This window comes from Rutidosis leptorrhynchoides, chromosome 10, assembly GCF_046630445.1.
Source record: "Rutidosis leptorrhynchoides isolate AG116_Rl617_1_P2 chromosome 10, CSIRO_AGI_Rlap_v1, whole genome shotgun sequence".
Lineage (NCBI taxonomy): Eukaryota > Viridiplantae > Streptophyta > Magnoliopsida > Asterales > Asteraceae > Rutidosis > Rutidosis leptorrhynchoides.
In genome coordinates this window covers 230,688,982-230,761,070 of record NC_092342.1, presented here as the reverse complement: position 1 = coordinate 230,761,070, position 72,089 = coordinate 230,688,982, and the positions used below count along the sequence as shown (strand labels likewise).

At 35.6% G+C, this 72,089-nt stretch overlaps 2 protein-coding genes across 2 annotated transcripts; one reads left to right on the top strand and one right to left on the bottom strand.

Annotated features, from left to right (window-relative positions):
• The first annotated feature begins 21,058 nt into the window (after positions 1-21,058).
• Positions 21,059-60,708, top strand: LOC139870856 (protein CHROMATIN REMODELING 24-like). The gene is given in 21 exon segments (XM_071858625.1): positions 21,059-21,164; positions 22,334-23,031; positions 24,032-24,162; positions 24,258-24,312; positions 24,402-24,521; positions 24,706-24,813; positions 24,933-24,988; positions 25,075-25,159; positions 25,581-25,718; positions 25,939-26,015; positions 27,120-27,321; positions 27,408-27,479; positions 27,581-27,661; positions 58,811-58,929; positions 59,025-59,136; positions 59,217-59,285; positions 59,658-59,752; positions 59,917-60,042; positions 60,146-60,342; positions 60,449-60,473; positions 60,600-60,708. Coding segments are annotated over 21 exon segments (2,781 nt in total).
• Positions 60,709-62,027: 1,319 nt separating this feature from the next.
• LOC139872159 (uncharacterized) lies at positions 62,028-67,493 on the bottom strand. Its single transcript, XM_071859982.1, has 13 exons — positions 67,301-67,493; positions 66,611-66,762; positions 65,995-66,086; positions 65,437-65,550; positions 64,679-65,009; positions 64,232-64,411; positions 63,848-63,928; positions 63,498-63,716; positions 63,269-63,411; positions 62,985-63,151; positions 62,673-62,890; positions 62,504-62,596; positions 62,028-62,261 (listed from the first exon to the last, which is right to left on the bottom strand). Exons 1-13 carry the CDS (start codon positions 67,482-67,484, stop codon positions 62,106-62,108), a joined length of 2,130 nt encoding a protein of 709 aa, XP_071716083.1. The 5' UTR covers positions 67,485-67,493; the 3' UTR covers positions 62,028-62,105.
• Positions 67,494-72,089: the final 4,596 nt, after the last annotated feature.

Sequence of the window (72,089 nt, the reverse complement as noted above, 5' to 3'; positions counted from 1 at the left end):
GCTGAATTTCTTGAAACTAAGTTCCTATTAGAAGGAAATAGTAAAAGGAAGATAGATCTTGAAGAGGTTCAAGATCAAGTAGATGATACACAATTGGTTGACACTAGCACTCAACATGAAAATGTCGAGAATGATCAGATGGATGATCAAAGTATACAAGACGTTCGCAGATCTGGTAGGATTAGTAATCCTCCTGAGAGATATGGGTTTCTCATGGATGATTGCTATGTGGTTGATTTGGATGAACCAACAAACTACCAAGATGCTTTATCAAGGATTGATAAAGATAAATGGCAGGAAGCCATGAACGCTGAGATGCAATCCATGTATGACAACCAAGTTTGGGAACTAGTTGTACAACCTACTAGCTCCAAGTTAGTTGATTGTAAATGGATTTTCAAGATGAAAACCGACATGCATGGAAACTTAAATACATATAAAGCTAGACTTGTAGCAAAAGGTTTCACTCAAACTCAAGGGATTGACTATGATGAAACCTTTTCGCCTGTGGCAATGCTAAAGTCTATTAGGATATTATTTGCCATTGCTGCTCATTATGATTATGAAATATGGCAAATGGATGTCAAGACCGCTTTCCTAAATGGATATCTTGAGGAAGATGTCTATATGGTTCAACCTGAAGGTTTTGTCGATCCAAAACATCCTAACAAAGTATGTAAGTTAAAGAAGTCAATCTACGGATTAAAACAAGCATCTAGAATGTGGAATCATCGTTTTAATGAGGAAGCCAAGAAATTTGGCTTCATTAAAAATGGTGATGAAGCTTGTGTATACAAGAAAGCTAGTGGGAGCACTATCATGTTCCTTGTATTATATGTAGATGATATATTATTATTTGGGAATGATATCCCGACAATGCAAGGAGTTAAAACTTGGCTAAAAGGCTGCTTCTCCATTAAGGATCTTGAAGAAGCACAATACATTTTGGGGATTAGGATCTACAGGGATAGATCCAAGAAATTGATAGGTTTGAATCAAAGTGCATACATTGAAAAGATCTTGAAAAGGTTCAAGATGGAGAACTCTAAGAAAGGTTTGGTACCTATTCAAAGAGGAACGCTCCTTAGTTCATCTCAGTACCCCACCACGAAAGATGAACAGGAGAGAATGAAGAAGGTCCCATATGCTTCTGCCATTGGGTCAATCATGTATGCAATGATATGCACTAGACCAGATGTGTCATGCGCTCTTAGCTTGACAAGTAGATACCAGAATAACCCAGGAAACAGTCATTGGATTGCTGTTAAAAGTATATTGAAATACCTTAGGAGGACTAAGGATATGTTTCTTATATATGGGTCTGGTGAGGAGGAACTCGCTGTAAAAGGTTACGTGGACGCGAGTTTCCAAACTGATCGTGATGATTCTCGATCACAATCCGGCTATGTCTTCACATTAAATGGAGGTGCGGTCTCTTGGAAGAGTTCAAAACAGGATGTTGTTGCTCTATCCACTACAGAGTCGGAGTACATCGCCGCATCATTGGCAGCTCAGGAAGCTGCATGGATGAAGAAATTCATCGACGACTTAGGAGTAGTCCCTTCCATTCAGGACCCTCTTGAGATCTTTTGTGACAACGAGGGTGTGATTGCTCAAATCAAGGAACCTCGTGCTCATCAAAAGACCCGTCACATTGAGCGGAGATTCAACTACATAAGGGATGAAGTTGAAAAGGGGAAGATATGTATTCGCAAAGTTCACACAGATCTTAATATGGCGGATCCTCTCACGAAGCTCTTACATGGACCAAAACATGCAGGACATGTTTGTGCATTAGGGCTTCGATATTCTAGTGATTGGTCATGATCTATTTCAAGTATCGTAATGGAACGAAGTGGTTCAAACTCATTAATATAATTATGGTTTAATTTATTTTGAGTTAAGTTCCTATTTTGCATATTTTATCCATGAATAAGTTATTATTCTAAATTCCGTAGTCGATCACATTTGTGGGAACAAGTGTGAGGTTTAGACTATTATGAACTTGGATTGGTATACGTTCATAGGTTGAATGTGGGGCAAGGTTGCTACCAAGGTTCATAGATATTTGTGGGATACAAATATTGGAAGACCCGCTCTCAAGATTTACTGTATGGAGCTTTTGTGGTTGATCACATGTAATCTTGAGTAAAGGAGAATATCACTGTATCCTCTGACCTGAGATACATATTGGGTTCAGATATTCACTGAATATCGTACCTTGATTCTTTCCTTCGCTATTCTGAGAAGGTAGCTCATAAGGGAGGCTTCAGGTGTGGTACAAGGTGTAGTGTCTAGGACGTATGTAGTCAAGATGGAATTTGTCCCTCTTATTCGTTGAGAGTCAGATGTCTAAGGCCTGATAAAGTTAAATCTATAAGAGAGTGATCACTCTATATCTCTTGGATTTAACATGACATCTAGGACAAAAGGATATAATGAAAGATTCACCTAATCATAATCGAGATGGGAACTCGAAAGGGATGATGTTATTGAATGGCACAAAGTCATAACATATTAGGGGTGATGGACGGTGTGTTAGGCTGTATCCATCACTTGCATTAATTTCTTATGTTTCTCGTGCAAGTGGGAGATTGAAGGTATTTCGTATGCCCGAGAGACATATTAAATTAACGTGGCTGACGTGTTATGATCCAAGTCGGGTCATACCCAATAACAAACTTACCAACACCTTATATGTATTTAATCTTAACGAATGGGTCGTTGAATAAATACGCGACACTTGAATTTTAGAAAATCGGTTTTCTAAAATATTATTACTTGAGATAAATTATTAGGATAATTTATATGATAAGCATTCAAATATTTACAAGTTAAAGTAAGTTATATTGTGATACATTTCATAATTGTTTTATAAAATGTAAGTAATAAAAGGGCATGACATGATATGTAACAAGTTTTATTAAATAATGCAAGTTACATAATTTTGTAACATTTCCCCATGGGGGACGGTTTTGTTGAGACCAAGGGGGTCTCACCCATGCTTATTTTACTACTTTTAATGTGGCACAATATAAGATACACATGCTTAACTTGTATACCTATGCTTTGACTCAAGTAATTTTCAAGACATGCATTCAAACATAACCACAACAAGAAAAACACTCTCATGCCTTGGTGAGCTGCATTCTGGCCGAAACTTTCAGCTAGAGGAGAGGGTTCTTGAGCTTGTTTGAAAGCTTGTTTTCAAGTGACAATAAATCCTAACCATAGCATTAGGTGTTGGGTAAAAGTTTGGGGTATTATCTCTTGAGGTTTCACCATTAGAAGCTAGCATTCATCATCATCTTTTGTTGTTGCTGCTGGCCAAAATTTCCAGCTCAAAGAAGTGGGTTTCAAGCTAGATTAACAAGGGTGTTGAGGTTATAAAGTCTAGCTAAAATAGGGGTGTTGTTGGAGGATCAAAAGCTTGAAGTTCTACACTTTTGTTCATCATCCTACTACCATTTTGGACAGCCCTTAAACTTAGTTTAAGGAGGTATTGAAACTCTATCTTTTCTTGTTAATTTGTAAGCTTATGTTCACAACTTGATCCAATTGGGATTTAACTTTAAATTGGTTTAAAGATTTACAAGTTAATTGGTAATTACACGCTTCCGGTTTTATGATTCTTAAAAGGTTTTAAGATATATGAACTTGTTAAATCCCAACAATTTAAACTTGATCTTTATATATTCCGACACAATAAGCAAAGTCTGTAATGTTGAGTCTTGAAAATTTTTGAACTATTTCATATATTCAATTGACCTTTGACCAATTCCTGACGATTCACGAACAACTAATTGTAAATAGATACATATATATTTAAATATATATACATATAATAATTTGAAATATTATTTGAAATACCATATGTCGTTGTTTAGTAAATAAATATGTAAAATAATATAAGATTTACTTATTATAACTAAATATGAAAAAATAAAAACTACTATGTTATTAAATATATATATAAATATTACTCGTAAGTATATAATATTGTATAGTACACAAACTACTAATTTAATACAAGTGAAATAGAAATTGAAAATTTAAAATGAGAAGTACTCCGTAACTGTGTATGTAACCTCTTTAGTGGATTTGAAACACTCAGTGAATTGTGAATGTAACCGTAACTCTCCGTAATATGAATGATAAATAGCAGCACAATGAATAATTAAATTGTGCCTAGAGTGCGTACTGTGAATTGAGTTACGTCAAAGAATATATTAAACTCTAAAGTTTCAATCATCCATCTGCATTGTTCCTTATCTTGAATGTATTGATTTGTGTTATTAAATATTTTTATTGTCCACTAATTTGATGGATGCTTATGTTTAATGGTGTTTACATCCGTGACTTAAAATTTGGAAAAAGGAATTCACTGATTTCTTTTCTTCTAATATCTAATTTATATATATACATATATATATATATATATATATATATATATATATATATATATATACATATATATATATATATATAAGTTTTAGAGAGAGAGAGGTGGATTTGGAGAAGGAGTCGGATTCTCGCAAAAGCTCGGGTTCTAAAGTTGTTCATCTCGCTCCTAGCTACGTTGTGGTGGTATTGGTAAGCTCAAACTCCGAATTTCATTTGTTAGAGGATGAAGAGAAAGATATTCTTCGTTCACCATTCATTGAACAACAAGCATATAGAATTTATGGTGATTCTGATCTCGTCCTTTCTGCACCACACTGTCATCATACATATATCGTACATATATATGCTTGATTCAATCACCACACTGTCATCATTAGTTGATATGTATTACAATCCTCCACCCAATCAATCGAATAAAACAGAATCTGTCACATATCAATTTCTCCTTTTTAGTTTTCCTGACTTTCTGTTTAATCCGTGATTTCCTTGTCTCAATTACAACACCAACAAAGCCTTTCTATCTACTCTAATCAATTATTCGATTATTATATTATGCATATTATATATATGTGTGTTCATACAATGATCATAAGATAAAAACCCATATTCTTCTACCTCATCACAACCGACACCCATTTCATTCTCCTTCTTCCTTGAATCACACCCACCACCGTGGTAATACCACCCTATCACAACCATATCAACCCCATAACTCATCAAACACCATTCATGTTTCTCCTTCTATTCGATCAACCTACAACCAAAACCATCCTCCTAATACCATAACAAACCGCTACCATTTTTCTTGATGTCCTTCTTCATCATCAATCACCGGTTATCAACCATCAACCGCCGGTTCTGTTTCACCATCATCACCTTAAAACCCGTCATCTTGTCTTGGTATCAACCACGACTACTATCTTAAACCTAGACAATTTCACTTACATTTTCTTCGGTACACATCACCACTCACCACCATCTAAACCAACGAATACAACCATGTCGACCATTTAACAACCCGTCCTAATCCTCCTGGACGAAGTCATCAACATTTGGTCCCATTGCGATGATCGACTCCAAGTAATGTCCTTTACATGAGCTAATGCACAGCGGAAGACTTAATTCGTACCTGAGAATAACATGCTTTAAAACGTCAACATAAAGTTGGTGAGATATAGGTTTGATGCTAGCAGCGTTATAACTATGGACCACAAGATTTCATATAGATAAAGATAATAATAAAAAAAAAAATTCTAAGTTGTTGAGCACTTGATAACCATACTTAACATTTAATCAACGTCGCATATTCCCTTTATATGAAATCTTACTACACCGTACCAAGTGTAGTCACCGAAACGAAGTACTGTGCAACCGTTGAATACTGGTCGTCCAATCCGGTTGGGGTTGTCAGGCCCGATAGATCTATCAACAGGATTCGCGTTTACAATACCTCATGTAAATATTAGTTACCAAGTTACAGGGAAGTATGCCAGTGGTACAACTCAACGTAGAATATATATTTTTAATCACTTGTGTCCATAACGTAAATCATAAAATGCATGTATTCTCATCCCGAAATATTTAGAGTTTAAAAGTGGGACTATATACTCACCATACTGTATTTTGTAGTAAAAATACATATAACATCATTTAACATGTGCAAGGTTGGCCTTCGATTCACGAACCTAAATTAATTATATATTTTTATATATTGGTTAATATCTATTTAACAATTAAGGTCAAATCTTAGTGTACCACAATCCTAATGCTCGAGACTAATATGCAACAGTTAACAAAAATGAATTTGACTCAAAATGATTTCCAAAATTTACACATGATTAAATATAGTCATTTTATATTTTTAAATATTTTTACAAAATTTGTTAGAGTAAATAATAATATAATTCATTTATTAATAAATAAAACTTTATATAAAAATATATTAAAATGATAAGTTAATATTTTATAATAATAATAATATTTCCATAAAAAAATAATATTTTTAATAAAAATGATAATTTTAATGTTAATGATAATAATTTGATAATTTTAATAATAATAACGCTCAAAATAATAATTTGATAGTTTTTGATAAAAATATTAATTATTTTTAATTATTAATAATAATAATCATAATAACAATAATGATAATAATCAAATAATAATAACGATGATTTTAACGACGTCGTAATAATAAAAATAATCATTTTAATAATTAATACAAAAATTCAATTGACTATAACTTCTAATCCGTCCGTCGAATCCATTCGATATCTAAATGAAAAGTTTATAGTTTTTCGCCACCTTTCCAAAAACATGCATATCATATACCTTATCTCAACCACAGGAGTAACTAATTCAGATTCTACCCTAAAACATATTTTGACAAAATTTAAACATACCAGCATGCATGATCCTAAATTCTCGAGCACTCGTCAGGGATACACTAATAATATATAAAAGTTAAGTTTTGAGTGCTCACGTATCAATATTGAGATTCAATATTGCAGGAAAGTATATAGATGCAACGGAGATGATAAACACTAGTTTGACTCACGAGCAAAACCCCCGAACATTACCCATAACCTCCATAGCTATAACCCATAATCTAGCTCAATCACTCCCACTCATGAAACCATTTTTGAAAACATTTGGGCAGAACCCCGTCGTAGTATTTTATGTATAATACTAATAATTTTTCTCAAAATAATACTAATACTAGTAATATTAGGATTAATATTAATAATCTTGATAATCTTAATTAATAATAATAATAAAAATATTTTTAATTTATTTATTTATGTAAGTATACGGAGTAATATAAGAAAGAAGAAGTAGAAAAAAAAAAGTGTGAAAGTAAGAGGCCAGATCCAGCGAATTTATGCTGTCCACTTTTTAGGTCGGCAAACATTACGCGTTTCACGTAGATGGGTACGCGATCCGCGTAAGGTATATTCACGAAAGTTGTAGATTTTTGAGTTACGGTCGTCTGGACACCAGGATCACCCTTTTTCGAGTCAGTATGAATTAGTTATGATTTTTCTCGTGCAAGTGCGCAAGTTTAGTGATTCTCAACATTTTAACTTACAATCTGTGATGAAATGTTGTAGTCTTTTGGTGCTCATTAGAAATCTTTATTTTATCTTTATTTTTTTTATATCATTGAAAATCCATAAAAATATTTTATAATCAAATTCTATTATATCAAAAAAATGTGTTCGTACTAAATTGAATATAATTTAGTTTTTCCAGGATTAGTTATATTCAAAATCATTCTTTTAAAGGTTTCATCTATATCGCAAAACGTTTTCAATATTAGTAAAACTAAATAATTAACCTATCAAGTGACACAAGTCAATCATTGCAAGGTACGCTTTTGATAATTAAACAAGACTCTCCGCTAACCTCTGTCTAATCCTCAATAATAACACTTTTGTTCTTACACAGAATCACTTTACCAAATATTCCGAATACCGTTAAAAGTAAGGGTTTCCTAATTCAAAGTGGACCTTATGACAAAGACTCATAATCCTAACTCAATGTATCTGATAATTCAATCGAATAATATTATCTTTTAATCACATTGATAACTATAATAAACTTATAGTGAAATAAAATACGTTTATGTACAGTATTATATATAATACACATGATTGTTCGTGAATCGTCAGACATGGTCAAAGGGTAACGAATTTCATGAATATAGATTTCAAGGTTTTCGAGACTCAATATTACAGATTTTACTTATCGTGTCGGATACATATAAAGATTAAGGTTTAAATTTGGTTGAAAATTTCCGGGTCATTACAGTACCTACCCGTTAAAGAAATTTCGTCCCCGAAATTTGATAGAGGTCGTCATAGATAACAATAAGAATGTTTTCATGATGATTATGAGGTGATAATGGAGTTTTATCATTATTGAGAGATATTGATAAAACGATTCGATCATGTGAAGCGTACGAGTGAAGCTATCACAAAAGAATGAAATGAGTAAATATATATTCATTTCAACCGATGACGTAGTTACCATTGATTTCCGGAATTCATGGGATTTAAAGAAAATCTTACGTAATAAGATTTGGTTCTTCGGCGATTTAGGTAATCGTGATCTTCTTTGATTAAATAAAATAATCTGTTTCGATTGCTCTGTCGGATATTTTACTATAAATCTACCCCCTTTGTTTCCTTATTCCATATCTCACATCCTATTCTTCCCCCTTAGTTCATACTTTAAAGCGTTCGTTAATATGCTCCATCCAGTACTGATTCTTGATATACTCTTAACTTTTATATCTGTCATTCTTCTTTTTCATCTACCACCAGAAGAATCTATTTACTTACTATACTCTTGTGTTTATAGTGTTTCTAGTTCTCCCGTGTCTCTATATTGCTATCTGTATCGATATACACGGTTTGAAATTTCGGGGTTATCATCGGGCTTCTTATTTTCTTTTCTATTCAAGGGTTATATACTTTTGTCTCCTCTTTCCTACTTCGAGTCAAGCGAGTAATGGTCCAGAATTCGTAGGTATGAAATTTGGAATGAACATAGCTAATACTCTAAGAAAGAAATGGTAATGGAACGATTTTGATTTGTCAAATTACCAGAATATCCTGGAAAAGACCGAGTCATCAAGAAAAATATTTTCTTGATATGTTTAGAGATTAGATAGAATGTAAGAGTCGTGTAAATGGCACATGATGATGGTACTGTGAATCATCACATTCCATTAGAAACTCAACATGACTTACTGTAATATAATGACGTTGATCAAGTGTCATTATATTATACTAATTCATGCATCAGTTCCCAACACTACTTCAAAACATTCATACTTCAATTTCGAAGGTTTCAGATTTTAGAAACTGACATAGTTTCTTTTATGTTGTAACACAGATATTACGGAGAGAGAATTGATTTCAGGTAAGAACGTTTATGAAAATATCTTCAGAAATATCAAGGATATTTATAATGTAAGATACGATAATATCTTTGAATATCTAAGATCAAAGGATGATAGAGACTATTGTCCGCAAGGGTTTAGAGTAAGGAACTAGATCTTCGCTGAAGACTTCAATAGGCCTCGAATTATTTGAATTCTTTGAAGTCAAACTTATTCTTTATGATTTGTCCACTGCTGCCTTCATAGTTTCGCATAATCCGCTTTTCAGAACTAAATTTTTCTATTTAGTGTTTCCAATACTCCATTCTTTATCATCAACTTTTGGCCATTAAGACCATCTACAACATGCTGCTTCGTCAGCATTTTCAAAGTTAACGGATCTGGGTCATCGGTTATCAAACCAAGGTGGTTTCAAGAGAATTGTGTTTTTAGATGATTAAACGCTGATGGTAATATGGTAGAATATAAAAGGTTCTCCGGTAACAATGAGGAAAGCCAATCGTATATATCAAAGTTATGATAAGACTTATTCGAGTGGAAGGTCGAAGTTGCTCTGCTGACAAAATTGGCTAATTTAAAAAGGAATCGTAAGGTGGTTTTTGCTAATGATTGATAAAGAATTCGACGCGGTACGAGTTAAACTATGACTTTGAGTTCAAGAGTTTTTCAGGTGCATAACTATATGCATAAATCTTTTCTTCCGTAGGTGAAGTGCGGCTGGTTCATCCTCCCGATCAAGGTGTTTTTCAAAAATCATGAAAGATTTGAACGCGAATTGTAACTGTCGAGGTACAAATGAGGTTTAAGATGAAATCAAGTGGCAAACTTGAAGAATTATTTAGTTTCATATGTTATAATCAATATTTTAATTCATTTTAATTGTCCAAAGTTAGCAGTCCAATAGTCCGATTGTCCAATGGTCCAATAAATTCATATATAAATTTAATATATAATATTCGAATTAATTAATACGTATCGTGACCCGTGTACCGGTCTCAGTATTGATCACAACTCAAACCATATATATATTTTGGAATCAACTCCAACCCTGTATAGCCAACTCCAACATTCACATATAGAGTGTCTACGGTTGTTCCGAAATATATATATATAGATGGGTCGATATGATAGATCGAAACCTTGTATACGTGTCCCGTTATTTATAGTGTGTAAAATAAATAAATATATATCATGACCCGTGTACAATGTATTGTCTCAGAATTAATTCGACGTATTGTGTACATGTGTCCCGATTTAAAGTGCGTAAAAGTAAATAACAGAAATTAAATGACAATAAATTAAATTGCGATAAATAAAATGTAATACGGAATTAATAGTTAGCTGGGAACAGTTAGCTAGGAACAGTTAGCGTGGATCCTTAACAAAATTCTTTATAATTAATTTGTTTGTTTCTAACAAATTTTATTATGTCCAATGTTTTCTTCATTATGCCACTTGTTGAATTTTGATAGATCAAAATCCAAATATGAAATTTGTCTGGAAATGGTTATTCTGTGGTGAACGGATACGTATATTGATAGTTGTAAGTAGGATAGTGAATGACCGTTGAATCAGATTCAAAGAATGTACAGTGTAACTTATTAATGTGAAATCTAAATATTCCTCGGGTACTACCTACCCGTTAAAATATTTTCATCATTAACAGTTTGTACGATCGAATTTTTAATTACAATCTTTATGAAAATATACTTACATATATATTTTCTTCTGATGTAATATAGATTTAATGAGTTGATATGATATTAATCTCATTTAATTTACCGTTAGAACGAGAATATATAATCTCTAAAACATTAAAGATTACATAATCTTCATGTCGAACGAAGGTAATTGATGTAGAACGATTCGTAGAACGATGATTATACTCGAGGTACAGAATGAGATGGTGAGGCATGGATTGTTGAAACTTGGGTTATTGGTGGTACTGGTACCGTTGGTGCTGAAGCTGGTGATGTTACTGGTGCTGGTGATACTGCTGGTGCTTGCAAATTGTGTACCATGCTCTCTAAAGTTAATACTCGAGCTCGAAGTTCTCTAACTTCTTCTACTAACCCTGGTTGGTTATCAGTGTGAGGTAAAGGTCGGATATCTTCTCGAGTTCCGTTAATGGTAGTCTCAAGACGAAAAATTCTTGCAAAAAGGGTATAAACGGTGTTGCGAACGGGTTCGCCGGTTAGCGGGTCAAGTACTCCAAGGTTAGGTGGTAGATTCAGTTCATGATATGGAGTACCTTCTTCCCTTCTCCATAGGGTGAGTATGTCGCGAACCCACCCCCATTTTATACAGTAATCACGGTAGTTGATTGGTTGGTGTGCTCCTGTCACGCTGTCTTCGGAGTCAAAGGAACGTGGTCGATTTGTAGAGGCCGTCTCACGCGATCACAGAAAAGATTTTTGATATGAAGAGTTAGTGATAGCAATTGATAGTTAGATGTATTCTCAACACATAATATGCATAGATATATATAGTACCAGGATCCCTTAAATTACGGAGAAAATTACATGAGATATCAGGCAAGGTCTACAGTAACAGATACGTTAAGATATGAATTGTCAGATACGTTAAGATAAAAATTTTGTCTATACACTATTTATGCAGTCAATGCAGTAAAACGTGTCTAGACTAAGAATAATGAGCAGGTAATTTCCTAAGGATGATAAGCAGATGATTTTCGACAAAAATGATAAGCAAAACTTTTGACATGCAGACACGGTCGAAGTCCAGACTCACTAATGCATCCTAACGACTATTAGTTAGACACACTAATGCAAGACCTGGTTCGCTAAGACCACTGCTCTGATACCAACTTTAACAACCCGTCCTAATCCTCCTGGACGAAGTCATCAACATTTGGTCCCATTGCGATGATCGACTCCAAGTAATGTCCTTTACATGAGCTAATGCACAGCGAAAGACTTAATTCGTACCTGAGAATAACATGCTTTAAAACGTCAACATAAAGTTGGTGAGATATAGGTTTGATGCTAGCAGCGTTATAACTATGGACCACAAGATTTCATATAGATAAAGATAATAATAAAAAAAAATATTCTAAGTTGTTGAGCACTTGATAACCATACTTAACATTTAATCAACGTCGCATATTCCCTTTATTATGAAATCTTACTACACCGTACCAAGTGTAGTCACCGAAACAAAGTACTGTGCAACCGTTGAATACTGGTCGTCCAGTCCGGTTGGGGTTGTCAGGCCCGATAGATCTATCAACAGGATTCGCGTTTACAATACCTCATGTAAATATTAGTTACCAAGTTACAGGGAAGTATGCCAGTGGTACAACTCAACGTAGAATATATATTTTTAATCACTTGTGTCCATAACGTAAATCATAAAATGCATGTATTCTCATCCCGAAATATTTAGAGTTTAAAAGTGGGACTATATAATCACCATACTGTATTTTGTAGTAAAAATACATATAACATCATTTAACATGTGCAAGGTTGGCCTTCGATTCACGAACCTAAATTAATTATATATTTTTATATATTGGTTAATATCTATTTAACAATTAAGGTCAAATCTTAGTGTACCACAATCCTAATGCTCGAGACTAATATGCAACAGTTAACAAAAATGAATTTGACTCAAAATGATTTCCAAAATTTACACATGATTAAATATAGTCATTTTATATTTTTAAATATTTTTACAAAATTTGTTAGAGTAAATAATAATATAATTCATTTATTAATAAATAAAACTTTATATAAAAATATATTAAAATGATAAGTTAATATTTTATAATAATAATAATATTTCCATAAAAAAATAATATTTTTAATAAAAATGATAATTTTAATGTTAATGATAATAATTTGATAATTTTAATAATAATAACGCTCAAAATAATAATTTGATAGTTTTTGATAAAAATATTAATTATTTTTAATTATTAATAATAATAATCATAATAACAATAATGATAATAATCAAATAATAATAACGATGATTTTAACGACGTCGTAATAATAAAAATAATCATTTTAATAATTAATACAAAAATTCAATTGACTATAACTTCTAATCCGTCCGTCGAATCCATTCGATATCTAAATGAAAAGTTTATAGTTTTTCGCCACCTTTCCAAAAACATGCATATCATATACCTTATCTCAACCACAGGAGTAACTAATTCAGATTCTACCCTAAAGCATATTTTTACAAAATTTAAACATACCAGCATGCATGATCCTAAATTCTCGAGCACTAGTCAGGGATACACTAATAATATATAAAAGTTAAGTTTTGAGTGCTCACGTATCAATATTGAGATTCAATATTGCAGGAAAGTATATAGATGCAACGGAGATGATAAACACTAGTTTGACTCACGAGCAAAACCCCCGAACATTACCCATAACCTCCATAGCTATAACCCATAATCTAGCTCAATCACTCCCACTCATGAAACCATTTTTGAAAACATTTGGGCAGAACCCCGTCGTAGTATTTTATGTATAATACTAATAATTTTTCTCAAAATAATACTAATACTAGTAATATTAGGATTAATATTAATAATCTTGATAATCTTAATTAATAATAATAATAAAAATATTTTTAATTTATTTATTTATGTAAGTATACGGAGTAATATAAGAAAGAAGAAGTAGGAAAAAAAAAGTGTGAAAGTAAGAGGCCAGATCCAGCGAATTTATGCTGTCCACTTTTTAGGTCGGCAAACATTACGCGTTTCGCGTAGATGGGTACGCGATCCGCGTAAGGTATATTCACGAAAGTTGTATATTTTTGAGTTACGGTCGTCTGGACACCAGGATCACCCTTTTTCGAGTCAGTATGAATTAGTTATGATTTTTCTCGTGCAAGTGCGCAAGTTTAGTGATTCTCAACATTTTAGCTTACAATCTGTGATGAAATGTTGTAGTCTTTTGGTGCTCATTAGAAATCTTTATTTTATCTTTATTTTTTTTATATCATTGAAAATCCATAAAAATATTTTATAATCAAATTCTATTATATCAAAAAAATGTGTTCGTACTAAATTGAATATAATTTAGTTTTTCCAGGATTAGTTATATTCAAAATCATTCTTTTAAAGGTTTCATCTATATCGCAAAACGTTTTCAATATTAGTAAAACTAAATAATTAACCTATCAAGTGACACAAGTCAATCATTGCAAGGTACGCTTTTGATAATTAAACAAGACTCTCCGCTAACCTCTGTCTAATCCTCAATAATAACACTTTTGTTCTTACACGGAATCACTTTACCAAATATTCCGAATACCGTTAAAAGTAAGGGTTTCCTAATTCAAAGTGGACCTTATGACAAAGACTCATAATCCTAACTCAATGTATCTGATAATTCAATCGAATAATATTATCTTTTAATCACATTGATAACTATAATAAACTTATAGTGAAATAAAATACGTTTATGTACAGTATTATATATAATACACATGATTGTTCGTGAATCGTCAGACATGGTCAAAGGGTAACGAATTTCATGAATATAGATTTCAAGGTTTTCGAGACTCAATATTACATATTTTACTTATCGTGTCGGATACATATAAAGATTAAGGTTTAAATTTAGTTGGAAATTTCCGGGTCATTACAACCACCACAATCAAACCAATCTCAACACCTTCAACCATATCTCTCTCTCATCTTCACAATCCCCACCATTGGCCACACACACCACCCTCACCAATGAATCAAACCGCCACCTTTGCTCGTTTCTTTCTTTTGCAACCACCACTACAAACATCCACCACCGTAACATACAATAATTGCTGCAAGTTTCTGTTTCAGTCACTAGATACCAGAGACAACTACCATAACCCGTCTCCTTCTCTCACTTCTCTCTATCCTCTCTTTCTTTTCTTCTTGATCGTAAATCAACCAAACCGAACCACTCTTGGTTGTAGACATTCTTCACTAATTTCATTCCCATCACTACCATCATACAAGTTGTAGTTTCCGTTTTCTGCTCGAAGGTAACCACCACCAACCACCTCCATTATTTTTCTGTTTCTAGTCCGATTGAACAGCGGTCTTATCGCTGTAAAACACCATGAAAACTCTCTTAGTGGCTCGATCAGTTAAAACCCGTCACCACTTCAAGCTCAACACAATCGATGGTTCACTACTACAGCGTATATTTTCTTTCTTTTTCTGTGTTATCGACACTCAGTTGCAACTCATCACAGCTATATTTATTTTTCTGCTTTATGTTGAAATCACCATCAACAAGTCGACCAGCGATCTGTATCTTCTATTGCGTGATTTATGGTTTTGTTGGCCGACCATTGTTAAGCAGGTTACCCCACTAGATTATTAAAGGAGTCCTTTTTACTATTTTAATCCTTTTAGCCTAGCCAATAACGCAGATTTCAGGAAGAAATATTATTTGTATTTTGCCAGATCATAGAAACGGCCCACTACTATTTGTTCTCCTCTTGCTGGACTATCTTTGGACTGTTACTTTGTTATGTTGGGCCAAATTGTGATTGGGCGGTAACATATTAAGAACATAAAAGATTAATAGAGTGATTAGGATTAGATGGTGATCGTAAATTTGATGATAATAACGATCACAATGGGTATGAGTGATAATGATGAATATCAGGTGATACAAGACTCAATAATATTAATATAACGATAATTATAGACGATTAGATTAAAAAGATTGATGATGATTCATGAATGATGTAATGAAGATAATGATACATGTATATTGATGTTATACGAATAGATGATTGATGATAGCGAATATTTCTTCTAGTTACGGTTCGTGTGGTGGGTCCCAGGGGTAAACCAAACTGCAGACGCAACTGTTGTGGCAAAATGAATACTTTTGGTTCATATACAAATCGAGTATATTTTTAGTCGAGCTAGTGTAATGTAGGAGAAAATGGGTTTTGATCACATAAAATAAAGATTACAGCAAGTGTTTTATGGACTTCTCACTTGGGCCGATTATAATTTAAAGAAATTTATAATTTGGAGTTGGGCCACGGTTTAGCTTCCAGTGGGCCGAGGTCCACTTCAATTTTATGTTGGGCTGAATGATACAGGGTGATGGAGTATATAAATATAATTCCGAGTCTAAGCAGAAAAGTGAGGTCAGAGGAGTAGTTTAGGTTGTTTTCGGGTTAGCGGGACGTCGCGGGTTCAAACCCGGACTTGGGCATTTTTTTTAGGACTACTTCCTTGAGGTAGTTTACTTATTACTCTTTATTATTATTATTATTATTATTATTATTATTATTATTATTATTATTATTATTATTATTATTATTATTATTATTATTATTATTATTATTATTATTATTATTATTATTATTATTATTAACATTTATATTATTATTTTTATCATTATTATTATTAGTATTATTAATATATCAAATAAAGATTTTCTATATAAAAATATATATTATTAACATAAAGCATAACTATATTAATATTTTTGTAATAAATATTAATTATCTATTTAATGTATATAAAAATATAGTTAATTTAGTTATTAATGAAACTTACTAAAATAACAATTAATAATAATACCTAAATTTGTTAGATTACCATTATACGTGTTAATATATATACTTGATATAGGTTCGTGAATCCGAAGTCAACCCTGCATGGTTCAGTTCCGTAGTATGCATATTTTTACTACAAAATATCGTATTGTGAGTTTCATTTGCTCCCTTTTTAAATGCTTTTGCAATATATATTTTTGAGACTTAGAATACATGCGCTGCTTTTATAAATGTTTTACAAAATAGACACAAGTAATCGAAACTACATTCTATGGTTGGATTATCGAAATCGAATATGCCCCTTTTTAGCTTGGTAGCCTAAGAATTAGGAAAATGTCCCCTAATTGACGCGAATCCTAAAGATAGATCTATGGAATTTGACATGTCCCATTCGGGTTACGAATACTTTAATACTTCGATTATCATGTCTGATGAGAGTCCCGGAATGATGGGAATATTCTATATGCATCCTGTTAGTTCGGTTATTAAGCGTTCACCATATGAATGATTTTTATCTCTATGCCGTGCGAAATGCCTGATATGAGATTATGTTTATGAGAAATGGAAATGAAAATCTTGTGGTCTATTAAAATTATGAAAATGATCGTTTATGATAAACTAATGAACTCACCAAACTTTTGGTTGACACTTGAAAGCATGTTTATTCTCAGGTATGAAAGAAATCTTCCGCTGTGCATTTGCTCATTTTAGAGATATTACTTGGAATCATTCATGGCATATTTCAAAAGACGTTGCATTCGAGTCATTGAGTTCATCGAGATTATTATTAAGTCAATTATAGTTGGATATATTAAGAAATGGTATGCATGCTGTCAACTTTCGATGTAATGAAAGTTTGTTTTTTTTTAAAACGAATGCAATGTTTGTAAAATGTATCATATAGAGGTCAAGTACCTCGCGATATAACCAAATGTAATGTATTCGTCCAGATGGATTAGGACGGGTCATCACAAAGTAAACTCACAAAGATAGTAATTTGATAGTAAGTTTACAAACCTTCCACAATCTATGAGATCATAGAACTTCTCTTGCTAATCACAAAAATATATATGAATTATGATCTTGTGATTCTCTGATGAATTTTGAGTTGAAGCATGCAAGAGGGTCAAGTCTTCAAACTTCTTCAACTCTTGCTATTTATATGGAGAGATAAATAAAATAGCCGTTGCTGTGGCTCATCCCACGGTCGACCGTGGTCGACCGCACGCAGTACAGTCCAAAACACTTATCCGTTGTATAGCCGTTTGAATCAGTTTTGAACTCAAATCTTTGGACTCTTTACTTCATTTAATACCTGTAAAAGATATCCAATATCCAATATAAATACTATATGCATTAAATGTTCATTTATCTTAGATGTATTGCGTTGATAGTGACTTGTCATGTTCAAAGTGGTAAGTCTAACATTATTGGGTACAAGTCATGATAATCATTTGAGACAATCTCAGTTTTGCCATAATATATTGTTTGTAATCAACACATATGATAAAGTCCTATTGGTTGGTTAACATGTCATTGATGACAATAACCCACTTAATCACAAAGCACATTAATATTCATCTTTAAGTTTGTTTGTGAATTAATTAAGTATGTTCATGATGTCTTAACAAGTAAAACAAGTAATATCAATTAAGCATGTTGCATCAAGTTAATCAAGTCTAAATAATGCTTAAACTTGTTTCTAGACTTAAGCAAATCCTATGTGTGTTAATAATTCTTCATTCTTTTAAGATCACTGGATTATGACAATTAATTGTTATGCAAGTAGCATAAACATATATTGAAGTAGTCCAAATACAAGTTGATGGTTTTCCAACTTGTAGCACATAGCAAGACAAAGTTCATATATATTTATTAAGTAACTACTAGCATGTTGGCATTTAGCACATAGTCAAATAATACTCATGTATTAATAGCAAGTGGTCAAGTAATACTCATGTAATGACTAGCAAGAGATCACTAATTAATCTAAGATTAAACATATAGTGATGACATAACATTGTACCAAGGCTATGTAAGTTTTACTTGCAATGTGACATTTACAAGATTAATGTATAAGTATACATTAATGTCCAACACATGTACAAGGAAGGAGCAACTCTTGGTTGAGACTTAATGACAATCCTAAATATGTCTAGATACATTTTAGGAGCACATGTTTTCCTGTAACACTTATGTGTTATCCTTAATCAAGGCTAAATCGTCATTAAGGTGTCATTAGGTGTAATTAACCAAGATTAGCGTTCTAGTGACCAAAACTCTTTTGGGCATGAGTGGGGCAACTATTCTAAGCATGTTTAAACAAGTTTCATAAATAATAGATGCCCCGAAGTGGTCAAACTTTATTTGATCAAAAATTTGGACATAACATTCCGCGGTCGACCCACAGTTGACCGTGGAGTCGACCGTGCACACCTGGTTTTACAAACCGGGGTGTAGGGTTCCACGGTCTGACCTGCGGTCGGCTGTGAACTAAACCGTGTGACTTATGTTTAACTTTTAAGCTTTATTTGGTCTTGGTCTTTTGCTATAGTAAGTGTGGATTAGTAAACTTGTATATTTATGTCAAGATGTCTACCATCACCTCTAGTTATGTCCATGTGTCATCATCAAAACACTTATTATTATGGGTTAAGATTAATATAATGGTTAAGCATAAACCCACATTCTCCCTCAACAGTGTGAAAATAGAAAAAGTGTTAATGTGGAATGTTCTTAAATCATTCAAGGAAGCTACAATAACTGATTTTGTTGTTTGAGATTCTGAAATCGCTGAGATCTAATTTTAGTTCGTTTTTGTAACTTTTTCGTGTTCATCACAAAATTCGAAGATTGAAGCTTGTTTTAGAATTTAATGTTGCTTAAAAGTTGTTTAGATCGATTGTACAAACATTTTGATATAACTTCTAGTGAGTTTCCATCGTGTTTTGATTGTTTTTGAGCATCGCAGCCAGTCACCACCACCGTGAACCGCAACCAAGACACCAGATCTGATTCTTCATCATTTTTAGGTCATTCGTGCAAAGTAAAAAGTGATTTCTGCGACTAAACAAGAGTACAAATGAACGAGCTTGCTTAGTTCGTAGAATAACATACCAATTTTGTGAATTTAAGCGAATGAGATTGATGGGTCATGCGTACAACTTTTGGGGAGAAGAAAACTCTAACACTATTTTTAATTTTGATGGTAATAACTAATAAGTTTCTTAATTTCTTAATTAGATATGCTTTTAATTTGTTGAATTTAATTTTAATATATAGGTGTGGAAATTTCAAGGAGCTATAAAAGATTTTGGGTTTCTTTAATCATTATGGGTTGATTAATTTAGAGTTATGATGCCATAGTGAAAAATTAGGGTTTATATTTTTGGGGAAGAACATGTTAAACAATATTCAGATTCAAATGAAGAAGAAGACTAAAAAGACGAATTTACCTCACATGCAATGCACATGTTAGTATTTAACGGACTTATTAACAACATTTTGACGGAGGGATGCTGACTGCTAATTTTTGATAAAATCAAAGGATTCTAAAGGCAAAAAAAACCCCGAAGGACGCTGTTAGCAATATAGGGTATAATACATGGACCAACTGAGCAAAAAAGTCTTTTTTATGTATTAAGTATTGTTTTCATTTGCCTCTTAATTAAAAAGAGTGTCTGATTCTATGTCTTGTAGAATTAGATCAAAATTTTTTTAGTTTAAGTGACAAACAAACATATGTACCGACTATTAAATTAAAAGTAAAGCCATGACTCTATAATGTGAAGACTCATCAGCCTGTGCGTATCAGATTGTCTTATGCTGTGTGCCATTATGAGTGTCCATGTAATTTTGGTACACAATTGAGTAACTTTATTCTAGGGAGCGAGGGACTATTTATTTATTACTGCATGAAACGATGGCTAGTTATGATCACGAATCTCATTCCATCTCCCGATGGGGAAATACAAGATATTTATACCTCTATCCTACATGGACTGAAAGTACTGTAATATACGAAATTTTGAATTTTAAATTTTCCTAAACCACGTACGCTATTTAACTTAGCTCCAACTTTCAGTAATTTCAATTTCAAAAAACTAATCGGTAAAAATGTACTAACTTTAAACCCTTTTAAAACACACAGTGAGTGTGTGTGTGTGTGTGTGAATGCATGTGCTAAAGTACGGACAGATGGCTGATGAATCATCAAAGAAGGTCATGAGTTTGAATCAACTTCACAATCGATTCATCATCGCTGCTTCTCAATCAAATTCCACTCCTTACAGTTTTTCATCAGGTATTTTTCCATCACGAATCACATTCTTAAACCCTAGTTTATGACTAAACCCTAATTTTGACCTTGAATTTGAAATGCAGCGCCAAAAACCCTAATTTCGACTATGGAACAAGCTGATGATGATGATGCTTAATCTGATACCATTGGCTTACGTTACTCTTCTGCTGGTACTTGTGTCTCTTTATTTGTGTTTAGTTGCTGTAATTAACTGAAGTGATTATTAGTTAACCTAAGGAAACATGAAAATTTAGTAAACTGATATGTATGTTGTTGATTTTTACTGGTTAATATCTTATGCGATTTTGTTGCCTTTGAAATGTAGAAGAGAAAATAATGTCATCGAAAGTTATGAAAAAAGTGGAAGTATCAACTGGTCAGAAAGTTATGAAAAAATAGTGACATTGATACTCATCATGGTAATTTATTATCTTATCATCCTTTGTAATGTATGTATGTGTATGTCAATATTTTAATTTAATAGTTTTATTAAAAATTTTAATTTTAATTAATATGGTTTGGTTTATTTATTTTAGAGAAAATTACGTGGTTGGTCCCTATGTTTGTCCAATATTGCCCGTTTGCCTCTTATGATTATTTTTGACTTGGTTGGTCACTTAACTTTGACTTGGTTCGTGGTTGGTCCCCGACGTAATGGCCGTTAAATGTTTTGGTTAATATCAGTCATGTGCTAAACATGTGAGGTTGTTTTTGTCTTGTTACCTCTTCCATTCTCATTTAACTCACATTTCTCCCGTATCTTTTAACTTGCAAACGATAACTAATCAACAACAATAATACCTAAATTATAAACTCATCTGGAAATCAAATTATACAAATTCAAATAAGAAAACCTTAATATTATTATTTAAACATCCAAATATAACCCCAAATAAAAAAACATTTTCATAACAATTCCATGTACACATTGTTGTGATTTTACCGAATGAGTGTGGTTTTTGATTTCCGAGATACATCTTCATCTTTCCAGACTTTAGAACACGCACCTTCAGGCTGGGGGCCAACCAACCACGAACCAAGTGCATAGTTGGGTGACCAACCACGTCAAAAATTAACATATGTGGCAAACGTGTAATATTGAGCAAACATGAGGGACCAACCACATAATTTATTATTTATTTTATGTATTTGTGAATTTGTGATTACACCAGAAGAGAAACATCAGAAAGTTAAGCTACAGGGAAGCATGCGGCTTTGTAATATCGCGGACGAGTTTTCTGATGTTGACTCTCCGAGTCATGTAAAGAATACTGGAAACAATCATGAGGGTGGTGGTAAAATTAGAGATATTTTAAGCAATTTAAAATCAAGGTTTGAATATTTATTTATTGAGAAGGGGAAACGCCCCAGTAAACCGCATTCAAGTTCCTATGGTTCTATTTTAAAAGAAAATATTAATCAACAGAAGAAGGTGGGTGAAAGTTATAAACATGTAGATGTTAAAACCAGTCCATTTGCTGTTGCATCTAACCAGTATGATCTATCGCTGAAGGCAACAGCCACTAGAAATGAGTATGATGATGGTGAATATGCAAAGAGTTATGTTGAAAAAGTTGCATCTGATGAAAGTTCCATTCGTCCTCCGAAATATGAGACTTATGAGGATGATGATGATAACGATGATTGTGTAGTTACGAATGGCCATAAGTTTGTTCAAAAGGTGGAGAGTAGTGACCCTGTTTTGGGAGATGAAGCATCATTTTCTCTTAGTAATTTTTCGTTACCTAGTAAGATTGCGACTATGCTATACCCTCATCAACGTGAAGGTTTGAAGTGGCTTTGGTCCCTTCATTGTAAAGGAAAAGGTGGTATTTTGGGTGATGACATGGGCCTTGGAAAGACAATGCAGGTAAGCGCTTATAATTTAATTTCTTTATTTTGATTTATAAAAAGGGCGATGATAAATTGAGATAATTAAGAATCACAACGTGATTTTGTGTATTACATTAAACCACTTATATAGAATACAAGAGAAACAAACTAGCTAGAGATATACACAACCTACAATAAAAATAAAAGATACATAAAATATTTTCTAAATATGCCGTTAACCCCCCCCCCCCCCCCCCCCCCCAAAGCGCAGAGGGGGGAGAGCCAACTTGAAGCTTGGACCGAAACTCTTCAAACAATGGACGAGGAAGACTCTTAGTAAATATATCAGCTAGTTGCAAATTAGTGGATACATATTTGGTATGAAGCTTCCCCGACAATACTAACTCACGAACAAAATGGTAAACAATGTCGATGTGCATTGCACGCTTATGAGAAACCGGATTCTGACTCAAAAAGATAGCACTGCGATTATCACATAATAAAGTGGGACGACCATAGGGCAAGCCATGCAGTTCTCGAAGAAGATGAGTAAGCCATAGAATCTCAGCAGCAGTATCGGCCATAGCCCGATATTCTGACTCACAACTGGAGCGGGCAACAGTAGGTTGCTTCTTCGCACTCCAGGAAACAAGATTACCACCTAGAAAAATAGAGTAACCATAGGTACTGGATCGACGAGTCTCAATACAACGAGCCCAATCCGCATCAGAATAACCCAAAACATTAGGAGATGAAGCATGAAGAAACGATAAACCATACGACAAAGTTCCTTTAACGTATCTTAAAATCTGTTTAAAAGCCTGAAAATGATCCATGGTAGGCGCATGAAGAAACTGACTCACCTGATTCACGGCATAAAAGATACATAAAATATTTTCTAAATACGCCGTTATAAATCCACTCAAGTTTTTGATATATCCACTTTTTTAGTTTTTTATGTAGTAGTTGTTTGTAGTGTACAACTATCAATGCATAGATATAAGTGGATCTATCAAATACTTTTCATGTCATTTCAGATTTGTGGATTTTTGGCGGGCCTGTTTCATTCACGTTTGATAAAACGGGTGTTGGTTGTTGCTCCCAAAACACTATTACCCCATTGGATGAAAGAACTAGATGCAGTTGGTCTTTCGAGAAAGACAAGAGTGTGAGTTTGTTTAGATTAACGATGTTGTGCTCAATTTAATCTTGTGAATAGTTGTGCCTTTTAGAAATCATTTAACATTTTCATGCACTTTATAGATACTTCGGGACTTGTGCAAAAGCTAGAGAGTATGAGCTCCAATATATACTCCAGGTAGTCTTTGACTCAACCACTTGTACTTAAGGTTTTGCAGATATAGATATGTAAATCATTTGACTAGTAAATTTTGGTATGTTTTGTAGGATAAGGGTGTTCTGCTTACAACATATGATATTGTGCGTAATAATGTCAAATCGCTATCCGGAGACTATGATGAGATGGATGAAGATTCTGTTACATGGGATTATATGATTCTTGATGAGGTACGTTGTGCTGCTAGTTTGGTCCATTTACCTTATTGCAATAAACTTGTGTACCCAGCGATGGTCGTTACGTGATGCTTGTTGTTTATTTAATTTACTTCTTTTCATAAAAAATTTGTGATAACACATCTATTCTTTAATTACTTTGAACGTACTAATTATTCATATCTTGAACTAAACACAGGGGCATCTCATAAAGAATCCTAGTACGCAAAGGGCTAAAAGCTTTCTTGCAATACCTTGTGCTCATCGTATAATAATTAGTGGTACTCCACTGCAAAATAATTTAAAGGTACACAGCTTGATGATTATGCAATATGTTATTGATTTATACCCAATAATTATTTTCAAATATGTTGCACGCCATTTTGAACTATATCCACCTGATTGATATTTTATTTTGTAATATAGGAATTATGGGCTTTGTTTAATTTCTGCTGTCCGGAGCTTTTGGGTGACAAGAAATGGTTATATTCCATTTTTTGTTTTGGTTGCAACAGTTTGGAAATGCTGCAAATTTTTGGCTCTTTTTGTTGTTTTTTTTTTCTTTCAGTTTTAAGGACAAATTTGAAGCTGCCATGGGAAATGACAAGAAGGCATCTGACAGGGATAAACGCATAGGTTCAGCTGTTGCACAGGTTTTTTTTTTTTTTTTTTTTTTTTTTTTTTTTTTGTTTGGCGAATACACTTGAATTAAATTAAAATAGATCAGAAGATTTAGTGATTTACAAGTGATGCAGTGATTTACAAGCGATGCAGACCTATGATCTGCTTGAATAGATCCAATAATCTAATTGAATAACGGGATGCCATCCTCTTCTGTAACTTGACCTATCAAGTTATTTTTTATGTAACAAAATAAATAAATAAACAGAATAGATTGCTCATCCCTCACAAACTATTGTAACATGACTAGTCATGTTAATTATAAATGGAGACTATCCTTAAGATAAACTACCATGCCTACCACCTAGATCCAATACATAAACTACCATGGCTATTTCATGTTGTTAATATTAATCTTAATATTAATTGTTATTCATACTTGCAAACAAACAGGACTTGAGAAAATGCATCCAGCCCTATTTTCTCCGTCGTCTAAAAAATGAGGTGTTTGGTGAAGATGATGGTACAAATACAGCCAAGCTATCAAAGAAACATGAGATTACTGTGTGGCTAAAATTATTGAGTGTCCAGGTAGTTAGCACGTTCATTTAAGTGGGTCGTGATAAATCCAACAAAGGTTTTGATAAATCCACTCATTCTGTGCATTGATAGATTGTATTGTATAAACAAGCAATGCATAATGTGAGTGGATTTATCAAAAACATTGTTGGATTTATCACCACCCTCAATTACTGTGTGGTTAAAATTATTCAGTGTCAAGTTTTTAAAATCTCGTCTCATTTTGATACAGCGACAACTGTACGAAGCATTTTTGAATAGAGGGATTGTTGTTTCTGCCTTTCATGGCTCACCCCTGGCAGCCCTGACGGTATTTAATTTACTTATTTTTCGTCACACATGTTTATTCTAACCTATATAACTATATATATATATATATATATATATATATATATATATATATATATAGTGGACCAATCCATGGATAAGCACTAAATGGGGTACAAACTGGATAAGTAAAATTTCAAATTTTTTTTTTTTTAAAAAAAAACGATCCTTTAATATGCAAATAGAAGAAAACGAAAAAATTTTAAAAAGTTTTCTAACAAAATCGTTCGAAAATCGATGATGAATGGTAAACATCGATGATGAATGGTAAACATCGATGATGAATGGTAAAATTAACCATTCATCTGGTTAATTTATTATTCAATTTGTTCGCGATAAATGATAAAATTAATCAATGCTAAAAAAAAGCAGATGAATGGTTAATTTAACCATTCATCTGTTTATGATGAATGATAAAAAAGCAGATGAATGGTTAATTTAACCATTCATCTGATTTTTTTTAGCATTGATTAATTTTATCATTCATCGTAAACAAGATGAATGATAAATTAACCCGATGAATGGTTAATTTTACCATTCATCATCGATTTTTGAAAGATTTTGAACTTTTTTTTTATGAAAAAAATTGATTAGAGGTGCATTTTAATGCAGATTTATGAATGTAAAAAAAATTTCAAAAAAAAAAAAAATTTTATTTTGCTTATCCCGTTTGTACTCCTTTTAAGCTTATCCATGGATCGTGCCCATATATATATATATATATATATATATATATATATATATATATATATATATATATATATATATATATATATATATATATATATATATATATATATATATATATATATATTTTTGGGTAACGGTGGAACCCCAACTACGAAGCAGGCACATTGGCCCCAACGCAGCGGGTAACCCCCCGGGTAAACCGCAAGCCGACCCTCACGGTTACCAGGTAAAGCATCCTCAGGTGAGCTCCCTTTTTGAACGAGATGGCAGTGCCAAGAATCGAACCCGGGTGGCTCCCTTCACTGGAAGTGTCGGTGGCCATCCAAACTATGCCTGGATGGTTATATATATATATATATATATATATATATATATATATATATATATATATATATATATATTGAAGAAGATATGTGATCATCCACTACTACTAACAAAGAGAGCTGCTAAAGATGTGCTAGAAGGGATGGAATTGGTTTTAAATCAGGATGATCATGGCGTTGCTGAAAAATTAGCAAAAAACATTGCGGACAGATTTGATATTGGGGAACATAATGACAATCTTTCATGCAAGATCTCCTTTATTGTATCTTTGCTGGTTAGAATATTACAGCCTTAATCAGTTATCTATGTGTGCTTTATTGCAAAAAATGTGATATATATTCTTGTTAACTTCTGTCACAGGATAAACTGATTCCAGAAGGTCATAATGTTCTCATATTTTCTCAGACTCGCAAAATGCTTAATCTTATTCAGGTTTGTTCCAAATTTTGCACAAGTAACAATGTTCCTATATCCTAAATGTTAGGTACTATGTAACACTTTTCTATTGTTATTTGGTCTTCCCTTGTGCTTAGAATACTCTTAATACCCGAGGCTTCAAGTTCTTGCGTATTGATGGTACTACTACAACAACAGACAGATTAAAGATTGTGAACGTAAGTAATCTTTCTGTTGTAAATTGTTGCTCTTAATTCAAGGGTTAAAAGCTACAAATAGGCCATATACTTTCACTTTTGTCGCATTGTAGGCTATATACCCTAAATAATCTCAATGTAAGTTATAAACTTTCGAAAAATATATTAATATAAACGCTCGGAACTTTTTAACCTGGAACAAAAACACGTTATGACGTGTCATTCTACTTGGCGATGTGTTGTCATTCCACATGGGATTATGGTTGGTATTTAAAACCCCTACATTGAGACAAAAGAGAAACTATATAGCCTATATCTCGGGACAACAGAGAAACTATATAGCCTATTTATAGCTTTAACCCTTAATTATATTCGTTCCATGTCATCTTTAAAAGAAAAGAAAAAATGCCACGCAATTAAATTACCGGTATGCTTTAAAAAAAAAATTACAGCTACAACCGGTAGCAGGTAACGTTTTGTTGACATGAATACACTTTTAGAAAGTTTATAACCTACAGTGAGATTATTTGGGGTATATAACCTACAATGGGACAAAAGTGAAAGTATATAGCTTATCTGTAGCTTTAACTCTTAATTCAATGATGGAGAACTCGCTTCTCCGGGAGTTCTCAGGTAAGGATAAGGATTTTTGGGGAGTGCTCGGCATCTCGAGAACTCGGGGAGTTCTCAATGTTGACTATAGTTAGACTTTTTAATATAATTATGCGCGCGCGCGCGCGTGTGTGTGTGTATATATATATATATATATATATATATATATATATATATATGAAGGTTCTTCGTATGCCCGAGAGACATATTAAATTAATGTGGCTAATGTGTTATGATCCAAGTCGGGTCATACCCAATAACAAGCTTACCGACACCTTATATGTATTTAATCTTAGCGATTGGATCGTTGATTAAATACGCGACACTTGAACTTTAAGAAAATGGCTTTCTTAAATTATTACTTGATGTATATTTATATGAATCATGGAATAATTTATATGATATGAATTTAATTATTTATAGGTTAAATAATTAATTAATTATGTTACATTTTATAAAATAGGTTTTATAAATGATGTAAACATAATAAATAAAATGGAAGTTTTATAAAATGTATTTTATAAATTAAGTTTTATAAAATGTAATTTTATAAAATAAATCCATTTTATTTAATATTAGTAGTGGCCTTGGAGTTGTGCATACACATGCTAGAGATGTCATTCCTTTGGTCATGCTTTTCCATATATCCATATACATGTTCCTTGACTTCTTGGAACAACATACATGCAATATACTTCAAAAAAACTGCACCAAACTCCTCCCAAATGCTGCTGTCCAGCAGTGACTTCTAGAGAAGAAAAGAGGGTTCAAAGTTTGGTTTTTGCAAGTAAAATTCAAGTGTTTATAAATCCTAACTAAGACTAGGTGTTGGTGCATAAGTTTGGGGTATAACTACTTGAGGTTTCATCCATTTGAAGCTCTATTCTTCATCATCATCTTCATCATCAACTACATAGCTTGGAGAAGGTATAATCTCTTATCTATCTTGTAGTTTGTAAGTATGTTTCACAACTTGATCCTAATTGGGATTTAACTTTAATTGGTTAAAGTTTAACAAGTCTAAAATTGGTAATTAACATGCTTCCGCTTTCTTAATTCTTAAAATGGTTTAAGTATATTATGAACTTGTTAAATCCCAACAATGGTATCTAGAGCCGAAGTTGATGGAATATGCTTCGAGATGATTTATTAAACCCACTATAATTTTGCATTCTATGAACATGCATGAAGTAGAATGTAAAATTTTCGGTTTTGGGTGGTTTGTCATTTTGGCCAAAATCACTTGTGATTCTGCATTCTGTATAGTCAATCACTTGTGATTATGTACTGCCGATCACTTGTGATTCTGTACTGCCGATCACTTGTGATTCTGTACTGCCGATCACTTGTGATTCTGTACTGCCGATCACTTGTGATTCTGTACTGCCGATCACTTGTGATTCTGTACTGCCGATCACTTGTGATTCTGTACTGCCTATCTCTTATGTAGTTAAAGTTCACAATCTAAGCCTTGACCTTGTGTTTGGTTGCATGCATGGTTGATTGATATTTATTCAATTGGTTTGTAATAATATTTATTCATTTGGCATGTAATAATTCATTTGGTTATGTAATTTATTTTATATTTGGTATGTAAAATAGATTAGGTTGTAATTTCATTTTTTAGACAAAATGTATTAGGATATATTTTGTAAAATGATGAAGAATGATGAAGACTTGAAGAACACATGAAGAAGCATTTGGATGCAAGGTTAAGTGGGAGATTTGAAATCTCCTACTTTGTGTAATTACCCCTTACCCGGTGGCGTTTTGTTTTCGGCTAAACAAAATGCTTACAAAAGGCTTGATTGTGAACATGTTGTTTTGCATGCTTGGTTGTTTTGTATGATTATGTGGATTGTATGTTTGTATGCTACAAGTTAATCACACAATTCGACAACTAGAAAATGGCAATTTAATTGGTTAAATTATAACATTATTAACGACATGCAAAACGTCAATTTAAATGGTTAAATTAAAAATGGCTAAAAGGACATTAATAATCGGTTATTAAGAACATGATAAGGATCATATATATATAAAATGGTTTATATCAAGTAATTGGCTAAAATTACAAGACTTGAAAATGGATTTCAAATGAACCATACACTAAATGCATGTTGGTGTATGGCATAAATGTTTTCTTAAACTAGAATTAACGAAAACTTAAAATCCCTTAATCGACAAGGTAAACAAGTTTAACGCCATCCTTTTGTGGGACACTTAAACATAGTAGGGAACTCATAAATGGGATAAAGGTCACCTAACAGTTATGAGCTAACTAATATGGTTAAGGTAAAATTCGCATGCTTGTGGGATAAAGGTCACCTAACCACTTGTATGTTAATTTTACATGTTTACACAAGTAGGACGACTTGATTTGGGAATCATGAACTTAGGGTCACCGAAGCATGAGGAACAAATAGGCGTTGATGGGATAAATATGCCATGCAAAAGGATTGCATGATCTCATAATTTAGAAGTTGCAAAAGGATTGCAATTGTCATATAATGACTACCTAGCTAAATCAAATGACGGGATAAAGGTCACCTAACCGAAATTTGGTTTACCGTTGGATTCTAAAATTTAATATATATATCAATTGGATTTAAAGGGTATTGATTGTTAAATTTAAAATCGATACTTAAATGAACTTTGTTAAATTTTGTAGATGGCCGCCAATAACAACAACATGCAAAACGCACCTATTAACTTGAACAACCTATCGTTAAGGTCTCTCCTCGAGAAAGACAAACTCAACCATACGAACTTTATGGATTGGTTCCGCAATCTTAGGATTGTCCTCAAACTTGAGGATAAGGCGTATGTGTTGGAAGACCCCATTCCCGATCAGCCCGATGAGGATGATACGGAAGGCACGACTTATTGGGATAAGTATTGCGCCGATTCGGTGCAAGTCGCTTGCCTAATGCTTGGGACTATGATACCCGAACTCCAAAAGGATTTCGAGCATCATACTGCATACGACATGATCACGCAATTGAAGGAGATGTTCCTTCAACAAGCTCGTGTCGAGCGCTTTGAAACGGTCCGAGCGCTTCATGCATGTCGTATGGACGACTCCCAATCCGTTTCATCTTATGTCCTTAAGATGAAAAGCCTCATTGATCGCGCAAACCGTCTTAATCTAAACATATCTAATGAGCTTGCCACGGATCTTATCCTAAACTCCTTGTCAAAGAGGTTTGACCAATTTGTAATTAATTACAATATGAATGGGATGGATAAGACCATTGGCGAACTTCATGGCATGCTTAGAACAGCGGAAACTAGCATGGGTAAGAGGGCTTTACCCGTGCTAATGGTCAATGATGGTGGGTCCAAAGGTAATAACACCTCTAAGCCAAAGGTGGCTAAGAGGAAAGGACCCGCCCATCAAGGCAAGGGAAAGGGGAGGATGGTTACCCCAACCAAAAACAAGAACAAGAAGCAAAAGGTTGCCGGACAAGCAAACCCCAAGGAAGACCCGTGCTTCGGTTGCGGTGAAATGGGTCACTGGAAACGCAACTGCCCGGTCTACCTTAAGGAGTTGAAGGAAAAGAAGGATGCGGGGCAAACCTCAGGTAATATATATGGTATATATAGAGCTTAGTATTACTTCTTCTAATACATGGGTATTAGACACTGGATGTGGAACTCACATTTGCAATTCTTTGCAGGGGTTCAAAAGAAGTAGCAAGCAAGCGGGAACATCAAGTCTCTTTATGGGTAATGGAGCCAAAGTGCAAGTGAAGGCTCAAGGAGACTTTGTATTAAAGCTTCCAAGTGGTTTGGAACTTATTTTGAACAATGTTTTGTATGCACCGGATTTATGTCGAAACATTATTTCAGTTTTCCGTTTAAAACAATGTGGTTTTTATCTTAATTTTGTTAATGATGATATCCACGTTTATTTAGATAATGTATTCTATTTTAAGGCTTCGCCTTCAAATGGAATTTATGAATTGGTTCGTGATGACACATCATCTAGTAGCTCAATATACCATACTAGCACCAAGAAACTCAAAAGGGATTTGAGTGATTCCTACTTATGGCATTGTCGCCTTGGTCACATAAACAAGAACCGAATGCATACACTTCAAAAGAATGGACTTTTGAAATCAAATGAACTAGACTCGTTTGATGTATGTGAGTCTTGTTTACAAGGCAAAATGACTAAATCACCTTTCAAAGGGACCTATGAAAGGGCTAAGGACTTATTGGGATTAATACATTCGGATGTATGTGGACCCTTTAAGCCCATAACTAGGAATGGTGAAAGATACTTCGTTACTTTCATTGATGACTTCAGCCGTTTCGGATATGTCTACTTGTTAAAACATAAGGACGAAACTTTTGAAGCATTCAAAGAGTATCAAAATGAAGTACAAAATCAACTCAATAAGACAATCAAGGTACTTCGTACCGATAGAGGAGGTGAATACCTAAGCGATGCTTTCCAAGATCATCTTAGAAGTTGTGGGATTATCTCACAACTCACTCCTCCTGGAACACCTCAACTGAATGGAGTTTCCGAAAGGAGGAACCGAACCCTAATGGATATGGTTCGATCTATGATGGCTAGAAGCTCGTTACCTCTATCATTTTGGGGTTATTGTCTATGCTCCGCGGCTCGTATTTTAAATATGGCCCCAACCAAGAAAGTGGAACGAACACCTCATGAGATGTGGTTTGGAAAACCTCCATCTCTATCATACTTAAAGGTATGGGGATGTGAAGCTTACCCTAAGCGTTACATCCCTAATAAGTTGAATGCTCGATTCACGAAGTGTATCTTCATAGGATATCCCAAGGATGATATGGGATATTATTTCTATGATCCATCCGAGCAGAATGTATTTGTTGCTCGGAAGGCGGAATTCCTTGAAACTAAGTTCCTAATGGAAGGAAATAGTGAAAGGAAGATAGATCTTGAGGAGGTTCAAGATCAAGTAGATGATACACAATTGGCTGACACTAGCACTCAACATGAAAATGTTGAGAGTGATCAAATGGATGATCAAAATACACAAGACGTTCGCAGATCTGGTAGGATTAGTAATCCTCCTGAGAGATATGGGTTTCTCATGGATGGTTGCTATGTGGTTGATTTGGATGAGCCAACAAACTACCATGATGCTTTATCAAGGATTGATAAGGATAAATGGCAGGAAGCCATGAACGCTGAGATGCAATCCATGTATGACAACCAAGTTTGGGAACTTGTTGAACAACCTACTGGCTCAAGGCTAGTTGATTGTAAATGGCTTTTAAAAATGAAAACCGACATACATGGAAACTTGGATACATATAAAGCTAGACTTGTAGCAAAAGGTTTCACTCAAACTCAAGGGGTTGACTATGATGAAACTTTTTTGCCTGTGGCAATGCTAAAGTCTATTAGGATATTACTTGCCATTGCTGCTCATTATGATTATGAAATATGGCAAATGGATGTCAAGACCGCTTTCCTAAATGGACATCTTGAGGAAGATGTCTATATGGTTCAGCCTGAAGGTTTTGTTGATCCGAAGTGTCCTAAAAGGGTATGCAAGTTAAAGAAGTCAATATACGGATTAAAACAAGCATCTAGAATGTGGAATCATCGTTTTAATGAGGAAGCCAAGAAATTTGGCTTCATTAAAAATGGTGATGAAGCTTGTGTATACAAGAAGGCTAGTGGGAGCACAATCATGTTCCTTGTACTATATGTGGATGATATATTGTTATTTGGAAATGATATTCCGGAAATGCAAAGTGTTAAAACTTGGCTAAGTAAATGCTTCTCCATTAAGGATCTTGGAGAAGCACAATATGTCTTGGGGATTGGGATCTACAGGGATAGATCCAAGAAATTGATAGGTTTGAATCAAAGTGCATACATTGAAAAGATCTTGAAAAGGTTCAAGATGAAGAATTCTAAGAAAGGTTTAGTACCTATTCAAAGAGGAACACTCCTTAGTTCATCTCAGTGTCCCACCACGAAAGATGAACAGGAGAGAATGAAGAAAGTCCTATATGCGTCTGCTATTGGGTCAATCATGTATGCAATGATATGCACTAGACCGGATGTGTCATGCGCTCTTAGCCTGACAAGTAGATACCAGAATAACCCAGGAAACAGTCATTGGATTGCGGTTAAAAGTATATTGAAATACCTTAGGAGGACTAAAGATATGTTTCTTATATACGGGTCTGGTGAGGAGGAACTCGCTGTAAAAGGTTACGTGGACGCGAGTTTCCAAACTGATCGAGATGATTCTCGATCACAATCCGGTTATGTCTTCACGTTAAATGGAGGTGCAGTCTCTTGGAAGAGTTCAAAACAGGATGTTGTTGCTTTATCCACTACAGAGTCGGAGTACATCGCCGCATCATTGGCAGCTCAGGAAGCTGCATGGATGAAGAAATTCATCGACGACTTAGGAGTAGTCCCTTCCATTCAGGACCCTCTTGAGATCTTTTATGACAACGAGGGTGCGATTGCTCAAATCAAGGAACCTCGTGCTCACCAAAAGACCCGTCACATTGAGCGGAGATTCAACTACATAAGGGATGAAGTTGAAAAAGGAAAGATATGTATTCGTAAAGTTCACACAGATCTTAATATAGCGGATCCTCTCACGAAGCTCTTACATGGAGCAAAACATACTGGACATGTTTGTGCATTAGGGCTTCGATATTCTAGTGATTGGTCATGATCTGTTTAAGTATTGTAACGGAACGAAATTGTTCAAACTCATTAATATAATTATGGTATTAATTTATTTTGAGTCATGTTCCTATTTTGCATATTTTATCCATGAATAAGTAATTATTCTAAAATTCCATAGTCGATCACATTCGCGGGAACAAGTGTGAGGTTTAGACTATTATGAACTTGGATTGGTATACATTCACGGGATGAATGTGGGGGCAAGGTTGCAACCAAGGTTCATAGATATTTGTGGGACACAAATATTGGAAGACCCGCTCTCAAGACTTACTAAATAGAGCCTTTGTGGTTGATCACTTGTAATCTTGAGTAAAGGCGAATATCATTGTATCCTCTGACCTGAGATACATATTGGGTTCGGATATTTACCAAGTATTGTGCCTTGATTCTTTCCTTCGCTATTCTGAAATATGGTAGCTCACAAGGAAGAGCTCTGGTATAATGCAAGGTACATATTTAGGACGTATGTAGTCAAGATGGAATTTGTCCCTCTTATTCGTTGAGAGTCAGATGTCTAAGGCCTGATAAAGTTAAATCTAAAAGAGAGTGATCACTCTGTATCTCTTGGATTTAACATGACATCTAGGACGAAAGGAAATAATGAAAGATTCACCTATTCATATTCGAGGTGGGAACTCGAAAGGGATGATGTTATTGAATGGCACAAAGTCATAGCATATTGGGGGTGATGGACGGTCGTTAGGTGGTATCCATCACTTGCATTAATTTCTTATGTTTCTCGTGCAAGTGGGAGATTGAAGGTTCTTCGTATGCCCGAGAGACATATTAAATTAATGTGGCTAATGTGTTATGATCCAAGTCGGGTCATACCCAATAACAAGCTTACCGACACCTTATATGTATTTAATCTTAGCGATTGGATCGTTGATTAAATACGCGACACTTGAACTTTAAGAAAATGGCTTTCTTAAATTATTACTTGATGTATATTTATATGAATCATGGAATAATTTATATGATATGGATTTAATTATTTATAGGTTAAATAATTAATTAATTATGTTACATTTTATAAAATAGATTTTATAAATGATGTAAACATAATAAATAAAATGGAAGTTTTATAAAATGTATTTTATAAATTAAGTTTTATAAAATGTAATTTTATAAAATAAATCCATTTTATTTAATATTAGTAGTGGCCTTGGAGTTGTGCATACACATGCTAGAGATGCCATTCCTTTGGTCATGCTTTTCCATATATCCATATACATGTTCCTTGACTTCTTGGAACAACATACATGCAATATACTTCAAAAAAACTGCACCAAACTCCTCCCAAATGCTGCTGTCCAGCAGTGACTTCTAGGGAAGAAAAGAGGGTTCAAAGTTTGGTTTTTGCAAGTAAAATTCAAGTGTTTATAAATCCTAACTAAGGCTAGGTGTTGGTGCATAAGTTTGGGGTATAACTACTTGAGGTTTCATCCATTTGAAGCTCTATTCTTCATCATCATCTTCATCATCAACTACATAGCTTGGAGAAGGTATAATCTCTTATCTATCTTGTAGTTTGTAAGTATGTTTCACAACTTGATCCTAATTGGGATTTAACTTTAATTGGTTAAAGTTTAACAAGTCTAAAATTGGTAATTAACATGCTTCCGCTTTCTTAATTCTTAAAATGGTTTAAGTATATTATGAACTTGTTAAATCCCAACAATATATAGTGGTAGGATCAAGAGGGAAGTAACCAATCGGGGGGAAGCGGGGGGAAGCAAAAACTTTTTTTTTTCGTTTTTTGAAAAAATTTTGTTCACGAACATTATAGATGGGATGAAAATATGAACATTTAGTAGAGACACTTTGTAATAAATGTTTTTATTTTGGTGGAAAAACGCTCGAAGAAGTAATGTAGTAACAATTATCGTGTTTTTCGAGCGTATGTTGAAGTTTTAGCTATTAGGGTTTAGATATTAGGGTTTAGATATTAGGGTTTATAGTGTAACGACCCTGGTTTTTCCAACGTTATTTATTAATAATTATAATTATTAATACGCTTGATTAATCGAATGTATGTTATTACATTTACATGTTGCTTTAATTGCCCGTACTTGAACTTTAAATGCCCGAAACGTCTTTGTGACACCCGGAACTTGCACGAATAATATTTTAAGATATTATTTACATTCATGATTAATTTTATTAATCATTTTAATTAACTAAGGCTTTTAGTTAGTTACTTGGGCTTAAGATGGACTTTTATTGGATTACTTGCTAACTACTTGCAACTTGGGCCTTTTAAGTGTTAATGGACTAGTGTAAGCCCACCCTACTTATATTATGGATTAAACTAGCCCATGTTTACATGTAAGTATGATACTTGAACTTAAACTAGTTGGTTACATAGAATTGGAATATAGTTGGCTCATTATCCCCATGAACACCACCCTTTTACCCAACTTTTTCAAGCTTTACATACAAGTAACCATAAGACTTCTTCTTCCCTCCTTTTTGCTGCAGAAAGTCGTGGCCCTTAGGCCATTACATGGGCATTTTAGTTTCATTTTTCATTACTACTTGCTCACTTGTTACTCTCTCAAAAACACACACTTGATTCCTCTCAAACTTGCTTCATTCTCTCTCACTTTTTCTCTAGTTCTTGTAAGTAATCTTGAAGACTTTTTCTTTTCTTCTTTTCTTCTTAAAACCGAATTTATACAACCCATAATCATCATCATCTCTTGTTACTTGTCTTTGATTACTTGTTTGTTATTATTACTTACTTACTTGTCTTTATTTACTAAGTTACAAGATCAAACTTTCTAGTTTTGATTCTTCACCTTTATCTTGTTATAACAAGAACATCAAGAACATAATCTATCTAGTTATGTTCTACATATTTTGTTTCAAAAGATTTAAAGTTTATAATCTTTATAATTGTTACTTGTGTTCTTGTTTGTTGTATGTTACTAGAATACCACCTTCATGGTTGGTTTAGGCTTATCATTCATTTTCTTTATTTCTTATTGTTAGTTGCTTACTACACATTTGAACAAGGACATGAAACCAACAAGAGCTTACACTTTGGTGCAAGTATCATGGATCCAACACTTGGTTGTGATCTTTCTTAGTGTTCATGAACTTGTTCCTAAACTTACATGTAACCTTGGTCATGATTACTAGTTAATCTTGATCTTATATTTCTTGGATCTAACTTGTTAGTTCAAGAACAACACTTTAAACTCTCTAACTTGTGTTGATTTGACTTAAGAACTATAGATCTAGACTTTGAGTCTTGAATCTTCAAGACCTAACTAAGAACTATGTTCTACAAGCTAAGATCTTGCTTACTTAAGTTCAATCCAAGTTTGTAACTTATTATTGTTTTAAAAGTTCATGTGTGTGTAGACCTAGGACTTGATGTAACTTTGGTTCATCAAATTCATGTCTTAGACTTGCACCAAGGTTATGATGGACAAATCTTGGTTAAGATGATGTATACACATCCATGAGTGGTGCACTTGAAGCTAGACGCATCAAGGATGAGAACCATGATGAGCATCCAACACCAAGATCACCGGAACCCTTGAAAACCCACTGCATTCTGTCCAAAAGTTTCTGACCTACTGCTTCTGGAACAGACCAGCAGACCTGGGCTGTTCTAACCTTGATTTTTAGATAGAACTTTTCGAGTAGATAACTTTTCATATAGGACTCGTCTTAATCCGAGTTACGGTTTAGGATTTATGGCCCTCCGTTCGTTACCATGTCCTTTAACGTTGTGCAGAAATTTCTGACCTACTCGCACTTAGACCGTCGCCACGGTCAAACCAAGACGAGTTTGCTTCTGTAAATTTTACCACACTTAAGGGACTCATAGACGGAGCCATGACCACTGGTCTCACCTTAATTCAGTAAGGGTAGAGGCCGTGGTGACTGACCGAAGTCAGCCTTTGTTTTAAACGACTTTCATAAACGAGTCTTACTTGTTACCTTTTGTTTAATGATGATTGATGATGACCCTTATGACCTTAATTACGTACTTGTACACCTTTTGAGACGACTTATTGACTTAGTGCTATTTGACTTAGGTTGAGGACGTTTGGACCGTTACTTGCACACCACTTTCCGACTACTACCTTACCGTTACTACTAATCATTGTGAGTTATAGCATTCCCTTTTTACTTTAACTTATTTTGGGAACTGAGAATACATGCGGATTTTTATGTTTTACATACTAGGCACGAGTACTTAAACTTTATATATGTGTGGGTTATATAACGGCAGAAACATTCCCTTTAGCTCGGTAACGTTTAATCATTGGTTTTTGAACCGTGAACGCGAATCTTAGATATGGATCCATAGGGTTTGACATCCCCACTCGGGCTAGTAGCGCTAGCATTTAACGAGTGTTTAATACTTCGAGGTTATACGCACTTGCCAAGTGCACTTTAAGGGGGTACTTTAAACGTTAAGTTAGTTACCGGGTGCCCACGGTTAAGCATATACTTTTACATACTTTTGAAACGCTCGTTGTAGCACTGAAATCTCGTGGCCTACTTACGTTACTGTTATACTTAAACTATAGCTCACCAACCTTTGTGTTGACCTTGTTAAGCATGTATTTTCTCAGGTGCTTGAAGTCGCTTCCGCTATCTTACTAGTCGTGCTGTAGAACCCGCTGCCTAGAGTTGTTATCGCATGACTACTTATGTTGCATCCAAACTTTTTACTTATGAACTTATGTTATGTAACGACCATTATGGTCACGTACACTTATTTAATGCTTCTACTTAGTGAAGCATACTTTGATTTGTAAAACAATTGACGTATGTTATGACGTCACTTTTATTAATGAATGCAAACTCTGTTTTGAAAACGCATATAATACTTAACCTTGTAATGATCCTGTTGATGATGGTCCGTACATGATGATTTAGTACGGGGCGTCACATTTGGTATCAGAGCATTGGTTGTAGGGAATTAGGATGCATTAGTGAGTCTAAGACCGACCCGAGTAGGATTCACTAATAGGGCTAATCTACAACTTGTTAGTTTACTTGTTTCCGCTGAACTTACTGCATGCTGCTGTTACTGTTACTGCTATATGCCGTATGCTACTACGTGATTTCACTACTGCATGCTATTACTTGCTTTCGATTGCATGCTAGTTTCGTACGATTACTGATATTGCCATGCTACTTATTGTTATACATGATTTAAACTGTTGGCCTATTATTTGCTTGCTTTATGACATACTGACATGGAAAATTCATTTTTCCTTGTTCAGATGTCGGACGTTCCACCTACTGACATCCCGAGCGGCTCAGGCCCCGTTGTTCCTCCCACTGCTGCACCTGTTGCTGCTGCTGCTGCTCCTGCTGACATTCCGGCCCCGACACCCACTGGCGACCCCGGCGCCTCTAGTTCTGGAGCTAGCTCTAGTGTGCCTATCCCGGCGTCTTCTTCCAGACCCCTGAGGCAACTGGCTCGCATTGGTGGCATGGAGATCCCCGCGGAGTTCGGGGAAGGACCCTTCCGTAATCACTGGCGCACACCTTGCCGACGCACTGCCGACGGCCGCTTAGCTGTGATTACGCCAGGCCGACACTGACAGATGTTGGCCGCTTTCGGATACGTTGAGCCACCCGCGCCACCACCGCATGATTCAGACGACGGTTCTTCCACCGATGCTTCTTCAGACGACACCTCATCTGACGACTCCAGTGATGAGGAGGATCCCGCTGACCGACCGATTCAGGCACCTTCTACCCCGCCGAAGAAGCGGTATCGCTTCGCTGGCATAATTCCTGGTCGTACTGTCACTGACGCTTATGGTCGGCGTCGTAGGATCACTGCTCGTAAACGGCTGGTGCCGTACCCCGCCGACCCACTGATATTACCATCTCCACCCAGAGCCGGACCATCCACTTCAGCACCACCGGCTCCACCTGCACCACCAGCACCACCTGCCCCACCATCTTCCTCTAATGAGGAAATGAGGCGGGAGATTGAGATTCTCCAGACTCGAGTTACTGAGCTCGAGGAGCAGATGACTCATGTTTTGGACATCTTGTACCCACCATCGCCGTAGGACTTTGTACTAGATTCTGTATTGTAATCTCTTTTGTAATTTCATATTTCACTTATGTAATGTACGAACTTATTGTAATGTATGAACTTATTATCATTAATGAATGAAATTTGTGTTGCTTACTTCTTGCGCAAGTGTTCTATTTACGTTATCATCTCATGGTTTTGTGGTACTTATATCTGCTTGCGTTATTTAATCAACACGTGTTGTGCTGTTCTCATGTTGGTTGTTATATAATGTACTGTTATTATTATTTGCATAATGGATTTTGACTTGAGTCAAAATGTTTGTATAGAACATCATGGCCAACGGGAGATCTATCCCCACCGCGGCACAAATTGAGGAAATGATTAACGAGCGAGTCGCTGCTGCACTAGCTGAAAGACAACCCCAAGTTCCACCACCACCGCCTGTCAATCCACCTGTCGTCCGAGATGGGTGTACTTACAAGGAATTTCAAAACTGCAAGCCACACTACTTCAGTGGCACTGAGGGACCCGTCGGTCTCACCAGATGGTTCGAAAAGTTGGAATCGGTATTCAGGGTTAGCAATTGTTCTGAGGCTAACAAAACGAAATTTGCATCTTGCACGCTGTCTGATGGCGCGCTCACATGGTGGAATACCATGGCCCAAGCGAAAGGAATTGATGAGGCGTATGCTACGCCTTGGGAAGAATTTAAATGTGCTATGATCGAGGAATACTGTCCGAGAACCGAGATTCAAAAGATGGAAATCGAATTTATGCAATTGAAAACCGTAGGGAACGACCTTAACAGCTACAACCGTAGGTTTTTGGAATTGGCTCTTATGTGTCCAACCATGGTCACCCCCGAATTTAAGCGTTTGGAGAAATACTTCTCGGGACTTCCTAAGTCCATCAAGGGTAATGTTACCTCATCCAAGCCACCAAGTGTTCCCGAAGCAATGCGCATGGCGCATACTCTCTTGAATCAAATCATCCTTGACGAGCCGGAGAAGGCTAAGTTCGAAACTGTTAGTGGTGAAAAGAGGAAATGGGACAACAACCACAACAACAACAGGGGTAGGAACTATGATCAAAACCCGGCAAAACGACATGAAGGGTTCAGGCAAAACAACAACATGCACAACAACAACACCAACCCCAACAACAACAACCGCACCAATCCGAACTACAAAGGAACCTTACCACAATGCAATAGGTGCTACAAGCACCACACTGGGTATTGCAATGTTATCTGTGAGAAGTGCCAACGATCTGGACATGTTGGCAAGGATTGCAAGGTTACCACTTTGAACGTGAAGCCAAACCACAACAACAATGGGCCTAAGAAGTGTTATGAATGTGGAAAGACGGGCCATTTCAGAAACGAGTGTCCTAACAAGCGTAAGGATGGCGGACCACCGCGTGCTAGAGCCTTCAATGTTAATGCAAGGGACGCTCGCGACAACCCCGACTTGGTGACAGGTATATTCAAGATCAACAATCTTTTAGCTTCTGTCCTATTTGATACTGGTGCCGATAGGAGCTATGTGTGTAGACATTTTTGTGATAAGTTAGATTGGTCGTTAGTTCCTTTGAAGGAAAGTATGCTTGTCGAGGTCGCCAATGGAAAACTTGAAAAGGTCGACCATATTAGTCGTGGAGCTATTATCAACATAGCTGGTGCAGATTTCGAAATTGATTTGATACCTATCAAACTGGGAAGTTTTGACGTGATCGTCGGTATGGATTGGTTGAGCAAGATAAAGGCCGATGTTATCTGTGGAGATAAAGCACTTCGCATACCACAAGGAGATGGCGAACCACTGGTTATCTATGGAGAGAGATGTACCTCGAAGTTGAACCTCATTAGTTGCGTGAAAGCGCAAAAGATTATGAAGAAGGGACGCTTTGCTGTCCTAGCACATGTGAAAGCGGTAGAAACTGAGGTGAAGAACGTGAACGACGTTCGAATTGTGAACGAATTTTCTGATGTCTTCCCAGAGGAATTGCCTGGATTACCACCGCAGAGAGCAGTAGAGTTTCAGATTGACTTAGTGCCAGGAGCTGCACCTGTAGCTCGCGCACCTTATAGACTCGCACCTTCCGAGATGCAAGAATTACAGAGTCAACTACAAGAGCTATTAGATCGAGGGTTTATCCAACCAAGCTTCTCGCCTTGGGGCGCACCTGTGTTGTTTGTAAAGAAGAAGGATGGATCCTTCCGTATGTGTATCGACTACCGTGAACTCAACAAATTGACTATCAAGAATCGATATCCTCTTCCACGAATTGATGACCTTTTTGATCAACTACAAGGATCGAGCGTTTATTCAAAGATCGATTTGCGATCCGGATATCACCAGCTGAGGGTGAAGGAAAGTGACGTGATGAAAACTGCATTCAGGACCCGTTATGGTCATTATGAGTTCCTCGTGATGCCATTCGGTTTGACAAATGCACCTGCCGTATTCATGGATCTCATGAATCGTGTCTGCAAGCCTTACTTGGATAAGTTTGTTATCGTCTTCATAGATGATATCCTCATCTACTCTAAGAGCGAAGAAGAACATGAGCAACACCTTCGGCTAGTGCTTGAACTCTTAAGGCAAGAGCAACTTTACGCCAAATTCTCCAAGTGCGAATTTTGGTTGAAGGAAGTACAGTTTTTGGGTCATGTTGTGAGCGACCAGGGTATCAAAGTTGATCCCGCCAAGATTGAAGCCATCAGCAAGTGGGAGACCCCCACTACTCCAACGCATATTCGCCAATTTCTAGGTCTCGCCGGTTATTATCGAAGGTTTATCGAAGGATTTTCTCTGATTGCGCGTCCTTTGACCGCACTGACTCACAAGGGCAAGAAGTTCATTTGGGAACCCACACACGAAACAGCATTCCAAACTTTGAAGAAGAAGTTAACCTCCGCACCTATCCTATCACTTCCTGAAGGCAGTGACGACTTTGTTGTTTATTGCGATGCATCGAAGAGTGGTTTTGGTTGTGTACTGATGCAACGATCAAAGGTTATTGCCTATGCCTCCCGCCAATTGAAGATTCACGAGCGGAACTACACTACACATGATCTTGAACTTGGAGCCGTTGTCTTTGCACTCAAATTGTGGAGACATTATTTGTATGGAACTAAGAGCACTATCTTCACCGATCACAAGAGTCTCCAGCACATCTTCGATCAGAAGCAATTGAATATGAGACAGCGTCGATGGATCGAGACGCTCAACGACTACGATTGTGAACTCCGTTATCACCCTGGCAAGGCCAATGTTGTAGCTGACGCTTTAAGCCGAAAGGAGAGGACGGCACCTCTCCGTGTTAGGGCTCTGAACATCACCATCCATTCGAACCTCAACAACCAGATCAGAGTAGCCCAAGTTGAGGCTCTCAAGGAGGAGAACATATCTCACGAGCATTTGAATATACTTGTCTCTCGATTCGAGGTTAGAGAGTCTGGACTTCGATGTTATGCCGGAAGAATTTGGGTACCTTACTATGGAGATCTACGAAGCCTGATACTTGATGAAGCACACAAATCGAGATATTCGATTCACCCCGGTGCAGGTAAGATGTACCACGACCTTAAAGAACAGTATTGGTGGCCGAATCTTAAGAAGGACGTTGCGACTTATGTTGGCAAGTGTTTGACTTGCTCGAAGGTTAAAGCCGAGCATCAGAGACCTTCTGGGTTACTTCAACAGCCGGAAATCCCACAATGGAAGTGGGAAAGGATCACAATGGATTTCATTACTAAGCTGCCGAAGACGGTGGGCGGATGCGATACTATTTGGGTTATTGTTGACCGCCTCACCGAATCTGCACACTTCCTAGCGATGAAGGAAACTGATACAATGGAAAGACTTGCTCAGCTGTACATCAAAGAGGTTGTATCTCGTCATGGTGTACCTTTATCAATCATCTCCGATCGCGATCCCCGTTTTGCTTCCAGATTTTGGCGTTCTTTGCAAGAAGCCATGGGAACTCGTCTTGACATGAGTACTGCTTATCATCCTCAGACTGACGGGCAAAGTGAACGAACGATTCAGACCTTGGAGGACATGCTGCGTGCATGTGTCATTGATTTTGGAAAGGCCTGGGAAAGGCATTTGCCACTCGCCGAATTCTCGTACAATAACAGTTATCACTCAAGCATTAATGCTGCACCTTTTGAAGCATTGTATGGTCGTAAGTGCCGATCTCCTATTTGTTGGGCCGAAGTAGGCGAAAAGCAAATCACCGGACCCGAGGTAGTTCACGAAACCACGGAGAAGATCGCTCAGATCCAAGCTAGACTTAAGACTGCCCGTGATCGCCAAAAGAGCTATGCCGATCTTAAACGGAAAGACTTTGGATTTAATGTTGGTGATCGTGTAATGTTGAAGGTTGCACCTTGGAAAGGTGTGATCCGTTTTGGAAAACGTGGAAAGTTGAACCCACGATACATTGGTCCTTTCGAAATCTTGGAACGTGTTGGACCAGTTGCTTACCGTTTGGATCTACCAGCACAATTGAGCTCAGTTCATCCTACCTTCCATGTGTCAAACTTGAAGAAGTGTCTTGCTGCACCCGAACTCATCATACCTTTGGAAGAACTTACTATTGATGACAAATGTAACATCCCGCCTTTTTCCGTTAAATTTATTTTTAACACCGTCTTTTTCTTTTAAATAATACCTTTCGTTATTTAAATTCGTAGTTTCCGTTGACTAACGTTCATAATAATTCCGTCATTTAATTATAACATCTCTCGTTAACTTGCGTTTTAAAAATATTCGATCGGTTAAATCCCGCACCCGCTTTGAAACTCGAGGGACCGGAGTTGCCAAATGGGCAAACTAGTTGACTAGGTCAACTAGTCAACCCATTTCATCCATTCCATCATCTCCCTCATCCCTTTTCTCTCCATCTCAAGAACACACACACAAACCCATTCCATTCATTCATCATCTAAATTCAATCTTGGAAGCTCACAACAAATCCGACTACATATTCTTGATCCTCTCATCATCCTCTACGATTTGATACTAACTTCATTGATTTTGGGTAACATTTCTAAAACTCTAGATTTCTCTAAATTCGTGTTTTTGACTTGAAATGGTGTTAGTTAGTGTCTATGGCTCGTGTATAACATGAATATATGTTTTGTTTGCTCGATTCGTTGTTTTGAGTAACTAGTTTGAACATTTGAAATGGGTGTGCTAAATCTTTGATTTTGGATGAGTTAATGTTGTTAAATTGTTAAAGTTCATGTTTTAATTGTGTTACTAGTATCACTAGCTTCGTTTTGATGCGTAGGTTGATTAAGGAAACTTCAAAAACATGAATATTGATTTTTGCGGATTTTGGTTAGGGTTTGATAGTTCTTGACATGAACTTTTGATGCTTGAATGCCATGGAATGTTAATTGTTAGTGTTTAGTTGTAATGTATGCGTTATTACCTTCAAAACGGCATGTCGTATGTGTAAATTGGATTCCCGAATCATAAAATACGTTTTACGAACTTGAAACTTTGAAAATAAACCTTTCTTGATCAATTGACGAGTTTTCGGTTATTGTAAATGATGTTTTTGATTGATGATATATGGTTAGTTGTATTCCTCGTCAAAACACCTTTTCGACGATATATGATAGGCATTATAAGTGTTTGCGGGTCAAGAATTGGGTTGGAAAAGGTTTTGGTTCGTGCACACTTGGAAAAACTGACCAGAATTCTCTGGCCAGGTAGTGGCGCGGCGCGCCACATCCCCGCGCGGCGCGCAGAATCGCCTGGCCAGATTCTGCTCACTTTGTCACATTTCACGCGAAATGTTTGACTAGCTACCGACCTCCGATTCACATGAAACTTGTTCTAATATGCTTATATATGAATAAAAACCTCAGAAAAATAGTTCGGGACCGAACCCGAACGTGTTGACTTTTTCGTTGACTTTGACCAAGTTTGACTTTTAGTCAAACTTAACCAAACTTTTATACAATCATTCTAACATGCTTTTATACTTGTTTCTTGTATGAAACTTGACAACGTGATTCACATGCTATACTTAATCGAGTCGTAACGAGCCATAGGACTAATTGAACACATTTCACCCGACCTTGTGTCGTAACCGGATAATTGATATAACTTACTTGTTTAGGTCAAGGCTAAGCAACTTTCATGCACACGTTTACTTGTTGAAGTACTTTTATACTCGTGCACTCGAGGTGAGATCATAGTCCCACCTTTTCAACAACTTTTTATACTTTTAAATTGTGGGCTGAGAAACATATACTTTGTTACATTTTGTACTACTTGCTTTTATACTTTGAACACAAGTACAAGGAAAACAAACATTCCACAGCGAGTTAGAACAAAAATCCTCAATTCGATTATCATTAGTTACACTTGCAGGGTGTAAGCGAGAACTTATATTGTGTGGCCATACGGGTTTGACAAACCCTCATTACGAACGGTTCGCCACCGTCTACGGATGAAATATATTTTCGGGAAACAGTGTATGTTCTAACACTATTGTGATGGGGTTCTATGGAAGGAAACGTTAAGTCTTGATAATTGGGTGCTCGCGAACCAACTTTTGGAATGCAACTTTTGGATGATCAATTTATGGAAATACTAAATCTTGTGGTTCAAAATATAACTTTTACTAATACACCTATGATTTCACCAACGTTTTTCGTTGACAGTTTTCTATATGTTTCTCAGGTTCATACTTGGCTATTTGATACATGCTTCCGCGTACACTCATACTTGCTTGGGGTCAAGCATACATGCATACACTCTGATTATTTGCTTGGAGTCAAGATACATACATGCATACGCTAGTGATAGCACCTTTGGATTCAAACATATTGTTTACATACTTACGCTATTTATAGCAACTGTGATTTTAAACTAATTATGTCGCGAGTTATTTAAATCATACTTTATGACTTTTGTAAACTTAGACTTGTTGTCGAACGGTTTTGTAAACTAAACTTGCAAGTCTTGTACCTTTCAAATGAATGCGACATAATTTTGGTCAAACGAGTCTCATATAGGGACTACGACCACGCAACGGGACCTAAGTTAACGGCGCCGTCGATAACGGTTTTGGTCGGGTCGTTACAGGTGGTATCAGAGCGTTGGTTGTAGGGAACTAGGACGTGCATTAGTGTGTCTAACAGAGTCGTTAGGACGCATTAGTGAGTCTAGACTACAACCGGATAGTTAACATTTGCATTCTGACATACATTTGCTATAGATAGCACTTACTTGACTACTTGTGCATTATACTTGAATCATTCTTAGGCAAACTTTTTAATGGTACCCAACCTTCATCATACGAACTCGTATTCCGCCACTTTTTGGTAACACACGTAAATTCAAGATTCATGCGCGTAAGGATGACAACGACTTCATTAGTCACACTTGTTCGGGAACTCTGTCTCCCGGATTGTTATTTGCCACCGTTTCAACTTACTATCGGTTTTCCACTGGTGTTTCTTACTATCTACTTTTTGGTGTTACTACCATCACTACTCTAGGTGAGTATCGTCATCGCTAAATATCACTACGGTTGCGTACTTTTTGTTATCATGATTCGTTACTCTTCTCGTGCCTAAGGGCATTATCGCTTGACTTGAACCGCATTGACGTGAACAATCAACTATACACTTCCCTCGGGGAACGCATCTTCAGAGTTGCACCAATTCTTTCGATTCAATACGAGTCACGTTAGAGACGTTGTTACACTTTGTGTATTTTAAACTTCACGATTACACGAACTTGAATCTATAGAGTGATGTGGGAATGGAGGTATGAGTTAGCGTAATATAACGACACTCGATCAACGTGGTTATATTACGGTAAGACATACCAAAGTTCTAGTGACACGTGATGGTGGTTAGACTCGATCAACCTAAACACCACCATGCGCCATGTACATGACTTCATCTTTTCAGGTTTGGACATCCGAAAACTCCGAGGATATTTATAACAACCATACCGGGGACACACCTTCAATTAGTGTCGAATTATATTTATGCTTCCGAATGAATTACCGATTCCATTCGACTTCAACCGTATGTCGCACGGGTATACTAGCTCGTCCTCGCGCAGTCTTATTGACTAACTACAATTTACTCGTTATGCTCACATCGGGGCGGAAACTTCTCTTGCATCACCCTCGTACTTCCGGTTCAGGAGGTCCTTATTCTAAATTCTCAAAGGAGAGCGACTCTTCACGTCATATAAGTATTCGCCGCGAGGGTGGATAGTCCTAACAATCGTTTTCAAAACCCGATAAGAACTTGCCCCGACGAACGTTTTTGGAAACCGATAAATCTTCCGCGACGCGAATTTTCTTGAGAAACTTGTCCTAGCTAACGTTTTCAATTCCTAGCAAACTTGTTCTATATGCCTTAGGGAAATGTACCCCGTTTCGGATCGAGATCCTCGTTTCACTTCTAGATTTTGGAGTGCCTTACAAAAAGCCTCGGGACCACGTTTAGACATGAGTACCGCGTACCATCCAAAACCCGACGGACCGAGCAAACATATGATTCAAACTTTGGAAACCATAACACGAGTTCGTGTTATCGACTTCAAATTTACTTGAGAAAAGTACTTGCCTTTAGTCAAATTCTCTTACTACCATAAAATTTCATTCGAGTATTAACGTCACACTTTTCGAGGACCCGTATAGCCGTGAATGTCATTTTCTTAAATTGTTGAACCGAAGTAGATGATAATTAAACCACCGAACCCGAGCTAATTCATGGAACAACCAAGAAACTTCTTTAACCTCAGAAAGGCTCGAGACGATCGTAGTCGCCAAAGGAGCTATGCCACTGTTAGACGTAAACTTTTTAAATTCCATGTGGAAAATCACGTAACGTTAAAAGTCGCACCTTGAAAAGGTGTAGTCCGTTTCGGAAACGTAGAAAGCTAAATCCGAGATATTTTTAGTCCTTTTGAAATTTTGGGGTGTGTTGTGCCCGTTGCTTACTGCTTCGAACTTCCGACTCAAACAAATTCCGTTCATCCTACATTCTATGTATCAACTTAAAGACGTGTTTTGCGAAACAAGAACTTGTTATTCCTTTTCGATGAGCTTACTAACGACGATAAACCTCACTTCCAAGGAGGACCGGTTGAAACTATAAATCGTGGAACCAAACTTTAAACCAACGTAAAATCGCGACTGTCGAAGTTCGTTGAAATACCCGAAGGAGTACCTTCACTTATTCGTAGAACCGACAACGCAAGATCTCGAGGAAGAAACAACGACTACTACTTCCAACTAAATTTCGGGACGAAATTTCTTTTGAGTTGTGGATAATGTAACATCCCGCCTTTTTCCGTTAAATTTATTTTTAACACCGTCTTTTTCTTTTAAATAATACCTTTCGTTATTTAAATTCGTAGTTTCCGTTGACTAACGTTCATAATAATTCCGTCATTTAATTATAACATCTCTCGTTAACTTGCGTTTTAAAAATATTCGATCGGTTAAATCCCGCACCCGCTTTGAAACTCGAGGGACCGGAGTTGCCAAATGGGCAAACTAGTTGACTAGGTCAACTAGTCAACCCATTTCATCCATTCCATCATCTCCCTCATCCCTTTTCTCTCCATCTCAAGAACACACACACAAACCCATTCCATTCATTCATCATCTAAATTCAATCTTGGAAGCTCACAACAAATCCGACTACATATTCTTGATCCTCTCATCATCCTCTACGATTTGATACTAACTTCATTGATTTTGGGTAACATTTCTAAAACTCTAGATTTCTCTAAATTCGTGTTTTTGACTTGAAATGGTGTTAGTTAGTGTCTATGGCTCGTGTATAACATGAATATATGTTTTGTTTGCTCGATTCGTTGTTTTGAGTAACTAGTTTGAACATTTGAAATGGGTGTGCTAAATCTTTGATTTTGGATGAGTTAATGTTGTTAAATTGTTAAAGTTCATGTTTTAATTGTGTTACTAGTATCACTAGCTTCGTTTTGATGCGTAGGTTGATTAAGGAAACTTCAAAAACATGAATATTGATTTTTGCGGATTTTGGTTAGGGTTTGATAGTTCTTGACATGAACTTTTGATGCTTGAATGCCATGGAATGTTAATTGTTAGTGTTTAGTTGTAATGTATGCGTTATTACCTTCAAAACGGCATGTCGTATGTGTAAATTGGATTCCCGAATCATAAAATACGTTTTACGAACTTGAAACTTTGAAAATAAACCTTTCTTGATCAATTGACGAGTTTTCGGTTATTGTAAATGATGTTTTTGATTGATGATATATGGTTAGTTGTATTCCTCGTCAAAACACCTTTTCGACGATATATGATAGGCATTATAAGTGTTTGCGGGTCAAGAATTGGGTTGGAAAAGGTTTTGGTTCGTGCACACTTGGAAAAACTGACCAGAATTCTCTGGCCAGGTAGTGGCGCGGCGCGCCACATCCCCGCGCGGCGCGCAGAATCGCCTGGCCAGATTCTGCTCACTTTGTCACATTTCACGCGAAATGTTTGACTAGCTACCGACCTCCGATTCACATGAAACTTGTTCTAATATGCTTATATATGAATAAAAACCTCAGAAAAATAGTTCGGGACCGAACCCGAACGTGTTGACTTTTTCGTTGACTTTGACCAAGTTTGACTTTTAGTCAAACTTAACCAAACTTTTATACAATCATTCTAACATGCTTTTATACTTGTTTCTTGTATGAAACTTGACAACGTGATTCACATGCTATACTTAATCGAGTCGTAACGAGCCATAGGACTAATTGAACACATTTCACCCGACCTTGTGTCGTAACCGGATAATTGATATAACTTACTTGTTTAGGTCAAGGCTAAGCAACTTTCATGCACACGTTTACTTGTTGAAGTACTTTTATACTCGTGCACTCGAGGTGAGATCATAGTCCCACCTTTTCAACAACTTTTTATACTTTTAAATTGTGGGCTGAGAAACATATACTTTGTTACATTTTGTACTACTTGCTTTTATACTTTGAACACAAGTACAAGGAAAACAAACATTCCACAGCGAGTTAGAACAAAAATCCTCAATTCGATTATCATTAGTTACACTTGCAGGGTGTAAGCGAGAACTTATATTGTGTGGCCATACGGGTTTGACAAACCCTCATTACGGACGGTTCGCCACCGTCTACGGATGAAATATATTTTCGGGAAACAGTGTATGTTCTAACACTATTGTGATGGGGTTCTATGGAAGGAAACGTTAAGTCTTGATAATTGGGTGCTCGCGAACCAACTTTTGGAATGCAACTTTTGGATGATCAATTTATGGAAATACTAAATCTTGTGGTTCAAAATATAACTTTTACTAATACACCTATGATTTCACCAACGTTTTTCGTTGACAGTTTTCTATATGTTTCTCAGGTTCATACTTGGCTATTTGATACATGCTTCCGCGTACACTCATACTTGCTTGGGGTCAAGCATACATGCATACACTCTGATTATTTGCTTGGAGTCAAGATACATACATGCATACGCTAGTGATAGCACCTTTGGATTCAAACATATTGTTTACATACTTACGCTATTTATAGCAACTGTGATTTTAAACTAATTATGTCGCGAGTTATTTAAATCATACTTTATGACTTTTGTAAACTTAGACTTGTTGTCGAACGGTTTTGTAAACTAAACTTGCAAGTCTTGTACCTTTCAAATGAATGCGACATAATTTTGGTCAAACGAGTCTCATATAGGGACTACGACCACGCAACGGGACCTAAGTTAACGGCGTCGTCGATAACGGTTTTGGTCGGGTCGTTACAACAAACTCCACTTTGTGGAGGAACCTGTTGAGATTATGGATCGTGAGATCAAAACTTTGAAACGCAACAAGATTCCGATTGTACGAGTACGATGGAATGCCAAACGAGGACCTGAGTTTACTTGGGAACGAGAGGATCAAATGATGCGGAAATATCCTCATCTTTTCCCGACTCCTCCATCTACTTCAGCTTAAATTTCGGGACGAAATTTTCTTTAACAGGTGGGTAATGTAACGACCCTGGTTTTTCCAACGTTATTTATTAATAATTATAATTATTAATACGCTTGATTAATCGAATGTATGTTATTACATTTACATGTTGCTTTAATTGCCCGTACTTGAACTTTAAATGCCCGAAACGTCTTTGTGACACCCGGAACTTGCACGAATAATATTTTAAGATATTATTTACATTCATGATTAATTTTATTAATCATTTTAATTAACTAAGGCTTTTAGTTAGTTACTTGGGCTTAAGATGGACTTTTATTGGATTACTTGCTAACTACTTGCAACTTGGGCCTTTTAAGTGTTAATGGACTAGTGTAAGCCCACCCTACTTATATTATGGATTAAACTAGCCCATGTTTACATGTAAGTATGATACTTGAACTTAAACTAGTTGGTTACATAGAATTGGAATATAGTTGGCTCATTATCCCCATGAACACCACCCTTTTACCCAACTTTTTCAAGCTTTACATACAAGTAACCATAAGACTTCTTCTTCCCTCCTTTTTGCTGCAGAAAGTCGTGGCCCTTAGGCCATTACATGGGCATTTTAGTTTCATTTTTCATTACTACTTGCTCACTTGTTACTCTCTCAAAAACACACACTTGATTCCTCTCAAACTTGCTTCATTCTCTCTCACTTTTTCTCTAGTTCTTGTAAGTAATCTTGAAGACTTTTTCTTTTCTTCTTTTCTTCTTAAAACCGAATTTATACAACCCATAATCATCATCATCTCTTGTTACTTGTCTTTGATTACTTGTTTGTTATTATTACTTACTTACTTGTCTTTATTTACTAAGTTACAAGATCAAACTTTCTAGTTTTGATTCTTCACCTTTATCTTGTTATAACAAGAACATCAAGAACATAATCTATCTAGTTATGTTCTACATATTTTGTTTCAAAAGATTTAAAGTTTATAATCTTTATAATTGTTACTTGTGTTCTTGTTTGTTGTATGTTACTAGAATACCACCTTCATGGTTGGTTTAGGCTTATCATTCATTTTCTTTATTTCTTATTGTTAGTTGCTTACTACACATTTGAACAAGGACATGAAACCAACAAGAGCTTACACTTTGGTGCAAGTATCATGGATCCAACACTTGGTTGTGATCTTTCTTAGTGTTCATGAACTTGTTCCTAAACTTACATGTAACCTTGGTCATGATTACTAGTTAATCTTGATCTTATATTTCTTGGATCTAACTTGTTAGTTCAAGAACAACACTTTAAACTCTCTAACTTGTGTTGATTTGACTTAAGAACTATAGATCTAGACTTTGAGTCTTGAATCTTCAAGACCTAACTAAGAACTATGTTCTACAAGCTAAGATCTTGCTTACTTAAGTTCAATCCAAGTTTGTAACTTATTATTGTTTTAAAAGTTCATGTGTGTGTAGACCTAGGACTTGATGTAACTTTGGTTCATCAAATTCATGTCTTAGACTTGCACCAAGGTTATGATGGACAAATCTTGGTTAAGATGATGTATACACATCCATGAGTGGTGCACTTGAAGCTAGACGCATCAAGGATGAGAACCATGATGAGCATCCAACACCAAGATCACCGGAACCCTTGAAAACCCACTGCATTCTGTCCAAAAGTTTCTGACCTACTGCTTCTGGAACAGACCAGCAGACCTGGGCTGTTCTAACCTTGATTTTTAGATAGAACTTTTCGAGTAGATAACTTTTCATATAGGACTCGTCTTAATCCGAGTTACGGTTTAGGATTTATGGCCCTCCGTTCGTTACCATGTCCTTTAACGTTGTGCAGAAATTTCTGACCTACTCGCACTTAGACCGTCGCCACGGTCAAACCAAGACGAGTTTGCTTCTGTAAATTTTACCACACTTAAGGGACTCATAGACGGAGCCATGACCACTGGTCTCACCTTAATTCAGTAAGGGTAGAGGCCGTGGTGACTGACCGAAGTCAGCCTTTGTTTTAAACGACTTTCATAAACGAGTCTTACTTGTTACCTTTTGTTTAATGATGATTGATGATGACCCTTATGACCTTAATTACGTACTTGTACACCTTTTGAGACGACTTATTGACTTAGTGCTATTTGACTTAGGTTGAGGACGTTTGGACCGTTACTTGCACACCACTTTCCGACTACTACCTTACCGTTACTACTAATCATTGTGAGTTATAGCATTCCCTTTTTACTTTAACTTATTTTGGGAACTGAGAATACATGCGGATTTTTATGTTTTACATACTAGGCACGAGTACTTAAACTTTATATATGTGTGGGTTATATAACGGCAGAAACATTCCCTTTAGCTCGGTAACGTTTAATCATTGGTTTTTGAACCGTGAACGCGAATCTTAGATATGGATCCATAGGGTTTGACATCCCCACTCGGGCTAGTAGCGCTAGCATTTAACGAGTGTTTAATACTTCGAGGTTATACGCACTTGCCAAGTGCACTTTAAGGGGGTACTTTAAACGTTAAGTTAGTTACCGGGTGCCCACGGTTAAGCATATACTTTTACATACTTTTGAAACGCTCGTTGTAGCACTGAAATCTCGTGGCCTACTTACGTTACTGTTATACTTAAACTATAGCTCACCAACCTTTGTGTTGACCTTTTTAAGCATGTATTTTCTCAGGTGCTTGAAGTCGCTTCCGCTATCTTACTAGTCGTGCTGTAGAACCCGCTGCCTAGAGTTGTTATCGCATGACTACTTATGTTGCATCCAAACTTTTTACTTATGAACTTATGTTATGTAACGACCATTATGGTCACGTACACTTATTTAATGCTTCTACTTAGTGAAGCATACTTTGATTTGTAAAACAATTGACGTATGTTATGACGTCACTTTTATTAATGAATGCAAACTCTGTTTTGAAAACGCATATAATACTTAACCTTGTAATGATCCTGTTGATGATGGTCCGTACATGATGATTTAGTACGGGGCGTCACATATAGGGTTTAGATATTAGGGTTTAGAAATTTAGGGCTTAGGGTTTAGATTTAGGGTTTAGATTTAGGATTTAGATTGAGTTTTTAACACGAACGGTTTAGGGTTTGGTGTTTTGGCCTAAACTCTAAACCCTAAACCCTAAACTCCAAATCGGGCTAAATTTTACTTCACAAAACATGAAGAAAAAAAACGTTCATATTCTTCACGAACAATATTATCTTGAATGTTATTTTTGTCGATCGTTTTTCCGCCTAAATAATAACATTCATCACGAAGCGTCTCTTCTAAATGTTCATATTTTTGTGTGATCTTGATGCCGGGAAAAAATATTCCAAAAAAACGAAGAAAAAAAAAATTTGCTTTCCCCCGATTGGTTACTTCCCCATTGATCCTGCCCCTATATATATATATATATATATATATATATATATATATATATATATATATATATATATATATATATATATATATATATATATATGGAAAAGTGAATATGGATAACAGCACCATATAACCTTATATGCCAACCCTCCCAAAACTATGTCGTATTATACTCCAAATAAATAATACTCCGTAACAAATTAACCTCCTCCTATATATATATATATATGGAAAAGTGAATATGGATAACAGCACCATATAACCTTATATGCCAACCCTCCCAAAACTATGTCGTAAGATATAATATAATATAAGAGCAAAGCTGATTTTTGGGGGGAAGCAGAAGTGAAACATTCATTATAAATGATATTATTATTATTATGTCACAATTCTGAAACTATAGTCTTTCAATCAGCTACATTAAAGTTAACATAATCAAATGTACTATTGTCATATTGCAAGTCTATTAGACCTTTGCATACCTGATTACATTTGCTCCAGTTTGTTTGAATAATTACTTACAATGATACAATTTGACAAGTGTTAAATAATTAACTCAAAAACAATAAATCGATATCAAAAGCCCTAATTTCAGGCACCTTTGAATAGTTACAAGGATTCCTGAAGTATGAAACCAAATCATCTTAATTCCTTATGCTAATAATCCGAATTTACGTTAACACTAACAAATTTAGTTCGATCTCAATCAACTTTTTGAGATCCTGTACCGCCACTGATATGTAACATACCATAATTGAATCGGTAGATGTTAAAGATTGATATTTAATTTTCAGTCGATTCAAGATATATAAGTTTGAATAAATATTTAAATAAAAAGTATGTATATGTACTAAAATCCATAATCAAAACATATAGAAATTGAAAGTAGCGATCGATACCTTTGTATTTCACCACTGTTTTCATCATCGAACATTTCATCGATTTACATCTTGTACTTTGGGAACCCTAATACTTCTCATCTATAGATGTGCTATTCTTATTGTTGACCCCATATTACTGATTCATGATTGAATAAAAATTAGCCTTAATTGCATCGTCAATTACCTGCTATCGCCCCGTTAATTGAATACTTGGGGTGGTCCCTAACGCTAAAAGACGTTAATCGTTTCATTTTCTTGTTTCGGTTTCCCGTTTCAGTTTCGTATTTCAGTTCCGCGTTTCGGTTTTCGCGTTGTGGTATCACCTTTCGGTTCCATGTTTCGATTTCGCGTTTCGGTTTTGCGCTTAAGTTTCGCATTTTGGTTTCGCGTTTCAGTTTCTGTGTGTCGATTTCGCTTTTCAGTTTCCGTGTGTCGATTTCGCGTTTCAGTTCTGTTTCTGTTTCAAGTCTACGTTTCGGTTTAGCGTTTCAGATCACCTTTCTGTTTTAGTTTCACGTTTTGGTTTTCGTGTTTCGATTTCCGTTTCAGTTTCGTGTTTTGGTTTCCGCTTTTTGGTTTCGTGTTTTAAATTTTAAAAGCAAAACTTAAATTCGAAACAGAAAAGGAAATATCGAATCGCGGAAAATGAAACCCGAAAACTAAAACTCGAAACTAAAATAGGAAACCGAAACTCTAAATCAAAACGAGAAAAGGAAACGCGAAAACCAAAACGCGACACGAAAACGCGGAAATTGAAACGCGAAACCGATAATGACACGCGAAACTGATACCCAAAACTGAAACACGAAACCGAAACGATTAACATCTGTTAGTGTCATGGACCACAAAAGTATATGAAACTCGAAACTGAAATAGGAAACCGAAACTCTAAATCAAAACGAGAAAAGGAAACGCGAAAACCAAAACGCGACACGAAAACGCGAGAGCGATAATGACACGCGAAACTGATGCCCAAAACTGAAACGCGAAACCGAAACGATTAACATATGTTAGTGTCATGGACCACAAAAGTATATGAAACTCGAAACTAAAATAGGAAACCGAAACTCTATATCAAAAAAGAGAAAAGGAAACGCGACACGAAAACGCGGAAACTGAAACGCGAAACTGATAATGACACGCGAAACTGAAACCCAAAACTGAAACGCGAAACCGAAACGATTAACATCTGTTAGTGTCATGGACCACAAAAGTATTCACTTAATGGACTTTTCTAACGTCTGTTAGCATTACCACTCACGTAACATTTGCAAAACATAGTGACGACTCAAGTAAAAAAAAACATAATGACTCCGCGTGAAATTTGGGGAAAAACACAGGACCACCCAAGTAAATTTTTCTTTATCTGTTTAATTGTTTCTTATTTAGGTAATTAATATTAATATAATATAATTATGACTATGATGATATCACCATGAATTTTGTGGTCATGACACATGTTTAAGAGAGGGTTAAGATGTCATTTGTAGTGTTTTAATATGTAGTATAGATAGATGAGATATTATGATTATGGCATGATATATTCGTAACAGGATTTTCAAGAGGGTGTTGGAGCTCCAATATTTCTTTTGACCTCCAAAGTCGGTGGTTTGGGACTTACCCTTACTAAGGCAGACCGTGTCATTGTGGTTGATCCAGCTTGGAACCCAAGGTTGCTATTCATATATATATATATATTTTTTTGATGATATGATGGATCGTTTTTCTAAAATCTCGCAACACTTGATTTTTTTTCTTTCTTTGTAGTACTGATAATCAAAGTGTTGATCGTGCATATCGTATTGGACAAAATAAGGATGTTATTGTATACCGTTTAATGACCTGTGGTACTGTTGAAGAAAAGATATATAGGAAGCAGGTTAAACTGATAATCAAGGTTTAATGTATAAGATGTTTCTTATATTTATCATGTCTGATTCCTCAATTTGGTTGCTACAGATATTTAAAGGGGGTCTATTCAGAAGCGCTACTGAACATAGAGATCAAATTCGATATTTCAGTAAACAGGTGCATACTCAAGTGTTGAATATTTCAATGTATTTCTTTTACACCAAGTCACTTGTGGGGCACATTATTGATGTGTTGTTAGTGTCTTTCTGGATGTTCAGGAATTACAGGGGCGGTTATTGTAAAGTCTTCATAGTGCAGGGGTTAAGTTTGTGTCTGTACAAATTGGAGGGTCAGAAGTGCATATTATCTGTTATGTTTGTTATTGCTGTATAAAGCAAGTCGTGTAGGGTCTTTCCAATTCAATTCTTGTAATCCGATTTCTGCATTCAATTCAAGTTCAATTAATAGAGTCGATTCAAGCTCATATTCATCTTTAATCTTTTCTTCTGTTGCTTAATAATTTTATAACATGTGTGTTTGTTATCTCAGGATCTTAGGGAGCTTTTCAGTCTTCCCGAGCATGGTTTTGATGTTTCTTTAACTCAGCAACAGTTGTACAAAGAGCATGACAATGAACACCAAATGTATGTACATTTTTATTTAACAATTAATAATTTTTTTATAAATCTTTGTTTTACGGTGAAGCTCTTTGCTGAATCATTGTGGATAACATCATTTAAAGAACAATGATTATAACATTTTTTACAATCTACCTCAAATTACACAGTTATGTTTTTTTTTTTCATAGGGATTCGTCTCTAAAAGTCCATACGAATTTTTTGTAATCTCTGGGTATAGTTGGTATTAGTCACCACAGTTTGCTCTTTTCAAAGACCGCCCCTGTGCCATTCGTATCAGACGAAGAACTGGCAAGGTAAATAAATATCCTTCAACCCTTTTTTTTTTTTTTTTTTATTTCAAATAATCACATTTTATAATTTTGCAGATCATTGAATTCTTCTTAATGCTTTGTGTAGGGTTAGGCAATCAACATATGAGGCCAACTACTCATCATATTCCCAAGGCTACAAATCTCGGTTTTTATGGCGGAGATCTCGCCGATTTATTGGTTCAAATGGCCTGCCGAGTACTTCTTGGCCAACTAGTTTAATTACTCAGCCAACGCCGGTCAACACCAGTCATCGTTGGTCAAAGATCAGAACTGTTATACGGAGTATGTTTACTTTCTTGAAGAGATGATGAAGTTCAGATCTGTTCATTACGAAGTGTAACTTGCTCCCAGTCTTTTGTTAAACATTCAGCTTTTATAAATGTTATAGCCATGTCTTTTGCACATTCACTGCTGTAATGTAATGGCTGTATCGAAGTACTAAATATTTTGTAATGTAATGGCTGTAATGTCTCTTTGGTAATGTAATGGCTGTTATGTAGTGTTCATAGAATGTAAATTTTTATTTTTTTTTTGAACAGCACGGCAACTTTTATTAGAACAAATCTTCTAGTAAGACACAACAAAGAACTAACACTATTGAGCGCCTTTAAAATTGGAATCAAATCGACGGATGCAACATCAAGATAACTAATCGAACATCGGCAAGATAGTAGGAACAACCCCGACCAAAATGTCCTTACAGAATGGTCGCGGGCTCGATAAAACTAATGGAGACCCGATTGGCACAACGAACTTTTACTCCAAACCGATAACATCATTGCAACCATTACCAACGTAAACACCATTGCAAGACAAGCCACAAATACGTACCTTTGAACCAACCGAATGATGAGCAGTCGCATTACCACCCACGTCAAAATGGTCGCTTTCGATCCCAATTTCCAAGTCGTTCATTACCTCCTCGGAGGCAAAGGGAGTTGGCTGCGTTTGAACTTGCGAGGCTTGACTCACCTTAAGGCTCAATAACGAGGAAGCCATACGATTTTGGGTGATTGGATAACAGTTTGTTCAAGTTTTCCGAATCCGAACAAACCGCTATATAAACGTAAATGCCCCATTTAAAACCTCATTAGCTAACACACCCCGACGCGTAAGGCAGCACACTCAGCCTCAATCTATTAGATAAGTGGAAGTCAACAATTAAGTAAACTCTCAATATCGGCTTAAGACATCTAGGCGAAGACTCCAAATTGGGACCAAAAGAATGTGATTTCTTTGCCCACCCAACAAAAGTATTCTGATAGAACAATCCTGTTCAAAGCTTGAATAGCAGCTGAAGCAAACGATCGTAATTCGAACTTGATGAACGCATACCGAGGGTCGGGACACGATTTGAGCACGACGATAAAACCATTCTTACCGAATGAATCCTGGACGGTTGCTTTTTCGAAACCCACACCCACACAGAGACGGCCGATACAGATTCTGCAATCAGAGCAATCGAGTGATCCTGTCATCCTGATGGTGTTGCTAACAACGTGATTATTTATTTATTTTTTTTCAAAAATTACAAGTACAACAACATTGTGTCACGCATTTTAACAATATGAACTCTACACCAACCACAATGTTTTACTATCATCCAGGTATTCTCTATATTCTGATTATATTAAACAAGCCCAAAATTCAATGCAACTATTGGTAACAAAAAACCATGTCCAAACACTCCCACAAATATGAATTCTAGCATAGAAGCCATACGTGATATAATCATTATCCATCGAAACAACCCTCCTCTGGGATTAGGACTACAAGTTACTGTCCTTTATCAATAATTCAATAATAAATATCATATGTTACAAATACATGTATTCACATTTCACTATTTCAAAGTTCAATACCTAATAATCCTTGTCCATATTAGTACCCACCCTCTATGATGCCCAAGACAACCAAAATCTATTGGTCACAGAATAAAAACAAAAATCATCTCATATGTACAAAGCTTTAAATATTTGAAGTTGATTCATTAACGGACCCGAAGGGTATACAGGCAAGAACACTTTTTTCAGCAGATAATCAATTCATGCAGAATCGGCGATGACAGAAGCCAAGATTTGGTGTTGCTTATGTTCTTGAGCTTTTCTTCGGTTGGACTCCATAATGATGAGAAGTGCGGTGATGTCAGCAGGGCTAACCCCACCAACTCTGCTTGCTTGTCCAATAGTTTGTGGCCTCACCTGGGAATAAACAAAGTCAAACATACAAGGACTATAGTCAAGTTTATATTTAATGTCATCATACAAGCTCTTGAACCAATACATATTTAGAACTATGGTTACATTACTTAGGTAGCATTAGATTAATTGATTAACTTTATATATACAATATTAGGTTAAGATATTTTTCATGTTGATTTGACGGACCTAGGTCATATTAGGCATATCTTGGAGAGAGACGGTTGAATTTGCAAAGAACATACCTTTGATAGCTTTTCGCGTGCTTCGTGTGATAATGTATTCATAGAATAATAATCTAGATCTGCAGGAAGGGGTTTATGTTGTCGATGAACCATCTGAAAACAGTTGAAACAGGTTTATAAATTAGAAATGCAAATGAAATGCATAAATGAGCTAATTTAGATTCTTAACCTGCTGTAACTGGCTGTGTTGGCGTGCAATCAAGCCTTCGTACTTTATATCAATTTCAACACATTCTTTTTCTATTCGAGATAAGACATCATTTCCAAAACCATGTTTATCAAACAATTTGTATTCAATATGTGGCTTTTTAAGGATGCTTTCAAGTGTTGTATGATCCTTAACTGGTTGACCGGACCAAACAGTAACTTCATTAACTAGCTCTCCACCTGTTACAATATAATCCAAAATAAGAGAAGTTTTTAACTATCTGCTCAAAAGATAAACTCATTAATTAATCTTTTATTGAAAAGATAGTCGTACTTGTAATCCGAATAGTCTTCAATCTCTTTTTCTCATCTGAGATTCGAGCTTGTTTTTCCTGGTAAGCCGCCCATCTTTTGTCATCAATTAAACCGATTTCACGACCTAAAGGTGTGAGACGGCTATCCGCATTATCAGATCGAAGAATTAACCGATATTCTGAACGGCTGAAAAGAAAGTAATCATTCTCATAAGAAATAGGGAACATATATGATAAATTTTAACTATCTTTGTTATAATATTTCTATTAATTTAAATGCAACTATAAATGTGCATTAATATACCTTGTGAGCATGCGATATGGCTCTCGAAGATCTTTGGTGACCAGATCATCAATTAAAGTACCTATATAACTGCTTTCCCTCTCAAGAACAATAAGTGGTTTCCCTTCTGAATGCCTAGCAGCATTTATTCCAGATATAATTCCCTATAAAGATTAGTGAAAATAGTAATAAGACAAAAAGTCAGTATAAAGAACAAAAAAATATAGTAAATAAGTAAAAATGAGCAAACCTGAGCAGCAGCTTCTTCATAACCTGTTGTTCCATTTATTTGACCAGAGAAAAAAAGTCCTTCGATTTTTTTAGTCATAAGAGACCTGAAACACTGATGAGCAGGTAAGTAATCGTACTCAACAGCGTATGCGGGCCTCAGCATTGAGCAATTTTCTAGTCCCGGTAATGTTCTTAACAGTGGTAGTTGTAATCTTTCTGGTAACCCAGTTGAGAAACCCTGTTAGGTTTACAAAAAAACAATGGTGAATACTGACATCACAAAAGTAAATGAAAAAAAGTATATTATATATTAAATATTATTAAAAGCAAAAAGAGATAAGAAAATGCAATGAAAAAGCTCCAGGAGACCTGAACATAAAGGTCGGGCACACTTCGACCTTCCGGTTCAAGGAATATTTGATGGGAATCCTTGTCTTTGAATCTCACAATCTAAGGAAAAAAAAAAAAAAAAATTGAAATTATATTCATGTTGGGAGAAGACTCGTGCAATTAACGTAAACGGACATCAAGATGTGCTGCTAGTGAGGTTTGAACATCTGACCTCTTGTGAGGATATTAAGATGCCAACCACTAGGTCATCATGTGATGGTTAGACTCGTGAAATCAACGTGAACCATATATAAGTAACTATGTGACCCACATATGTTTCTAGATTAGATCAAGTATACCCGTACGTTTTTCTTTACAGATAGGCGAAAAGATATATAGATGATGAACAATATGAGATTGTACCTTGTCCTCAATTGAAGGGCAATATCGAGGTCCCTTAGCTTCCACCCATCCTCCATAAGTAGGAGTCTCATGTAAATTATCTCTTATCATCTGATGAGTGATCTCGGTTGTACGGGTGAGATAGCAGCACATTTGTTCCCGTTCAATGTGATACTCAGGATCAAAACTAAACCAATGCACCTGTTAATCACCCGTTCATATTAACACCACAATAATCATAATAACTATATAATAAATAAATTATCTTCTTTCTAGTAACAACTAACAGCAACAAACTATTGGAGCATACTCCCCAAAACACACTAGCAAAATTGTTTACATTAAACTAAAATAATAATCAAAATCTACGATTTTAATAAATCATTAGCAGCATAATACGCAGTGACAAAAATTCTAAGATCATATATTAACTATGATAAACCTACATATGAGATTAAATGCAAGAACCTCGTCATCACCACGTTGAGGCTCCAACAGAGAAAAGTCAACCGTGCGTGAGTCAACACGTGCAGGTGTCCCGGTTTTTAACCGGTCGGTTTCGAATCCAAGTAATTGTAACTTTTCAGTGAGACCATGAGAAGCTGATTCACCAGCTCTGCCAGCTGGCATAGAAGTTCTGCCAACCCAAACTTTTCCGCTCATGAAAGTGCCAGTTGTAAGAACAACTGAACGTGAATAAAAGTCCATCCCAAAAAACGTGCGAACTCCTTTGACATCATCATTTGTTCCAAGCAAAAGATCTGTTACCATTGCCTCCCTAATAGACAAGTTGCGAGTACTGAAAACACAAAGCACTTGTGATTAGTGCGTTGAATGATTACAGAACTTATAAAACTTCAACAAAAAGTTAACTTTACGATAATGTAAAAGGTTTTATGCATGATATACACTTGGGGTGACTTGCAAACAGTTCGAGCCATTGGACCCGTTTCTTTTTTAGCTAAACCTTTATTTTATACGAGTTTGACCCACTAGAGGTTATGGATAACCCAAATCAAACCATTCATAAGTAACTGGTTTATTAAACTAGCCACCATTGTTTTCCCGCATTGAACCACATATTAGTTTGTATAGGAACTCTATTATAATTTATAACGACGAACTAGTGAGTAAAAAATTAGAATACAGTAAAAAATTAGAATAATTGTATCGATTATATCATAGATCAATATGGAAAATCGAAGAGAAAAGTGAAGTAAGCTTGCCTCTCTACAATCTTCTTCATCTCAATAGCATATTCTCTCTTATCAGTTTGAGCACGCAATGCTCTCACAGCCGGGCCTCTAGAAATGTTCAGAACACGCTTTTGTAGATAACACCTAAAGCATGTACGCAGATACAATCAGTAGTACTACAGTAAGATATATTAAAAAGCGAATTAATAACTTCATAAATACCATAAAAAATCCAAAAAAAAAAAAAAAAAAACTGAAGCGTGACCGTCATTCGTTGGAAAATCAGATCACGAGCCACTGATTAAGGTAGTGCTTGATTATACAAAGGAGTGCTTCAGTGCTATGTGACATATGATTTACAATTTTTTAGAAAGGCAACTCACACACAAAGTACAACAAACTAATCCACAAATATATATAATTGTCCCATCCCATGACTTGAACCCTTAACCTCATGGTTGTAAAGACCACCTCAATACTGCTAGGTTTACATTTAATCTGTTTAATTATTTTCATGTCAAGTGAGGCAAGATCTATTGTAGGTGCCAAATCGCTTTATAACATGTCTACTTAGAGCATGAGATTTACCTGTCAGCCATCTTTCCAATTTCACCCCCTAATGCATCCACTTCATGTACTAGTTGAGACTTTGCAGGTCCACCAACTGCTGGGTTGCAGGGCTGTATCAATTAACAAACACGGAATAGTAAAAAAAAAACTAGTCAAGATTTTTTTGATATTGTTGGGTTATTTCGTGTTTTTATAAGAATAAGCTACAGAGATCACATCTTATACACATTTTGTTCCACATTACCAACTTATACTACATAACTTAATCTTCAGTAAGCTTTTCAGTTGAGCACCAGGAACCTTAGATATATCATATATCCCTATGCGCTCTGCAGTTTCTAACTCACATATTTCTAATCTTACGAAAAGCACTTGCTTATCCACTATTGACAGAAATCGTATAAGTCATGTGCAAGACATGTGAATATATTGATATATTCAATAGAGGTATCGGGTGGAAAGTGTGTCGGAATCATCATTGGATTGACAAACAATTTAAGTTGGATTAAAATCTCTAATCAACCTAATAAACACACATAGATTTCAACAGAGAATGACACGTTCATAATCAATCATACACGGTGAAAAAAACTTAAAAAATGTGTACAACAATGAGTTATTGGAATCAACTAACCTGCCATGCGATTCGATCTATATTCAATGTTAGGAGAAGTGTTCTTGCCCCTAAACGAGCAGAGGCAAGAGCAGCTTCACAGCCTGCATGCCCACCTCCTACCACTATAACGTCATATCTTTCATCACTCGCTGCAACATGATTCATCTTGTCTAAACAAAATCAATTCAAAAATAAAGTAGATAGATTGTGTTAATATAGAGATTTCAAAATAAACATCTTAAGAATCCGAAAATGAATAAGATGATTACAGCCTTATGTGCTTTCTGCACCATATATCCTTAATACAGAGTACCAGTTACAACTTCTGAAAATTTGAACATGTTATGATTCCAAAGAATAGACTTCAATTGAAGTAATTTATATGAATACATGAATAAATAAATCAATAAATAAAATGTTGAAATTGGAACCAGCTCTATATCAATATTGTGTTTGAAGAGACACAAAAATGTGCAATAATTTTTTATTAAAAAAAAAAGCTAAGTGATAGAAAGATAATCATAACAGATAAAAAATAATAATATTACTAATTAATATTGAACTACTGGAAATTGAAGCATAGCTAATGAAATGCCTAAAATAAGATTTTAACAATAACTGTTAAAATTGTAACCAATCCAATATTACTTTTACAATTGGAAGCACACGTGTGAAATCAATTAAATGTATATAATTATAATGTAATACCTGATGAACTCGAAGCACTGACTGAAAATTTTCGTGTACGGACGAAATTGAAGCAGATACGTGGTTTGCAGCTGCTGCGTCTGAAGCTAATAGAAGGCGTATACAGAGGGCGAAATAAAGGTGAAATAGACAAGTGCCTAGGTATTCGAGTAAAGTGTAGAAGTGATACGGCGGCGGTCGCCATCGTAAACGACGACGGTGACGGAGAGATGGGCGGCGGGAGAGGATAGAACAGTTTTGGAAACTACAGGTTAGAGATGGTAGGAGAAGTATGTTGCATTATTGGTCCTTGAAGTTTGAATGTATTGATAAATAGGATTCCTACTTTTTATTTTATTTATATTTTATTATTTTATACTCCACGATAATTTTTTTTTTTTTTTTGAAAAGCCAAAGATATTTATATAACTAAAAATCACAAGAGTACAGAATCCATGTTTACAGTATACCTATACTTGTATGGACTATATATACAGGAAATTAAGCAACTAGACAGAGAGCTCAAACAAGTATTTGTATGCCTAATTAACCCACGCCGGCTCTAGTGTTATGTTGACCCCCATAAAATGAAGGGTTTATCAACCATTGATGCCACCCGATGTTCAACTTTTGATTAATGTGCACCCATATGACACATGTTAACGTGCATTTCATGAACTTTTGATTTTCTTGAATCAATTTTCGTAACTTGGCGTTTATTGAAGCGCAATTTGTTGCCTCCTTCGTCATGATAGTTCATTGAAAGCGGGTCATCCAACGTGTTATCTTACTCTTTTAATTTTCGATTGGGATAAAGATTCATTGTGAGAAGGTTAATGGTAATTTGGTTGGACCGGGTCTTGAAAAGTCAGAAACCATCTTCCAATGCCGTTCAGTTTGCTTTCGTTTATTTTTTGGGGGGTTTAGTTGTGTTGTTGTTTTGTAAGTTTGGTTTCGAATTTTGTTGTGCTTTGTTTAGATTCTTGCTTTTGATCGTTTGTTTCCATGTTTGTTTGGGGGTTGTTTAGTTTGTTTTGGCCTTGGTTAGGCTCGTTTGTAGTTAGATGTTAGCTCGTTGTTTTAGGGAGTTTTTTTTTTTTTCTAGTGTCGAGCGTAACCGTTTTAGTTGCACATTGTTTTCGTTTCTTTCATTTTGCGAATAGTAAGAGAAATCTTTTTATTTAAAAACATTAAAAGCTTTATTGTTATTATATTATGGTTTATGAAACAACTTTAATGGCCTAAGCTTTTAATTAGGATTTATTAGGAATACAAGAACAAAGAGATGAGATGAGAAGTAACTCTTTCAATTAGAAAAGACTGAAATGGTACAAGTTTAAAGGCTTACGTACATGGCCTATTTATAGTACAAAAATTACTATGCAAATGCTATTCATTTTGATACATGGCACAACTATAATATAAGTAGGCAATAGGAAATAGTAGATGAGATGTGGTGTAGCAAAATTGATCATTCACATCATAATTTTGGAGACACATGTTAACTTGTATGGTTCTTCATATTATAATACTCCCCCTTGGATGACAATTTTGTTTCATGAGTTCAACTGGTACTATCTCGTTAAAAACCTTGCTAAAGAAAAACTCAGTGGGAAAAAACTTTAGCTAAGGGAAAAAAAATGCAGTATAGAATTTACTCCCCCTCAAGTAGACATTCTTGAGTTGTCACATATTTTGAACATGCCTCATGTCAATATTGTGAACATGTTTTCTGAAAATAGTAGTCGATAGTCCTTTGGTAAAAAAATCGGCAGAGTTGTTGCTAGATTGAATATATCTCATTTCAATATGGTTCTTCTTAATGAGATTTTGAGTATATGAAAAGAATATTAGAGGTATATGTTTTGTTCTGTCACTTTTGATAAACCTTTCCTTCATTTGTGCGACACAAGTTGCATTGTCTTCATGGATTAGGGTTGGACTTTTCTGATGTTTTAGTCCACATGAGTCAGTAATGAGTTGTGTCATTGATCTCAACCAAAAACATTCTCGAGTTGCTTCATGTAATGCAATAACTTCAGCATGATTTGAGGATGTTGCAACAAGTGTTTGTTTTTGAGAACGCCATGAAATTGCAGTACCTCCACTTAGAAACACATATCCAGTTTGAGATTTAGCTTTATGTGAATCAGACAAGTAACCTGCATCTACATAACCAGCCAAATCTTGTTTTGAATCATTAGAATAAAGTAATCCTAAATCAGTAGTTCCTCGAATGTAACGACCCGGCTTTTTCGACTTGCTTTTGTGCTTTGTGCTTTCACGAAACTGCGTATTTGTGCGTACTGAGCTAGTTTATGCTCTGGGATCTTAATTCATGATTAATTACTTTCATTATTATCATACAACGTGCTATTAAGTGTGTAGTCACTTAACTTGATCCCCGAAGGCTTTTACGACCGTTAGTGTCACTTAACGTTTTGAACGAGCTATGTTTGTCGGTACACGTTTAACTGTTGTCGTAATCGGAATATTATGACTACGAAATATTAATTGTTATTTTATAATAACAATTACCTGGATTTTTGGATGCTTAATTACGCTTAGTAATTTACTTATGCTTACTAGTTAGTCTTGTTAGACTTTCTACCTTATTGGACTTTAGCCCACCCTACACTAGTTAGTGGACCATTTAATTAGCCCAATTATAAGTAACTAGTGACCCATTAATATGTAAGACAAATGCCCATTTATTAGAGGGAACATGCTAGCATTTTTGTCAAGTATTATCCTTAATGTTGCATGGGATCCTAACATAAGCACCAACTTTAGACAACCATTAACCAAAAAGCAAAAGTTTGTCCCCCTTGTCCCCCATATGTTCCTACGGTTTTGATACCCCATGTATCACCTCATTCACCTATAAATACAAGCCTTATTCCATCCATTTTACACTTGCTCTCATTTGTATTTCACACACACTTACTCTCTTATTTCCTCTCTAGTCTTTCTCACTCTAAAACTTGTAAGTTTTTGATTTTCTTCTTCTTCTTCTTCGCTTCATCATTCACGAATCATCATCATCATTTAAAGGATCAAGCTTTTTAGCTTTGATCTTGATTACATCTTGTAGATTCAAACATGGATTTGAATCCTTTAAGAACATGGAAGATTCAAGCTTTCTAGCTTTGAATCTTTACCTACTTTGTAGATCTAAATTTTTTAACTTTAATCTTGTTATTTTATTATAAAGATTCAAACTTGTGTTTGTAATCTTCATGTAACTTAAAGATCCAAGCTTTATGCTTCAAGATCTTCAAGAACAACCAAGATGCAAGCTTTCTAGCTTGAATCTTCATATCTTTTGTTGGATCTAAGTTTTCTAACTTATGATCTCATTACTTTGTTATAAAGATCAAAACTTGTGTTTATGGTCTTCGTGTAACTTAAAGATCTAAGCTTTATGCTTCAAGGTCTTCAAGAACACCAAAGGTTCAAGCTTTCTAGCTTTGTAATCTTATAACTTGTGTGAAAAGGATCCAAGCTCTCTAGCTTAGGGTTCCATCACCTTATTTGATTTAGATTATGTTCATACTTGTTTGATTGAAATAAAGTTTGTAGCTTTAGTTGTAAATGGAACTTGTAATTGTGTTAAGACTAAGGACATGATGTAACCTTGGTTCATCATCCATCTAAGACTCTTAAATGAGTTGTGTTCTTACTTGGTCTTAACATATTGTGTGTTGATGGTAGAATCTTGTTCAAGGTGATGCTAACCCATCAACGAGTTGTACACTTGAAGCTACAAGCATCAAGGATGAGAACCGTGATGAGCATCAAGCACCAAGAACCCCACTGGAGCACTTGTTACTGTTTTTGGGATCTGGTCAGATTCTTGGACTTCTGGAAAACTTATTTTCAGTTATTTCGTTTCGAGTAGATGACTTTTCATTTAGACCTCGACTTAATCCGACATACGGTTTAGGATTTATAGCCCTCCGAAAGTCACTACGCCCTTGTAACGTTGTGCTGAAATTTCTGACCTACTCGCACTTAAACCGTCGCCACGGTCAAACGAAGACGAGTTTTAGAAATTGGTCAGCAAGTAGAGGACTCCCATACGGAGCCATAGCCACTAATTTCGCATCTTTTCAATTTACATAGAGGTCGTGGCAGCTGATCAAAGTCAGCCTATTGTTTCGACCTCTATACTTGTTAAACTTACTTAGATTTTACGATGATGAATGATGATGATGATGACACTTAAACTTATTTTATGCACTATTATAACTTATGAGGACAACCTACTGACCTAGTAACCTTTGGCTTAGGTTGACGACCTTTCGGACCGACTTACTACTTGCACACTTTCGTGACGACTTTTACTGCTTATTCACTGTGAGTTATAGCATCCCTTTTTACTTTAATTGTTTTGGGACTGAGAATACATGCGCTTTTTACGTTTTACTTACTAGGCACGAGTACTTAAACTTTATATATGTGTGTGGGTTATACAACAGCATAAACTTTCCCCTTAGCTCGGTAACGTTTAGTCATTGGTTTTTGAACCGGTGAACGCGAATCTTCGATATGGATCCATAGGGTTTGACATCCCCACTTGGGCTAGTCGCGCTAGCATTTAACGGGTGTTTAATACTTCGTAAACTTACGCACTCGCCAAGTGTACTTTTAGGGGGTAATATTACGTTAAGTTAGTTACCGGGTGCCCACGGATAAGCATATACTTTATCATATTGATTTGAATTACTGATTTAAACTGCTGGTTGAAGCACTGAAATCTCGTGGCCTACATTACATTACTGATTACAAACAAACTATAGCTCACCAA

Excerpts from the sequence above, each read along its gene's own strand:
- LOC139872159 (XM_071859982.1), bottom strand. The coding sequence starts at position 67,484 with ATGGCGACCGCCGCCGTATCACTTCTACACTTTACTCGAATACCTAGG. Across the intron at positions 65,551-65,994 it reads ATTGGAAAGATGGCTGACAG|GTGTTATCTACAAAAGCGTG; the intron begins GTAAATCTCATG and ends TACATGCTTTAG. Across the intron at positions 63,929-64,231 it reads GCCCTTCAATTGAGGACAAG|ATTGTGAGATTCAAAGACAA; the intron begins GTACAATCTCAT and ends TTTTTTCCTTAG.